This window comes from Dysidea avara, chromosome 6 (assembly GCF_963678975.1).
Source record: "Dysidea avara chromosome 6, odDysAvar1.4, whole genome shotgun sequence".
NCBI classification, from domain to species: Eukaryota; Metazoa; Porifera; class Demospongiae; order Dictyoceratida; family Dysideidae; genus Dysidea; species Dysidea avara.
In genome coordinates this window covers 15,795,678-15,859,056 of record NC_089277.1, presented here as the reverse complement: position 1 = coordinate 15,859,056, position 63,379 = coordinate 15,795,678, and the positions used below count along the sequence as shown (strand labels likewise).

Genomic DNA, 63,379 nt, shown 5'->3' with positions numbered 1-63,379 from the left:
ATCGTCAAATTTCATCTTTCAAATTGCATAAATTTCAGGCGATATTTCATCCTTCAGAAATAATTTCAGAGATGATCTACGAAATTTCAGGTCATTACCTACCCCTCGTTTTGACCGATTTTGGCTCATATTCATAAAAATGGGCAGGAACATCTACAATGTTGTCCAGTGCTTTTTTGGGTTATTGGGTGAGGTGCTCTACAAACTTGATAAATTTGCGTAAAAGGTGATTCGCTGTACTTCAATTTTCAGTAAAACGGTGTTTGACGGGTCTGCAATACAAAATCAACAAAAGCCGTTGGGTACAGTATGTTACCATTATGGACCTTATTCATTTAGAACAGTAAGCGCCCTCTGATGTCACGCGAAGCCATAAAGGGCTCCCTATTTGCCATGGTGATGGTCTTTCGGACGCCATTTTGAGTTCTAAAACTGGGCGAGTACAACGGTTGCTATCATGTTACCATAGTTATGGTACTGCAAATGGCGAATATTGGCGGACAGCTCCTTCGCAACGGGTTGTAAGCGCTATGAAATTAATTCAGTGAATAAGGTCTATAACTTGACACCAAAAGGTGCAGAAAACGAAAAAAAAGCCTGTGATAACGGGCACTCGAACCACAGACCTCCAGCCTGAAGTGCGGTGTTCCTAACCACTGTACCACCGGTGCCACGGCTAGCTGACAGCTCTTCTTATTATGCCATATTTAAATGTCAAAAATGTAAATCACTATAATATCTAACCCAGCTACTCTAACCCTAACCTAATGTTTTAAAGCGTTGTCCTAATCCTACTCGCACCTCTTCCTAATCCTAAGGGCGCTGTTCCTAATCCCAAGGGCGCTGTTCCTAATCCCAAGGGCGCTGTTCCTAGTCCTAAGGGTGCTGTTCCTAATCCTAAAGCAGGGGCAGGGCCGCCCACAGGGGGGGGGGCAACTGGGGCATTTTGCCCCGGGCCCCAGCCTGAAAGGGGCCCCAGGAGGCGCCATAAAGGGCCCCCTGAATACCTGTTTAAAAGATCGATATACTCTAATAGAGCAGTCAGATCTAAATACTCTAATAGAGCAGTCACAGTATTCTTCAGAGGAGCAGTGTAGCAAGTTTATAGATAAGGAGATATGGTTGGTGATGGGTAGTTATTGTCATTGCCAGCAGGTTGTGACCTTTTTTTTTTTTTTTTTTTGTCTTCACCTTACAACTTGGGTCAAGGGCCCCACTTTAACTCTTTGCCCTGGGCCCCTTAATTTCTCTGGGCGGCCCTGAGCAGGGGCGTAGCCAGGATTTTTTGAAGAGGGGTTCCAAGAGCAGTATAGAATTACCAGAAGAAGGGGTCTGGGGCGCAGCCCTCAGCCGCTGAGAAACTTTCAATATTGTACTGAATCAAAACTCAGCAAATTGCTATATTTTATGCAAAAAAGTACATTAATTATAATGCACATAAGTGCCTTTGGGATGAAGCTATAGTACTAGATAAAGCTACCTAGTGGAAACAGACAGCATAACACACACTGTGAAAAAGGTGGGATATAAGATGGTATTTCCAGCGGCTTATTGAATACAAATAAGCTTTAATATAAACCCTGTATTATACTCATGCTATACTTTAGTATAATGCATACTATACTATTACATATATGGTTTCAGTTTGTTTACCACATTACCTGAAATAGCTTATATCTAGTATAATGCCCACACTATACCATCACATATATGGTTTCAGTATGTTTAACACATTAACTAAAGCCTTACATGAGATTTTTAGTATAATACAGGTTATATCAAGCTTTTTTGTATTCAATAAACCACTGGAAATACCATCTTATATCCCTCTTTTTTCACAGTGACATAGAGTCACATATAGTAATCTGTAAGCCGGTGATAGTTATCTCACTGGTATAGGAACCATGAATCCACTGATACAAATAGAATGAATTACAATCAAAACATTATTTTAGTTACATGTTTATGACTCCCTGTATTCACAGGTTTTAGCCTTCTCACAAGTCCCTAGTGGGATAGCATTCACAGATTATAATCAACTACAAAATATGCATAGCATAGATTCATTTTGCATAACAAATTATTGGAGTTCTATATCTTTATACACTGTATAAGGTCATGCTCATGCAGTTTTGCATTTAATGTTAGAATGTCTGATAAACTTTACTGATTCCTTAACATATGGATATGGATATTCACATACATATTTTATTAGAGTATACGTGACTGCTCTATTAGAGTATATACCTGACTGCTCTATTAGAATATATCGATCTTTTGAAGAGGGCTTATGTAACTTGTTACCTCTGTAAATCCTTCCCTGAGAGATGAATGCAAGCTTTATCAAATGTTGTGCTCTGCCATACACTATATTACCCACTCATTTTATCCTGCCACACTAAATGGTATGTTCGGATCCTACATGCTGTAAACTCAGAAGTCTAAATTTTAGAGGGGGGGGGGGGGGGGTTCCTGAATCCCTCGGAAACCCCCTCCCTACGCCCCTGTAAAGGCGCTGTTCCTAATCCTAAAGGCGTTTTCTAACCCTAGGGGTGCTGTTACTAATCCTCGTACTAATCCTAGGAACGCAGTAAGAGCGAGAGTAAGAGCAAAATTACGCGAAATTACGATAAAAACCGAAATGGTAACATACTGTACGTAATAATGGCTAGTCAAAATCAACCCACCGAAACTCACGTAATGAAGTCCAAGGTTGGTTTACAAGCTCCCAGGCATCTTTTTGGACCTTCACGTGCCAACGCAAGATTTAGAAACTTGCAGCATCCATTTCCCTAAGAATACGCATCCGATTTCAATAGTAGCTATAATGGCCACCATGTAATGTACCATTCATGGAAACACTGAAGCGCTCTACACAACATCTGCTACCCTGTAACCCATTTTTATTAAAACCTGAAAAATCGCGGAAAATTAAAATGCACGCTACAGAAAAAGCAAGGGGAATCACCGTTGGCGTATTATATTACCAAGAGTTAATCTCTATATTTTTAACTCTTGATATTACCCTACGGTTTTGCTGTAGACTTGGGTAGGATTTATCACCCAGAGTTGGAGGAGAAACTATAGAGGTTGATTTTTTCATTGCCAATCCTAACAGTAATGATAGCTAATAAATATATTTTAAAAATACATTTGGTGACTGTTCTTTAGACTATTTGACTACTAGCTAACTGTATCTCGATCTTTTTCAGTTCAAGTGGGGTTGGAGGGAGAGAGGAACGTACTCCCCCCACCCCTCCTCCCTTGGATCCGCCACTGAGCCTCAGTAGCTACAAACCACTCGAGGAATTATTGGAATCCGTTTAAGCGAGTGGAATCATTATAGCTAATCACATGGAAACGCCGGAATCCTAGGAATATTTAATGAATCACAAAGAATCTTGGCGCTGTCAGACCTTCAGTGCTGGTCACGCTGTAAAGTGTTGACAATAAACAATAAGCAATTGGCGAGAATTAGAGGAATCAAGGTTACTGAGAATCGAGAATTCGCTTGCCGGCGTAGTGAACACAGAGTCAGACTGATCATAATCACGTTGACCAAAACTGACCACCTATGAATGGCTTCTGGTGATGATATTCAAGGTCTAGTCCTGAAAGGTGTTACTAAATTAGATGATCGCAAGGAACTGGGACGAGGGGCTTATGGGAGAGTTTACGCGGTCAAATATTGTGGAACGATATGTGCCGCTAAAGAGATACACTCCATTCTGGTAGAAGAGGTGGGAAACATGGAAATGAGACGGACAGTGGAATCGTTTATGAGGGAGTGTCGTCAATGCAGTACATTACGTCATCCAAACGTTATACAGTTCCTAGGTGTTTACTATCCCTCTGTGGGGGCGGGCAGTGTACAGGGAAGGATGCGGTTACCAGTAATGGTTATGGAGATGATGGTGGATAGTTTGACCTCACTGGTGGATAAACATGAGAAGATCCCTGTCCATATAAAATTTTCAATTGTCCATGACATCTCACTTGGCCTGTGTTACCTTCACAATCATGATCCTCCCATTGTCCATCGAGATCTCTCCCCCAATAATGTCTTATTGACAGCACATCATGTGGCAAAGATCAGTGATCTCGGAGTAGCCAAGGTGATAAAGGCTCACAGTAGAAAGACATGTACAATGACTAAAGCTCCAGGAACTATTGACTTTATGCCACCTGAATCACTAGATGAGACTCCTGTTTATGGAACTCCCATGGATGTCTTTTCTTTTGCTGGAATAGTCCTTCATACATTTACCCAACAGTGGCCTACCCCATCCAAGCAAACCCAGTTTGACCCTAAGACCAGAAGAAAGGTGGCTTTGTTAGAAGTTGAACGTCGTCAGCAGTACCTGGACAAAATGAGAGGAGAGGCTGAAGTATTGAGATCACTAGTGGAGGAGTGTCTGGATGATGATCCTGCTGTGAGGCCAACCATAACAACTGTCTGTGAGAGGATCCAAGTGAGCAAGGATGTTTACATTAAAGAGTCCCCACAAGATGTTATCACTCTACACCAACAAAACAAGCAGCTAAGAAGTGAAACTGATCAGATGCAGAAAGAAAATGACCAGTTGAAACAACAGCTGGTGAGTGTTATCAATTTTGTTATCATTACCACATATAGTGTTATCTATAGTCCTCCACAAGGAGTGTACCAACACAACAAGTAGCCAGTCAACTTAACAGAGTAACTTTAGGAGGACCAACAACAAAGACATCAAAATTGAAAATAGTAAGTCACTAATGTTAGTACATACTCTATGGGAAATGTCATGTGTGGAGGATAAAGTTTATACTCATGTTAACCCATAACCATTCAATACTACACTTAAACACTGTCATTAGTAAAGTGGGTCTAGCTTGCTTACTAACAACCATGCAGCATACAGGCTAATGTGTTGTAGAATGCAGCAAATTGTGGTTCTATTTTACAACTAGTATAAAAATTAAATGAAGTAGGGATCCAAGCAATAAGAAGTAGTGAAACAAGAGATGTATTACAGCATAACTTGGTGGGAAAACCCATGCATTGGCATGTTATAACAATCATTTTGTTCAATGCCAAAGTACCACTGAACTATACTGTAATACCATCATTCATCTCTTGTTTCACAACTTTTTATTGCTTGAATCCTACTTCATTTTTAAATTAAATAATTTTTAATATACTTGTTTGTTTGATTTTTGTTATAGCATACAGCTATACATGTGTGACTGTGACTGCTGTATTAGAGTATCTCGAGTCAGCCTTTCACATACCAGGGGGTGTCACTATTTCACATTTTCATTGTGCTAGCATTATAAATACAGCTAAATCAATAATTATAAGATGTGTCATGATAGATTGTTAAGAGATGTGGTCTCGGTGCTCGATCATTGTTAATCAACCGTGATTACATTAATAGGTGTGGCATTGAACCTATCATGAAGTTACAGGTATCTACCAAGTGTAAGCACTTAAATAAGTTTGCAGTATTTAAATATGCTGCTCAAGGAAAGTGTTGATAGGGAAATAGCACCTCGATATAGTTTCATTGCAACAACAAGAAGGCAACCAACCTGATTGAAGACAAAAGGAAAGACAAGGTGCAGAGGGCACACACTTTTTGAGACCCCAGAAGGTATATCCCACTAGTGACTTTGTTATTATGGTGTAAAATGGTGGCCGTGTGCTGCTTTGTTTGGCCTCCAGCCTTGCAACTGTGGGCAGGCAGGTAGGCAGGCAGGTAGATGAAAATTTGAGTTTCGGTGATTTTTTAAAATTCTATTTTCAGCCACCTGTAAATGTTTTCTTGTTTTTAATGCTGTATTTGATGTTAGATGGACTAATATTATTCCATAACCATACTGTTTGATAGTATTGTTCCATTAACTGCCTCACTGTATGAATGCTAAACTACATGTATATAGCTAAAATATTCTTATCTTCTCAGGAGGCACCTCCATTAATTCCAGCACTTAACAGTGGCAGGTACTGCATAAAATGGACACAGCTTGCCAGTCTTCCTGCTCCAATGTACGATGCACATGTCACGGTACAAGGCAAGAAGATCTATGTTGCTGGTGGGGATAGCCCAGTTGATGATGCTAAACATCAAATACATGTCTATAATCTTGACTTTGACTATTGGACTCAGTTACCTCCCTCTGGTCACTTGTATGGTATTCCTCACATCATTGGTAGAAAGTTGGCTATTATTGGTGGAGGTCTGTTTGCTACCAAGAGGGTAACTAATAAAGTTTCTACATTTGATGAAACTAGTCAAACTTGGATGTCTTACTATCCTGACCTTCTCTCAGTTAGGGACAGACCAGGGGTGGTTACTCACCTGGAGCATGTTATTGTTGCTGGGGGAGGAAAGTATGTTAACAAAACAGCAGTAGCACAAGATGATGTTGAAGTTCTCAACTGGATGGAAAATTCTCATTGGCAGAACGTGTCCATTAATCTTCCTGTGCCAATGTATTCCTGCACACCCATTATTACTAATGATCATTTATTCATAGTGGGTTACACTAATGCTAACATGAAACATGACAAAAGTGCTTACAAGATACCTGTTGTATATATATATCACAAGGTCAGGAAGCCCACCAAATGGGTTAAAATGACTGATGCCACTCATTGGAAAACAGCCCTTGTCCCCAGCTCATCCCCACCAGTGGTAGTTGGTGGATATGATCAAAGTGGTACAACAACATCAGATATTAAGATGTATGATGACTCTAACAAGTCATGGAAGAATATTGCATCATTGTCATCAGCTAGATCACTAGTAGCCTTGGCAGCAGTCAACAAAAATGCCATTATAGTAATTGGAGGAATTACTAAAGGAGGGAATGCAGCTAATGCTAAGTCATCTAGTCTTACTACAGTGGAACTGGGACAAGCTCAACTAATACACTAACTATATAGTTGTGTGACATTATACATACACCTTTAATCTATATATAAGCTGAAGCCATTCATCTGTCTCTGTCTACCTTCCTTTGACATCAGACAATTATCTCGCTAACCGCTGCATTTGTTGAAGCAGTTGCTGTGTCAAACAAAGTGCTCATCACCTAAGAATTACATCGTTTTAAATGAAGCTTCTAACTGCTGTCATTCGTCATTCACAGCATGATTACTGAAGGGTGTAGACAAAAATTTGTTTGATTTCTTTCTGTAAACCACATGCAAACTGCAAGTAAACACCTATTCCATTCAACTTAAGCTTGGCTTTATAGACAAGCAGATAAGTATAGAAGCAGTCTAAACCACAAGTGGTATTCGGTTCAACTGGTAAAGCATGGAGGTAGAAACTGTAAGGTTACCAGATCAAATCCATGCTTTTTTAGTTTAACCTTTTTGTTGCAGCTTTTTTTTTTGCTTTGACTACCTTAGCTTTTTTCTATTATGCATGCTATATTTTTTCTTACTACATGTGTAACTTTTTATGCCAAACCTTTAATCTCTCACTTCCTACCTATCTCTTTTAATATTGTTTGTTCCCTCTTAATTAAGTGCCTTTGTACTGGTAATCAGAACAGTAGCTTACTTTGCTAAGGAAAGTGGTGACAATAGATACATGTTATATGGTGGTAAAAGGTGTAGTACATTATACAGTGCTATATAGATAGCTTCAAGTTAAGCACACAAAAATAGTGTAAATATATATAGCTATAATGTGTGGCAGTAAATTAAAATTTTACAAACTCACATTTTTTTTTTGTTTCATGTTAAATGTCATGTAGAATCTGATAACATGTATATTGCCCACATGACAGGTACTAACACACCATGGTATCTGTGTGGTAGTAGTATGCATAATAGTATACGTAATCATCTTAGCTTAGCTATATGCACAGCTCTACTGTTTTGTATGTTTACATCATTTCAGTGCTCTTGCAAGAAGGCATAAGGCACCTCATTGACCTCATAGGTTCTTTAGTGACATCCATATGCATGCTACATAGCTAATTATAGTGAATGGTGCCAGTACTATAGTTTAATGCTTAGTTCTCATTACATTAATTTAGTTAATGTGGAGATGGTCCTGCACATGATAGGGGTTAGTGTGTAACAGGTAGGTAGCTGTGGTAAGTACAGATTCATGTCTTGTCAGTTAGTTATTAAAATGATGTTACAGTATAGCCTATATACACATCATTTGCACCTGTGTGGTAAACATATAGGTATACATTTGTCTTAGCTTAGCTTCTGCAGATCAGCTGGAGTTCCTGCATGCTTCACATCATTTCGCTTTTATAATTTAAAGGAAGGTATAAGGCTCATGTACTTTAAAAGTGATATCACTATGTAAGGCATAAATGGTGCTGATGTCTAATGCTAATTGGTTATCATTAATGTGTGGTCCCTGTACCGTGTATGTAGGGCAGGTACCATTGCTAGCTGTCTAATCTCTCACTTCCTGCCTGCTTTCACTATTGTCTGTTCCCTCTTAATCAATAGGTGCATGTTGTAGGGGGTAAAGGGTGTAGTAGTAGTAGTAGCACATTATACAGACTAACATTGCTTTACAGTACATTTGCGCCTGTATGAAGTTTAACTAGTTCTACAAGAAGTATGGATCAAGTCACCACTGGGTCTGGTCTACATACAGAGCTGGTTTTAATGTCAAGTTCTTACTCCCTGTATTAACAGGCTTTACCTTCTCACATGATACCTAGTGGGATAACACTTACAGGTTTATATACACAAATGACACTACCACACATTTATACTGATTAGGAAACAGGTTCTTGGAAAGCGTAGAAGTGAAACATTTGGTATTTCATCATCATTGAAGAACATGATACACTAAACATTGCTCAGTGATGTTGATGTAGCACATATCATTATAGTATGACTAGATATAGTCTAGTCACACCTCGTTGTTTTCACACCAATTGACCTTTAAGATAAAGCAAAGAAGTGTTAATTTATTATTGGATTGTTTGTAGCATTCAGTATCAGCATAATTTAACACATGTAAACATCCAAAAAGTGGTCATATGACCAAATATCTCATCATAACTACATTGGACAGCCTGTTTAAAAATCGTTGTATGTTATATAGGGTGATCTAAGACATTGTATTTCAAAACTTCTACATCTTGTAGTTAGGGACCCGCCGATTATGCTGGCATAATTATAAGCATAATAGGTGCCTGAAAGCATTGAGCATAATGCTAGCATAATAGGTAGAATATTTTGTAACAGTATGAATTCTTGCTTATAAAAATAGCTATCACAGAAAGATCGATATACTCTAATAGAACAGTCAGTAACTCTAATAGAATAATCACATAACTGACTGTTATATTAGAGTATATCGATCTTTTCTGTGATATGCATTTTGACCATGCAGTAGGTTTGTGCTTCAGCCACTTATTATTTATCCATAAACTGGAAATTATTAGCAGTGCATGGGAACTGAGGCGTAAATAATTGGGCATAATTTGAGCATAATAGGTAAGTTTTGAGCATAAATTTAAGCATAATAGGTAAATGTTTGAGCAGTGCAGCATAGCATAATAGGTAAAATTATGAGCATAATCGGCGGGTCCCTACTTGTAGTGCTATAGAACGTACGAGCACATCCAATATAGCTGTTAATCATATGGGATTGCTGTTCATGTGACCACTTTTTGGATATTTACACATGTTAAAACTATACACTGATATTGAAAGCAATAGGAAGAGTTATATTAAATTAGCACTTGTTTGTTTTATATTAATGGTCGGTCTGTGTGAAAATCACCAGAAACATTAAAAGAAGGCATCTTCCTATTCCATAGGATCAATGTAGCCATTTGGGATTTTTGGTCATTGACTACTTTTTGAGTATTTACAAGCATTAAGATTTCGCTTATATCAAATGCAACAAGCAATCCAATAATAAATTAGCACTTGTGTGCTTTATCTGAAATCCAGTCTGTGTGAGAAAAAAGCATCTTCCTATTGTGGATACATACCCTAATATGTACATAGTCCACCTTTATTGAGATCATTGTGTTGGCAAAATGCCCACACGCCTGCTTTTTGCGGGCACGGTCATATACAGCTGTAGTGTATAAAGTTTTGGAGTGGACAAAAATCAGTCAAAAAGTGTTCATTTAATGTACTAATTCACAAAACTTTTTGTTAGATTTACTAATGAAGCCACCACATATACTCCATTTGATTTAATTCCTCAACATTCAGTGGGTGTACTGAGTGAGGTTTCCAGGAAACCCCGTTGGATTTTACACACTATTTGAAACATTAAGAATTTGAAACTTCAGGTTTCCAGAATCTGAAATCTATTATGGAACAGGACACATTTTAAACTTTTGTCTTAGTTAAATAATAGTTTCTCACATGATAGCAAAACTTATAGTATTATTCAGAATTATGATTTTGGTAATAAGATCGAGATAATCTAATAAAGCAGTCAGGCAATATAAACTACTCTAATTATATATAACAGTCACTTAGCTGTAGTGGAAACCCTTTTCAAAATTCTTGCATCCCTGATCTTGTGTGCCAGAAACAGTGACCACTGCATATGGTGAATCACTACTCAAGATGATGTTTGTTGTATAAGAATCACAAGATTTATAGTGTTCAAACTATTATGTTTGATGAAAACCATTTAACTATATCTCTAGCTTTTTTGAAAGAATAATAAACAGTTCTAAAATAGAATTCTTATCCACAATACTATTGTAAGCTAAGATGTTCAGTGAAGAGTTTAGCTTATGCCTATACTTACAGAGTTATAAAACAGGAGCTACAGTATAAAATAAAAGAGCAGAAAGGAGCTCGAGAATTCCTGTCTCTTAGTGCTAGGCTAACTTCATGAAGCTGGAAAATGAGTAGAAGGCGCAACAGGAAAGAGCCAAGATACTATAGATCATCACTTTGTGAGTAGCACTTGCAACACAAAGAGGTAAGCCAGACACCACAGTGGAGAAGGCACCCATGCCCTTCTGAAGTAGAGAACACAAGGAGACTAATTATATATATTTGGTAGGCTGGTGGTTTCCATTTTGGTAGGCTGGTGGTCATGCACTTCTTTGTCATTGTATAACTAATCACACTTTATAATTATATATTGTATGTTACAGTGTATGACGACAATAGGATACAATCTTGCATGCTTATTGTGCTGGCAAGACTACTGTTATAACTCAGTTGTACTGCAGCTTTGCACGTTATACACATTGTCACATTATTAAAGACTGTGTGCAGTAGCACTTTTGGTTAGCACTAGTTGGCATACAAAGGAACATACACAGCTAAATAACGACTATATAATATCTATATGCATAAAGTATTAATTTCAGAATTATAATGTTGGTACAGTTGCACTTTTTTATTTGGGTGGAGGTAACAATTTCTTTCTCTGTAGAGGAGGTTCTACTAAATAATGCACCCGCTATAATGCCTGAAATCATGTCTTATTTGCCAGCATTTAATATGTTTGATTTTCTTGCCTATACATACCAAAAATTAATCTTGCATAATTGACTCAAGCCTACAATAAAATACCCTTCCTACAACTACATCAAAACAAGATTGTATATTAATCATGTAATAATTTATGTGCAATTGATATATATTATACATTCATCAATATTAATTTTTTTTGTGTGTGTCATGGGAATTTTATCACCAAAAACATTACCCATAATGCATATTACAGCCTATTAATATAGGATGCTGCAGCCAGTTATATGTTAATGGATACAGCAAATTACACAGGGGTTGCCATGGTTGCCATGAATATTTTTGAGTAAATGCACCGCTCTACAGTACAATAATTGTACCATGGATGTAGATTATTACATAGATTATAGATAGATTATTATTATTATACCAGAATAGCACAGTTGCATCATGGACGAAACAAATTCTCCCTGCATTATCTGTTTATAAAACAAATTTTGCATGATGTTTAGTGGCTATCTTCCCAAATCCAACAATAGGACCTTTTTAGGATCTAAGTATTTTCATACCCGGTTTTTCTTAACACTCTGATACAATTGCAAGAATGAGTGTAGGTAAATAGTTTAAATTCTTTGCTTTGAGAAAACTGAGCTATAAATAGTATTGCTTCTGGAAAAAGGCATGCATTAAGCATTATTGTTTCACATGATGCTATCTAAATTCACAATCAGCACACTGAGGCTTACGTGAATTCATAATATAACATGTTACATTGCCAACCAGAATTAATGCTTACCACGATTCCTTTTTTCCTTCAACTGTCACGTTATGGAACAGTCTGCCGGTGGAGGTTGTTACTTCTAGTAACTTAGAACATTTTAAAAAGAGTTGTAACAGTTATTTTTATAACTGACTATATTATTTTCTTATCAAAATATGTACATTTTTCCTCCTATAGAGGTTATACATTAATCAAATATAATATAATACAATATAATATAATAATTGCATGTGGTGAAGATGAGTACTAAAGCAAGTGGTATATGTATGGACTTTACATTCAGTGTGTATAAAACATTCATAAATGTGTGTATCACCTCTGTCTACAGCATGGAGCAGCAGATCTACAGTACATCAGTCATGCACATGCACATACAACTGGAAATGATTGATACAACATAATGTTGGCTAGTGTTACAGTTGTTATACAACTGGTATACATATTGTCACATACTTACACATACATTTATATATTAAAAAGCTATTTGCCTATAGGTTGCAAGTTCGTAGCTTTTTTTTGGTCTTCAACTTACAGCTATCACCAGGTTAGACTGCAGTTGCAATTCCAGAATGAAACCCTCTTTTAGAAAGCCTGGATCCGCCCCTGGGCAGGCATGCATGACCAGGATGCATATTTGTCATTAACTGTGTGTTCTGTCAGCATCTCTTTCACACTTTCAAATTTTTTCCACTTGCCTATATTAAGATTATGATATACTCTTGCCTATAGGTTATAGTGTTGTTTTAGTAATGCATTTGACTTTTACTTTTAGTTATAGCTGCAGATAGAAAAAAGTTTTAGTTAAAGTTTTAGTTTTAGTTACCATCATTAATTATAGTTTTAGTTTAAGATGTCAGATTTTTATAGTTTCAGTTAAAGTTTTAGTTTTAGTTACCATCTTCAATACATTTTAGTTATAGTTTTAGTTTTAGGTGCTATCTTCAATACATTTTAGTTGTACTTTTAAATCTTAGATTCAAGAGTTTTAGTTACAGTTATCCATACAGTACCATTTAAACAAATACCATAGTACTAAATATGATCATTTGGTCTTTCCTGGCCAAAAATATCACTGCTGCAAGTATATATACCCACATGGCTTTTGGATTTAGATGCAAATACGTAAGTCAGTTTAAATGTTGGTTGCAATGATGTATTTGAATGGAGTTTAAACAAGGTTAATGTTGGGAGGTATGCAATAATGTTACTTACTGACAGCTTGTAGTTGATGACCAAGTAGATGCAATAGGATAAATGGGTTCCACAATGCAAAGTAGGCAGGAAACAGTGAACGTTATAATCACGATAACTCTCAAAAGCATGCATCAGAAAAGAGCGCACAGATGGTCACATGGAAAGTTGGAAAACGTTTGTCCCTGCCCAAAGCCCACCCCTAGATCTAGGAGACTACATTCAAAATATGTGTATAATATTGTGAATATATAAGCAGTGCAAACAAACAAACAAACAAAAATCGTAAGCTAAATTAATAATTAATAAATAAATAAAAGATACACGTCAGGCTGGGGGAGGATATGCAGCCACATGAGAGTCTCATGGGGTAGACTTTTGCCCCATTCCATGAGTTGTCTTCAACTCAAAGGTTAGCTTGAGGTGTGATAGTGTATACGGTTTCATTAGGATTGGTAGGATGACATTTAAAATTCCTACATGTGGCGTAAAATATAGGAGAACCATGGAACCCTGCACAACGTACCAAAACAACCACCATCACTAGACAGTGGTGGACAAGTGCCACATGGCAAACAGTGTTTGTGTTATTGTATTGACTATTGAGTGATAAAAATTACACACCTACAAATTTAAAAGCATAATAAGTTAATTGTTTGTTGTGGCAAAACATATTTTAAAATACAAGATACGTACACAATGTGACAATTAAGGTGCCAAGATAGACATGGTAAGCACAAGATCAACAGAATGTACTAAAGTACCAAAATCAAAATGATCCACTGTAGCAAGCGCCAAAACAATAACTGTAGTAAATATGAAGACCGATTTAGCAGTCAGTGCATACCACCCTTCAATAACTTGATGCAACCCACCATGTTTGGTTTATGCAATGATGAATGCAGCTGCTTACCTACATGATTTTTTTTCAAAGAAAAAGTGTAATACAGTGCACATGGTTTCACTAATTTTACAAGAGCTCTTATAATTAAATTCTGTGATAGTTTAAGTTAGCTACGTCCTGCTTGACAACGTCGCAGGGTAACATTTTTAGCATTAAACCCTTGTGATGATTATTAAATATCTTTATAGCAAAGCACTTTTAGCTACTTTTATATACACTGGCAGATAGTAAGTGTATAGTGAATAATTAGCTATAATATGTGTTACTACAATATAGCAAGGTACTTTTAGTTTTAAAAAATAACAACTTTTATAATTGTAGGTAGTAAGTACTTAGTTTTAATTACATGTATACTTGGCAAGTACTTTTAGTTTTAGTTTCAGTTATTTGTAATCATTAAATGATATATTTAGTTTTAGTACAAGTTTCTGTGTAAAAATTGAGGCCCTTTTAGTTTTAGTTGTAGTCTTGACAAATAGAAACTTAAGTCTTAGTTTTAGTGTCAGATAACTAAAACTAAAAGCCCTAACTAAAACCACTTTTAGTTTTAGTTTTGGTTAACTAAAACAACACTACTATAGGCATTACAATAAAAATTACCATGGTTCTCAAAGTGTGTCTAAAACACTAAATTGGTTTTTAATGCATATTGTGTGTACATGCAAATAAATCCTCAGTAGAAACTGTCATATATCTTTAATAAAGTAGAAGTGGCATCGCCATGCAAGCATGCACTTGTATTACACATGCCTGAAAAGAGGTACAACATTTAATGCTTGGATCCCAATGTTTAGTAGCTATTTTGTAGGAATTTTAGTTAGTGTGCAATCTGAAATAGTCCTGCATGTAGGGCAGATACCATTTATAAACAAGGCAATTTCATTGTACATATAAAAGTCCTCCCTCTGAATACCTCTTCTTCTCATTTACCTGAGGGATTTATAATGTTAAATTGCTCCTGCATGGTACTGTATACCGGCATGCCGGTACTGCGTGCCTAGCTATTATATGTATTATAATTATCTGTTTAAGTCCTAATAAAGATAAAGCTAAGTACCCTTGCAAGAATTATAGCTGTCACCTTCCTTTGACCATAGCTACGATATTACCTGACCGACAAGTAGCTAAGATGTATAACATTCATCTGTTTAGTCCATTAAGGAGAATAACTCCCAAGTGAATTAGCTACCAAGTAGATGACTATGTGAAGAAATGCTCATAATTAAGTAGCAAAGGAAATCACAATTGGCCTGGGCTAAAGAGTGATATACCAATCTATATTCTTCATCAAAATGGCTATATAGGACCTTAGACTGGTCCTTACTGGATTGTCAACTAGATATATGTTTATACTACAAATACACTTATTTCTGGAACTACGTATCTTACCAATACCTCCAAATAATAAAAACTACTTTAAAATATAACTCTTGCTACACACTGCAATGAACAAATACAAAAGGCTACTGCATATAGCAACACTAGTATTCATAAAATGGAAGAGCTAGTTTTTCTTCTGTTGTCAAGCTACTTGGGAAGAGACAACTGGTCAAGTCTGTCAGGAATAGCCAGTGTGGTAGGTATGATCACATTACGACAAAGTTGTTTTAAGTTCTTAGGAGTTGCCCTTGCTACCAACACATCAAAACAAGTTGGCATGTCTCCACTAGGAATATCCCATGTAATATTTGCAATTGATATATCAGTATAAATTACCCCAACAACTGTTGTATTTTTCATTAGAGAATTTCCTTTTTCACCACCCAAAGCATCATTTGTTACTTTCCGGCCAATGCACGATGCTTGGTGAGGCCAGTTACAGTTAATTGGAACAGCAAGTGGTGGTGGGGGACTTGTTTTATCTTCATATAAAAAGGCACACCATTCCACAGTGTCGGGATCATCAACTACTAGCATACTACATTTATACTCAGTATGATTAGCATAGTGTGGCCATGTCATATACTGTACTTTCCCTGAGGAAGAAGTGACTGGTGTTATAATTGTTGTGTTTTCCCTCTTGTTGTCTCCTTTAACAACATACAATTTATCTCCATTGGTGGCAAGTGCAACGGGAAAAGCATTGGGTGGAAACTGTTCATTGGAAACATCCACCCACTTTACTGTTGGGAAGCAAAAAGTACTTAATTTGGGGACCTGATGAAAGCAGAGCACAGAAAACTTTGATGTATCAGCAATATCATTTCCACACATTGCATAGAAGTGGCACTCAATACTTGTAAAGTCAAACTTTGCATGACGGTCCATAGTGATCTTCCCAAATCCAATAAAAGAACCTAGGTAGGACTTAGACTTTTTCATGCCCAGTTTTTCTGGAGCCTCAGCTCGTCCATAAAACAAAGCACGAGAAGCTTCCCTATCAAAAATATAGGAGAAAGTCAATGTAGATTTAAAGCAGTCAACTGAAACATTTTCAAATGGTTCCCAGTAAAGAAGATCTGGGATCTTGCATGTTAAAACTTCATAATGTTTCTTTTCTGAAAAAAGTTTAATTTCTAAAGAACCAGAATATTGTGGCAGTGTGAAGCAAGAAACAGCACTGGCTTTCTTTGAACTGGTCACAAAAACCGGGATAAGTTTAGGTGGAAACTTGACATGTTTGTTTTCATTCACTACCAAAATCCGAGCAATGTAAATTTTCTCTCCTATAATAATAGGTACATATTATACCATATTATATTCAAATTACATGCAGTATATGGACACCTCCTACTGTACATCAACAGATTGTATACAAAAGGGGAGGGATAGTTTAAGGCACTATAGTCCCTTAAAAGTAGACATGGTGGAGGTGTGTGCACAGCATGCTAAGCATGATAAAGTCAGGGGGTCTGGAGGCATACTCATGTACACCCTCTTAAATAGTCTGAACCTACACAAACCCTTCCATCTATAAATACTACAAAGTACCTTATCACAACACTTGCCAGTTTTGTAGAACTGAAATAGACTTGCCTGGCCATGGGTTGTTTTGCGACCTTACAAGAATTAACTCTTACACATAGTAATATGCGTAATATGCATGGTGGCCATCATTTGGGAAGTATTTATAAGTACTAACTGTACAATAGTTAGCAAAGTGGTCTGGCAGCATGCCACTGCTGAAATTTGAACACTTTGAGATTCGATCTAAGGGAATTTTTGGTAGCACATGTGTACTCATCAGGAAGATACTGTAAAAGTACGTAGATGCATTGTAATGAAGACCATTGAAATAGATCCATGCACTTCATTATGTATAGTTCATATTTTCTGTAAACCAACTTGGATTTCTATAGCAGAACCAATATTCCACTGAATTTTCTATTAGATGAGTTAGGTGACTGCTCCATTAGAGTGTCTCAATCATGTGCACTCCCAAATCAGGTCCATTGTTGCCAAAACTTTGGCATATACAAAATCTTGTGACAATAGAAATAAACCTTTCGAAAATTGGTTCTAAGATTGGTTTGTATGTATTTGTATAGTGATGGCTATCAGTGATTATAAATCATTGCTATCTTTAGTACATTGAACAAGTAAAGTTTAAAAGTGAAGCGGACTTCAACCACTCTCTAGCCTGTATATGTTGCATGCATCATTCTTAAATTACAGATAGACCAACACTGGGAAAATGAATCATTTAGGTGCACCCACTACTTGTGCACAATGACAATTAGTCATGCACGACCATTTAGGAACATGCAGGCACTTGCATTTTCTGCTTGATAAATATATTATACAGAGAAAGAGGATATAGTACAAAGCATTATTGAGCTAATATTGTTCAGCTACAACAGAGAACCAATGCATCACAAACAAGCTGTGCAGTGTTGTGGCAACAAGTTCAAGTAACACAATACAAGTACACAGATTTTACTACTCCTGTAAGTGAGAATAATGACAGTGAGGAGGACGTCAGTTTGGTAGTACACTCACTGTTAATTTCAAACACTGGTGTGAATTCAAAAAACATCTGATAATGGGATCAGTTGACTAAGTACAACAGTATGAGAGGAGAAAGTGAAAGCATTAATTTTGTTACAAATCATGTTTCACACTAACTACACAGGATAAGCCAAGCTGTGATAAAGTTTACAGATTATCAATTTTACCCGTGAAGCATGCACACACTGGAGGGGTGAAATATGCAGAAGGCAGAATCCATACAAGGAGGAAACCACTAGTCTAAGGCACCTAAGAGAGATTAAGTGCCCGTATCCTAAAGTAAAGCAGCTAGGACAAATAACTCCGTATAAAAATCCACCCAATGACTCAATCTGCATGCCAGCCAGATACCAGCCAATGCCACCACACTCGGTAGGAGAACTGGAAATGTAAACAATTGTTACCATATAGTGGAAAATTTTTTTGCAAATTTGCAAGTAATGACAACTTCATAAAAATGTAATTATGAAATGCTTGAGGTTGTCTGTTAAAAAAATTAAAAATTAATTAATTAAAAAAAAAAAAAACCAGCTAGAGATCTGTGCCGTGTGCCATGCTCCATCATAGCTATCTCTAAATTTTCTTTTGTTTTTTTTCAGTGCATGATCTCTATTCTTGTATTAATTTTTTAAAACTGATTTTACACTAGATCACCACTTTGTGATTATCATGGAGTAGACCGGACACCGACAGTGGAGAAGGCACCTGTACCAAAGAACACAAGGAGACTAGCTAATTGTATTGTTTTGGTTGGCTGGTTTCCATAAACTGTAACACTTTAGAACTATCCCTGCCTGTTGGAACCAAATCTTTTTCTTATCACTGAAATGTAGAAAGTTCCTTAAGAAAAGGTTTATACATGTATAGCAAAGTATGCATGTAGCTATCATGAGTGGGAAGTAGACAACAGGGAATCTGTCATAGTTCAGTAAGTATAGTTCTAGTATAGATATAGTTGTGTAGCCATGTATTCCTTTGTCATTGTATAACTGGCACTCTTAATATGTTGTATGTATAACGGCAATAGTATAATCTTTATTGTGCTGGAAAGACTATTTTTAACACCATGTAACTCAGTTGTATTGCACAAAAGACTGTGTGCAGTAGCTAGCATTTTAAATTTTCATGAGAGTTGGCATGCAAAGGAAGCATGCAGCTAATTAGAAATAATATAATGTTGAACTTTGTTGGAGTCCACAAATACCACAAAATTTTGCTACTACAAAAAAAAATTAAGAAAACCCATTGACATGGAAATGTTATTTATACCCGATGGAAATTTTATTCATCTACTGTTGTCAACCTACACAATTCCTTCAAAGAATTAAGAAGAGACAACTGGTCAGAATAGCCAGTGCAGTAGATATGATTACATTAATATTACTAGTCTTAAGTTTTAACATGGCTGACAATCACATATTTGCACATTCTGTTTACACTAAATGGTATGTAATACTTCTCGAAAAAATAGGTAATGCATTTCCCTTAGATGTTAGTAAGATGAGTGGCTTAGGATTACTACACATTGCTCCTAGTACATCAGTACATGCATGGTAGAGAGAAGAGTTGTAACCTTCTACATCTATTATATAAATATGTATTTTGAATTTTCTGCAGTATTGGCCTTCTTTAATTTCCAATTTTGCCTCAAATTTAAAGTTAAAACAACTATACAAAGTGACTACTGTTACATAAATCACAGAGTTTCATTGGTACCCAACAACATCTACTTTTCAAATTTCAAACGCTGGTAACTTAACCTTGGAATCAAAACTTTAGCAATCATCACAACAGTTGTATTTTTTTATTTTACCTTTTGATAAAGATAGGTAATTTTGTTGCAACTTTTTTCATTGTATATGTCATAGAAGAGCTTGCAAAATAATACAAACTTTGACCTACTGTATTATACCTGAAATAATGTGGGCTTAGGTGGGCCTGTGGGTTTTGGTGCCCTACCAAAGTTATTTGTATGTGAGATTGAGATACTCTAATAGAGCAGTCAATCACTCTAATAAAGCAGTCATGCTATTCAGAGTAGTGTATACAGCAAACTATATATGTAGTTATAAATAATGATCTTTATGTACTTTATCAGTGATATAATATAGTTGGTGGAGGGCTGTCATTGTAAGCAGGCTGTTACCTTTTTTCTTGCATGCCCTACCAACTAGATACGCCACTGCTTATTATACTAGCATTATATGCTTGATACTTTTGTCTACCTATTATGCCAAATGTTATGCTGGCATAATAGACTCAAGCCATCTCCTTATGACAAATGCCCTTGCTTCAAGTATACATCAAAGTAAGATGTGTAATAATGGCCGTCCCATGTAATATGTGTAATTGATACATCAGTATATAAATTATTCTAGGCTTGTATTTTCATGGGAAATATTCCTATTTTAATTTTCAGAGATACTACCCAACCAATTGCAAGGCTGTGGCCAGTAACTGTTAATGGATAAAGCAAATGACAGAGGGGTTGTCCATATCTTTGAGCAAATGGATGCACCATTCGGATGCACCATTCCAATGCCAGGACCATCAACAGCAGCACACTACATTTGCATGCACTCAGTACAATTATCACAGTATGGCCAGTACATATTCTCCCTGATGAAAAAATGGCTGCCAAAAATCAATTTTTTACATGATGATTAATGGCTATCTTCCCAAATCCAACAGTACAATGTAACATTGTTAAAATAAAAGTGCTATGGTAACACCTAGAGGTGCTATTTTTTGACTAGAGTAGTTAAAATTTAGCACTATTATGTGCTACCATAACAAATCAGTGTATAGGGCCTCCTCGAGATCTAAACATTTTAATGTCTTGACACTCTGACAACTATGATCCATGAACAAAGTATAGCTAATATTATATAAGGTTCATTATCATCCAATGCAGAAGATCTTACAGAAAGTCCTTTATTGTCTGAGGATATAGCTATATATTCCCAGTGGTTTAGACCCTTGCAGTGTGAAGCAGCTAGATCAGTAGTACAGTAGCGGTCGTGCACATGATGCACATGTACATATAACTGGGAACTGATCGATACATCACAACTATACTATTTTACATTTGTTATACAACTGGACTTGAGTGGTATACAAATTTTACTTGTAGACGCATCAACACACAATGCATATTATACAAAAAGGTGAAAACCTGCTGTCTGCCTACGTAGGTTGCAGTGCAGGTTCATATCTCACTGCAGTATACGTAGTTTTCGTTTCTCAGATTCTAACATGGTATATGTTTTTTCATATAGACCTGGGACTCTGCAGAAAGTGTATGGTTGATAGGTATATAGGGCAGGCATGAACAGCTATATTTGTTTGTCTCCGTCAGTCCCACTACAGTAAGTACCTTCTCTTTTATAACTTGCCTATATACACATTATAAAATCAGTTAACATGCATGATTGTCAAAAAGTGTGCCACTCAAATACCTGATTTCTATGCAAATGCTAGTGCAAATTTTTAAATAATTATGCTATGTACAAATTCATTTCTTTTTGTTATCAGTAAGTTAAATGTCACATAGAAACTGACATACTGTGTATACCTGGCATGTGTGATCACCAGATATAGTTCGCACCTGTGTAGTAAACACTGGTATATGGGTATGTACAATTCCCTTAGCTCATGCACATCTGATATTTAACTAACCCTGCACACTGAAATCATTTCAGTCCTACATACATGGTCAGCATGGTAGTATAAGCCTAATATAGCCATCACCATGTATGTATGATACACATGCATGAAAAGAGCTAATGTTTAATGCTTGGATCCCAATTACATGTTTTGTAGTTAGTTAGTGTACAATCTGAGATAGCCCTATATGCACATATAAGGTACCGAGGCTAATTCATTTATGAACAATACTTTTAATAGTCTTTCCTGTATCGTGTGCATTCTTCTCATTTACTGGAGGGTGTTGCATATATAATTACTCCTGGCAATGATCACCAGCATTCCTATAGCTAATAGTATAGCTATTTGAAGTCCTAATAAAGCTAACCCTTGGGAGGATTATAGCTGTTACCATAGCTACAGTATTACCTGACTGGCAACTACAGTAGTTAAATGCACACAGCACTCAGTTCATTAAGGAAAACAGCTCTCCATGCACATGAACTAGCTGCCAAGCAGATGACTATATCTATTAAGTAGTGAAGGAAACAACCAATCCGTGTTATAGTTCTACGTATACATACATTAAAACTAGCTATAAGACCACAAACTGGATTGTCAACATTAGATATACATGATTGCATGCAGTCTCAAATTTAGTAATGAACTCAATGGTTATTAACTAAGAACACTATTTCTGAAACTACATATCTTTTTAACATACCACATATAATAAAAACTACTTCAAAATGTAACTCTTGTTCTACAATGAACAAATACATAAAACTACTGAATATAGACCAATCCTATAATTCATAAAATGGAAGAGTTATTCTTTCTTCTGTTGTCAACCTACAATATTCCTTCAAAAACTTGGGAATAGACAACTGGTCAAGTCTGTCAGGAATAGCCAGTGTGGTAGATATGATCACATTACGACAAAGTTGTTTTAAGCTCTTAGGAGTTACCCTTGCTACCAGCACATCAAAACAAGTTGGCATGTCTCCACTAGGAATATCCCATGTAATATTTGCAATTAATATATCAGTATATATTAGTCCAACAACTGTTGTATTTTTCATGAGAGAATTTCCTTTTTCACCACCCAAAGCATCATTTGTTACTTTCCGGCCAATGCACGATGCTTGGTGAGGCCAGTTACAGTTAATTGGAACAGCAAGTGGTGGTGGGGGACTTGTTTTATCTTCATATAAAAAGGCACACCATTCCACAGTGTCGGGATCATCAACTACTAGCATACTACATTTATACTCAGTACGATTAGCATAGTGTGGCCATGACATATACTGTACTTTCCCTGAGGAAGAAGTGACTGGTGTTATAATTGTTGTGTTTTCCCTCTTGTTGTCTCCTTTAACAACATACAATTTATCTCCATTGGTGGCAAGGGCAACGGGAAAAGCATTGGGTGGAAATTGTTCATTGGAAACATCCACCCACTTTACTGTCGGGCAGCAAAAACTGCTTAATTTTGGGACCTGATGAAAGCAGAACACCAAAAACTTTGAAGTTTCAACAATATCATTTCCACACATTGTGTAGAAGTGGTAGGGGCACTCTTCACTTGTAAAGTCAAACTTTGCATGACTGTCACTAGTGATCTTCCCAAATCCAATAACAGAACCTTGGTAGGACTTTGGCTTTTTGATGCCCAGCTTTTCTGGAGCCTCAGCTTGTCCATAAAACAAAGCACGAGAAGCTTCCCTATCACAAACATAGGAGAAAATCACTGTAGATCGAAAGCAGTCAACTGAAATATTTTCAAATGGCTCCCAGTAGAGAAGATCTGGGATCTTGCATGTTAAAACTTCATATTTCTTGTCTGAAGAAAGTTTTATTTCTAAAGGATTAGAAAATTGTGGCAGTGTGAAGCATGTAACAGCACTGGCTTTCTTTGAACTGGTCACAAAAGCTGGAATAAGTTTAGGTGGAAACTTGACATGTTTGTTTTCATTCACTACCAAAATCCGAGCAATGTAAATTTTCTCTCCTATAATAATGGGAACATATTATACCGTATCATATTCAAATTACATTGTTTGCATGCAGTATATTGACACTCCTATATACATCAATAAACTGCATACAAAAGGGAGGGCCACACTATAGCAGTAGACATGGTGGAGGTGTGTGCACAGCATGCTAAGCATGTTGAAGCTAGGAGGTCTGGATGTTCATGTGCACCCTCTTAAATTGTCTGAACCTACACAAACCCTTCCATCTACAAATACTACAAAGCTATACATGCCTTATCACAATACTTGCCAGTTTCGTAGAACTGAAATAGATATGCCTGGCCATGGGTTGTTTGGCAACCCAAACTCTTACCCATAGTTACTAATAATATATATGTGCGGTGGCTGTCATTTAGGAAGTATTAATAATTGCTAACTGTACAGTAGTTAGCAAAGTGGTCTGGTAGCATGCACATACCATTACTGAAATTTGAGCACTTTGAGACTGAATCTAAGAGCATTTTCAGTAGCACATGTGCACTTGAAATATTTCGTCATGACGATACTGTACAAGTACATATAGTGGAAGTTATCCGAACCCCTTGGGACCAAGGGGTTAGTCCATAAGTCTGAAAGTCTGTATGTCTGAAACTATATGCAATTAACCTTAAATTAGACTCTATTTAGACTGTTTTGGGTGGGTAATAAATCTCATATACTCCACCTTGTTTTCTAATATACTCCACGCCTTCAGGAACAATATAGCATATGCTCAAAATCTAGGTTTATCCAATCGCTACGCATTGTTCTCGTGCAATGATTTAACAAGCGCTATTATTTTGTCACATGAGGACGCATAGTTGCCATGGCGCTAGTGAAAACCAACCACTTTCGCCGAGCCTACAGCCATGGATAAGGTAAGTAATCTGAGTGTAATGTGAAATAGAGTCTAAAGCAGTTATACAGGCACAATGTGGAGTCTATGAAATTTATAAACCCTCAGGCCCTTAGTAGCGCCCTCGCTTTGCTCGTGCATTACAGCCCGGGGTTTATAAATTTCATAGACTCCACATTGTGCCCATATATCTATTATATAGCATAAATAACATTTTTAAAAATATCAGTACTATCAACTATCCTAATAGAACAGTTACTACTCTGATAGAGCAGTCATTTCTGTAGTTCAGTTGACCGAGGATCAGGATAAGTGGGGTACAGATAACTATGGTTCTACTGTAGACGCATCATAATGAAGACCATTGAAATAGACCCATGCACTTCATCATGCATAGTTCATTTTTTACTACAAAACCGACTTGGATTTCTATGGCAGAACCAACTTCATTTCCACTGAATGTTCTATTATAGGTGACTAATATCTTGATCATGTGCACTCCCAAATTATGTCAATTCAGGTCAATTGACAAAATCCTGTGACAATATAATTAAACCTTTGGAAAGGTGGTTCTAAAGTGGGTTTATATGTTTGCATTACTGATGGTTTGTAGTGATTATAAATCATTGCAATCCTGAATAAGAAAAGTATAAAAGTGCGGGAGCTTCAACCCTTCTCTAGATCCATCCCTGCACATGTTGCATGCATCATTCATAAATTACTAATAGAGCACTGGGATGGACCCAGGATGGACACTGAGATGAACACTGGGATGGACAGTGGAATGAACACTGGGATGGACACTGGGTTGGACACTGGGATGGACACTAGAATGAACACTAGGATGGACCTCATTTAGGTGCACCCACTACTGGTGCACAATGATACTAGTCGAGTACTACCATTTGGGAACATGCAGGCTGCACTTGTTCAATAAATATCATACAGAGAAAGAGGACATAGTACAAAGCATTATTGAGCTAACACTGTTCAGCTACAACAGAGAACCAATGCATCACAAACACGTTGTGCAGTGTTATGGCAACATGTTCAAGTAACACAATACATGTACACAGATTTTACTACTCCTGTAAGTGAGAATAATGACAGTGAGAAGGACATCAGTTTGATAGTACACTCACTGCTACTTTCGAATACAGGTGTAAATTCAAGAACATCTGGTAGCGGGCTTGACTAAGTACAACTGTATGAGTGAAAGCATTTGTTACAAATCATATTTTACACTCACTACACAGGACCATGAAGCATGCATGCGTATCCTAAAGTAAAGTAGCTAGGACAAATACCAATAGAAGAGCAAAAAAAATCAACCCAGTGACTCAATCCGCATGCCACCCAGATACCGGCCAAGCACCACACTCAGTAAAAGGCCTGGAAATGTAAACAACTGTTATTACCAGTTAAGCGCTAGAGGGTTATATAAGGCCATACCTATTTAAAATTGTTGCTCGGACCTGACCAACCTAATTTTGCACAGATTTTAATTCAGAAAACAAAGATCACATGACTTTAATTTGTAATTGGTGCAAAATGATTGAGATACTCTAATAGAACAGTCAGCGTGTAAAATCTCAATTATCTATATGGGTGTAGTTCCCTTAAAACCAGTGTACTTCTTGGCTAACATATATCTATATATTTCAGTGTAGTCCATGTCTCATTGGGCTACATGTAGCCCTTTACAATTGCTGGCTACGTAGCTTGTAACTAGAAAGTATTTTTAGACATGTCTGCAGACAGTGCAGTAGCTACATATATTTTATCTGACTTACATATATATTTTTGAAAGATAAACGTTTCTGAAATTAGCCAGCTGTTTTTTTCTTCTTTCTTTTAGCTTACCAAGCGACCCGTTTTGTTGTAAAATAATTAAATCCGAGCGACAACTATTCAAATGGATATGGCCTAATTCAGTGTATTCATTGAAGGCTGGCAGAGTTTGTACATGGTGTTCATCACTACTATACATGATAAACAGGAAATCACTTAGTATCAGTGAAACCTTGTAATGCAGAATTCCTGACAGCATTTTTGTCATAGCTTGACTTCAACGCAACATTCACACTAATCTGACACAGCTTTTAGCACACTATAGCATGTGTATGAATAGTACTAAACATCCCAGTTGTCATGTTCTATGTAGCCATCGCGAAATTATGCGCCTCGCGAAAATATGTAAAAAGGGTGTGACGGTTACTAACATTACTCCCCACCACCGTGCCTCAACATTTATACCTATAGATTCAGCAGATCTCATGTCCATATGCTGTATATAGATCTGAAAACTTTAATCACGTACCTTTCTCATTTAGTCCTGCACACACCGCGTCAGGTGGGACATACCCATTAGATGCTGACACCCAATCTAGGTATTCCATGATCACCGATTAATGCTCTGAAGGATAACGCCAAGACACGGGTAGACCCGAGGGTAGACCATAGGCCAGCACCCACACTCCTCGCCCACACTAAAATTATTAATTAATTTTAAAGGCGCTGCTTGGTCATATGTGAGCTGTTTGCACAACTAATGCAAGTGTGACAACATTAATGTCTGTTTCAGCTAGCTAGCTATCTCAGTGTTCTTAGCCATCAATTGGGATTGCATGTAACTAAGTGTAAGTCAAAAATCCTTAACCATAGGCATAGCCTAGGCTATATAGGCTATAGCCATCTGTTATTTCCTAGTGCATGAAATTCCTCACTGTTAGTGTCCATAGCTATACATAGGCCGCATGGCTGTTTCTTTAGGTACATATAGCTATAGCTAGCTATACTGACCTACTTACGTAGCATAGAACTAGCGAATGCCGGAATCGGTTGTTGTGTGTGTTACTCCACAACTGTATATAGCTACACTGTAAAAGAAATATGAATTTCATTCCAAATTGGGATGACTCCTGTGACAACTTGAGTATGAGGATCACACTCATGCTCAGTTATCACAAGAGCTACATGTCGAGTCATCCCTTTGATATGAAATTCATTTACAGTGAATTAAGAATAGGAATAGTTTGGTGGTGATTCATGAAACAAGGAAGCACTAATACACATTATAGTGTCTGTCATATATGCAAACTGCATACACTAACATGCATACAGTAATTATACATGCCACTGATGCCATGAATGAATGCGAATAAAGTTACATAGTACAAGTAGGGGAATCTGATTGTATAGCTATTATATTTGTGCATGTATGCATGCAGCACATACTGAGCAGCCATGCAGTCCTACTGGTGTGTGGCCAATCACTGTTGCAGTTATCAGTACCTGCAACTTCAATGGGCTCTATATCAGTAGTAGTGTTCCAATCATTGATTGTTCCTCATAATTGTCAGTTGCAGTGAGAAGTAGCTAATTTGGTCTGTATAGTCTAGCTAGTAGATTACTGATAGTTTCTCTGTCTGTGCACAATAGCAATCACTAGCTTAATTAGCTACATACTGCATACTGTGCTGCCGCATGCATCTACACATCTTTGTTGGTTAATTGCATGCCTCATAATTTTATATGGCTGGCTGCAGGGAATTGAATGTCATCAAATAGATAATATTATGCACTGTCTAAACTTTACGCTGCATGGCACCAATGGCGGATCCAGGATGGGGCATTTGGGCTCACCTTGTGGAGGGGCCAGCCATAACTATTTCTGATTAAAATACTAAACTTTATGCCAGGCCAAGATCAGTTTACAAAACTCATGAAAATATGCACATTTTTACTAGCATTTATTACAAATCCGCCTGAAACCAAAGTCAAACTAACTGTGAAATAGTCACCCAGCACCTTCTTGTGTACTGCATCATCCCAGCTGTGACATGAAGGGCAGTGTTATATCAGCAGTACAGCTAGCTGCTGCATGCATGCATTGAACCATATGCATTTCAACTATAGCTACATATATATGTATATATTAATGTACCACTCTGCGTGGGCAGTTCAAAGGCACCGCCAGTGCCATAATTTGTATATTGCACTGCTGCAGACCGCAGCGAGTGCATTATAACTTATAATGCACTGGTTGCGGTTTGTAGACCACAAGAGTGCATTATAAGGTATAATGCACCGACCGCAGTGCAATATACAGATATTGCACTGGCTGCGGTTTTGTGCAGCATAGCACAAGTGCCGGTGGTGAAGACCACTACGACACCTCACCTAATAGGTGGAAAGACACTTCACAGATCACTTGAATTCTTTTATAGCCCGACATGTAAAGGTCGATTGTGGGCCATAACGTCACCAATACGTATAATGTTTACAAGCAGCCAATGGCGATCGAAAAAGCCAACGCGGGTGGCCACAACTCTTGTCTACATATATATAAACGTACTTATACACCTTACTAGTCTGGTGCCATCTTATCCCAGATTAAACTGTAGTCCACCTCGACAATGACTCAATAAAACAAATATATTCTAAATAATACTAACCTTTAAGTTCGATTGTGGGAACCAGTTTTGTCATGCCACCAGATTCGAGTTTAGCCAGTGTGAATAGTAAGAATTAGACTAGTATCGTTTAGTAGTTAGGTTTTGTTTACTTAAACCGTCTATTTACTCGTCTCATCCCACAACTTCAAGACAAATCTTACTCAGAGAGGTTGACACAACTAGATTTGCCATCTTTTCATTATAGACGTTTGAGAGGTGATCTAATATTTCTTTTCAAAATTCTTAACAATTATTTCACCACCGATTTTACTGATATATATACGTACTCAAGATCTATTACCAGGGGGCATCAATTCAAATTGTTTAAGGAACGCTCAAGACTAGTATGTAGATCTAATTACTTTATCAATAGAATCACCAACAATTGGAATAGTTTGCCTAATTATGTTGTAAATAGTTCTTCGATTAACACTTTTAAATCATTATTAGATAGTCATTTAATTGATTCAAGATTTATTTTTGTATAAGTTATTTAATTGATTCAAGAGTTATTTTTGTATAATTACTGCATTGATCGGGTATGCAGGCTGTGCCTTTACCCGTATTTAATCATAATCATAATCATTTAGCTGCTTTTTTTCGCTCGAGAGAATCACTGGTGATTAGTCTGGTGCTTAGTCTATATGGCACACTGGCATGCTGAGCACTACATGATGAGAGTCGAACAGCCAATGCAGGTTAGTGATATAACCCATAGCGCACTAGCTTTCAATATCTCAGGTGGCTGCAGTACTGCAGGGGGGACGTCATCGCAACGTCTGGCTTGGTTACCCACAATCGATGTTAGAAACCTGGCCTTTATAAGTAGTACAGCTGTCTTGTGAGACTCTCCCCACCTATTAGGTGAGTGGTACATAACAGTTATACAACATGCACTCGTGCTCTGCCTGTATAAACGCACTTGCCTTCGGGCCTGACGGCCCTCAGGCTCGTGCGTTTATATCAGGCAGAGCACTCGTGGCCGTTGTATAACTATATATTAAACCCCAGTGCGTGGGAGTATCAAAGCGCCGCGCTGGGTTATAACTACCATACAGCTAGACAGAGCGGCGCTGCTACTGTACGATATATTAGTTATCACCCAGTGATAACTAACTTATCACCCTGTTGCGGAGCCATAGATAATATATACCTCCGGTGTCCGGAGGTATATATTATCTATGGTGGAGCTACTCAGTCTCTTTCGTGACATCATAATAAAGAGCCAAATAAGGAAATATTGATACAAAACACACCAATACAGCACTTAAAACTAGCTAAATCTTACAAGAAAACTGTTAATCCTTTACACAATAACACTACAAGTTACCAATACGATAGTTTAACAAATGTCAAGAATAGTCCGTGACGATTTTCGCTCCAGCAATCACTCCCAACGGTCACTATGGTGAAGAACTAACTTCCTCTAGCTTCATCGTTCTATCTCGGACTATGGTAGCCACTTGTTGGTCTTTATTTTTCTCTTGCACACCATGCGACACCACCATACCAACTTCTGGCGAAGGCGAATTGTACCTGGAACCGCTGCTTCATAACACCGCCCTTCGCTGTAGTTTGTAGGCAGTATGTAGAGCCATAGATAATAGGTAGAGCACAGTGACAGGAACTCAAACCGGAACTTAATTTACTATCCGTAAACTTCTGCGCACTCCCGCTCACTGGGATATAAAATAGTTATAACTATAACTTATACTTTTGATATATATATTAATACAACATCAATATCGTGTCCTGTACAAAAACTCCAATAGCAGCTTGTGGTATATTTTTGATATACTACAGCAAACTAGCCAATAGAATCAGTATATCACTTGTACATTTGATATACGCATCTGATTGGCTAAAAATTCTTGATAGTGTTTAGTTGTTTTACCAGTTAGGCATGTCCGACTTGACAACTACTGGTACCATAGTAACCAATACCTGTTACCTAGCAACAATACTGTTGCCTAGCAACCGTTGCTAGGTAACCACTACTGATTTTAGAAATGATTTTGACACCATAGCAACGGTTGCTAAGCAACTGCCAAAAGGCCTATAACTAGGTCAGCTTTAAATTTTGTTGCCTAGCAACAGTTGCTATGGATTGTTCGACCAATTTTCAAGTAGATTGTATTCTGCAAACACATGTGCATACTTCTTCAGCATGCTAATCACCAGGAATTACTTACCAGTACTAATAATGGTGTAAAACATTAGAAATTGCTGTTACTACTTCCAAGTGGGAGACGAGATGTTGTATTAACATATTATACTACAGATATCATGGTATTCAAAATATATACCAAAAGATATACATATTTAGGAAAGGACGCCATAGTGCGAGGCGAAAGCTTCGCCTCGCACTATAAAATCTTTTCTAAGTTTGTATATCTTTTGGTATATATTTCGAATACCATGATATCTGTAGTATAACATATACATATAGCTATATATATATACTTAATTACATCCATCCAATACAATAGTATTTAGTTTGATAAAAGCATTTTAGCTATAGCTATTACTGCGACAATTCAGTGGTGAACGGCATAGGCGGCGGAAAGGGGGGGGGGGGGCTAGGGGGCTAAAGCCCCCCCTAGGTCTGCTGAGGGGGGGCTTAGCCCCCCTCAGAATGATATCACACCGAAATTATCTTTCTTGGAGTGGGGCTGAAAACCGTGATAAAGATCGAGATACTCTAATAGAGCAGTCACTCTAATAAAGTAGTCAGTGTGTAGCGAGCTACGTAAGGATTTTTACGTAGTTTATCAGCTAGAAATGGTAGCTGGTGAGGTGGAAAGCTCTTGTGAGTTGGTTGTGACCTTTTTTTTTTTTTTTTTTTTTTTTTTTTGGTCTCACCTTACCAAACTATAGAAATAAGTCTGGGTCAGCTCAGCGGAGCCCCCCCTCATATCAACTACTTCCTCCGCCGCTGGTGAACGGAAAGATGAACCGGCAGTGCATGAGAATACAAAACCTATGCTAGTAACACTATACATACAGTTCTTTCGTGAAGTTTACAAATCTAGCAAATCTGGTGCCAAAATACATTATAACAAGTTCGTGAGGAGATAAGGGAAGCATTGCTACTACAAATGTGAGTATTTATTACACCTATTGTAACATACTCACTCTTGTGAGTTCTACAATTAGCCCCTATTAATTACCTATAATAAAAATTATTGCAATCATATCCGGATATGTAAGTATCCGGAGAATCAACGTAAACAAACGTGCGTTGAACCACGTAACAGCAAAGAATAGAGTCTATTAAAAAAGTTACTCTAGAAGCGAGTTATAATCCTATTCCTTGCGCCTCATCTTGTTATTTTTTAACGTGGGTGGGGTCGAGAAGATCACGAGACCATTATATATTTTTTTGTTTCCGTATTGTTTCGTGCTTTCTTGACGGTTTTCTTTCCTTCGAAAGATTCCCAGGTTAGCGCGGTATTCTAGATGTATGCCATGTCTTAATCGTGTTGTCATGTCTGGCTGCGTGTGTTACATGTTTGTAGTGTGTTTACGTCACGAATGTAAATAGGCGAAACAAATCGCCCGAAGCAAGTAGTACCAGTTTCTTGTTTCATCCATGCAGGAATGAGCACAGAACTTGACGATGATTCGTTGCAGGACTTAACATTTCTCGAGGAGAATCCCAACAAGAATGATGAAAGTCCTCGAGATAGTCCTAAGGACGAAAGAACTTTACGCGACAACGAAGAAAGTAGTGGAGCGAGTGATTATTCTGATGGAGTGGTGGGGTTTACTCCACCGAAGGACTTCCGTTTCGATAAGTTGTACAAAGCGAAGCATGACCGTAAGACGACCAAAAAATCCCCGCATGGAAGCCACAGCGCTTCAAAATTTGGAAAGAAAGAGTCTACAAGAGCTCCCCACAAATCCAAGTCTATGGTAGAGCTTTCAACATCCCCAGCCCTCGACATGTCACCTCAGAAACCTCCACGAAGACATTTTTCAATCCCTGCTGTTATAACACCACAGACATCTGTAGAATCCATTCCCACATCACAAGATAAAGATCGGTTAGCATTGTCTCCAGTTCACAGTAAGTGGGCTGATACTTCACAAGCAGAAACACGACTAAAAACTAGATCAGCATTACCCATTCTAAATTTTGATCTAATAGAGACACACCCATCATCAGGCATCCCCGCATCACAGGCATTTATCAATAGTGGAAGATATTTGAGAAGGCGTAGCTCCCTGGATGCCTCTGCTATTCCTGGTAGAACAGTGTCAAGCCCTTCAAGTTCATCATTACGTTTATATGAATCATGCAATGAGTATAAATCAAGTAGAAGAAACAAGTTACAAACTTTGCTGTCTGTAGACCAGGATGATCGTTTGGACTATGCTTTTCCAGACACTAAAAATAACTCTTTACGTCGACATCGTCATCCATCAATAGTGCCTGAATGCCCCAGGGAAAGAAACGAATTTTACAGCCAACTCCATATGACTGTGCTACACTTGGGAATAGCAGGTGCTACAGCTCATAAAAGAGCTGAGGAAGTCTCAGAAGCCAGCGTAACAAAAGAGACGATACACCAGAACATTGCTGTCCAGCTTAGAGCTTATTTACAGGGCAGATCAGTAAAAGATGTATCTGACGATCTTGCCTTAAGGAAACTTGATGTCTCGTCTGTCATAGATGACATTTTGTTTTTTGATTTGCCAAGTGATCCACCACTAAGAGATTTGTTTCGGCCATTTTCTGTCCGTGCAATGTATACTGAAATCAGTACAGACAGTGATGATGGCAAGCCTCTTGAGACCATCAATGAAGAAGAGACCGAATCTGTTCCCCAATCTTTTGACGATAATCTTGATGATGAAGAAAGTCGTTTCTCTGCTGACCAGTTCATGACATCTGCTCAAGCACGAGCTATGGAAAAAGTAAGAAAGGTTCTCAGTGCTTTAGATGAAGCTGAGGGATTATATCAAAGTTTTGCTGAATTGGGCGATGAACATCCAAAATATCGGTCACCAGAGTTTGTACGTCGGAGCGAAGCTCTACAATTGTGGCTCCGGGTAACAGAAACATTAGCAGCAAAGCTGTGCCAAATGTCTCAGCTATGTGGGAACCGTGTAGACTTAGAACCTGGAGAAGATGACATGTGCCTACAATCACTTAATTCAATAAATATTTCATGGAGTTTTGCTGAATCGGAACAAGCTAGAACTACTTGCTGTGAGAGAAAGTATCGCAAATTTGTTGATCAATATCTGAAGAAGTATGGTCTGTTGAAGACAATGAAGTTGATCAGAGTTTCGCTGGAAGGTGCGCTGCTTATGGGAAGGTATGCTAACCTCTGTAATATGCACTGTTGTTGTCATGCAATAGAATGTAAAGTAGGATTGGAACAAATGTACAAATACATCCTCCGAAGCTTCTTTTGGAAATGTTACCGAAGCTTCGAAGCGTTGTTACAAATGTCATGTCAACAATTAATGAGGACAATTGATGGTTATTAGGGTGTACACTATAGTACAAACTCCTACACCTCCAGTGTAACTACACCGGAAAATACATAAATGGCAACTTCCACAAGGAGTGACAATACTGGTTTAATTTGTTAGTGTCCATGATAATGAAGTTTTGGTGGGGTAAAGCAGCATCCAAACGTTATGAAACCAAACAAAGCTTTGAACTATTTGTCTCAACATCCTAATGTAAAGCTTTAGTGGTGTGTTTCAAACATGATATTTATGTTATTTGGTCTTACAGAATATAGATGTTAATGTAATACCTCCTGTATCCAGCTCTTGAATGTATACAGTACAAGAAAACTGAAAGAGTGTAGAAAGTGGCAAGGCAAAGAAAGACATTTGCACTTACGTATATGTACAACGTTATGTAATTCTTTGTGTGTTACTATTAATTGCTGCTACACATTCAGTTATTTCACTATCACAATATTGGATTTGATGCCTCAAATGCAGTATTGTGGTGGTGTATTATGTTTGTGTTAATACTTCAGTATGATCTAATAAAATGCGTATTAAGTGAAAACCTACAGAAATTTAGTCCTGATTTTATTAAATCTTTTCCACCATTTGAAGGATGTGAATAAAGAACCTTTAAATTGCACTGTAGTTGTGAACTAAACATTCTTGGTTCTAAGCATTAATCCATCAATGTGTAAATCTTGAACTTGGTCCTAATACGGGTGTGCTGTAATTGCTCCATTGTATTTCTGTAGGTATGCATTTACTGGAGAAAGACACCTCCAGCAATCATACAGATCATACTACCATCGAGGTTCATCAAATGAAGATGAGAGAGTCCCCTTGTTGAAAGACTCTTCCGTGAAGCCTCTGTTGAAACGGAGAAGCAGCTTGTTCCCTTTGGACAGTGGTGGATGGTTGAACGTGTTTGAACAAATGAATTTGCCATCATTTGATAGGCAATTTTTACAGCTGGCCCGTGTTCCTCTGGACGTAATGCATGTGTGCATTAGGAAAAATTTGGATTTGCGGCTTCAAGATAACTTGTCCATTCTCAGCTTGAAAGCAGTAAGTGTTTATAATTGTGTAATTGTATCTGTATATGAAAGGTCCGAAATCTTAGCTAATATCATGATCTGATTATAGTGACCATGTCAAGTAGGTCCCAAACATAGTTAAGGTGTACTCTATGACCTCATTAATAAGACCACCTCATTATAGTGACTATATTTTTTTATCCTGCCAGTAACTGTATTAATGAGAATAGTGCTTAGTTGTTGATTACAAGCAGTGGTCAATTGCTTTGAAATTTTCAATAGTATCGCAGTTAATGTTGCCTTTATCCCTGATTAGTGCTGTTACCCTTGTAATTGCTAATACCACTTTATTACGTACAACACATACACTATGCAGGTGATACATAGTCTTTTAAGTTACAGTAACTTTTGAATGTGGTAGTCTTTTTCTTGTGAAGTAATGACACCGTTACACTTGGGGTGTACTGATATACTGGTACATGTCGTGTGTCAGTTGGTCCCTATATAGTTACCAAAACTGATGCAATATACTGATATAAAACTGAATTGGTTGAGCTACATTTTACTCTGTGTCATACAGCAAACAAGGCTGAGGAAACAGTTTTCTACTTGAAACGAAGCGCTATGCTATGAGAAGCCCTAGAAATATGTGTGCAGCTAATGTTCATTGTTAGAATACTTACCAATCATACAGCAAACAGTCATAGTGGTGAACTATAAAAAGCAGCCATGGGATTAATGAACTAGAAACACAACTTGAAGCAACCAGCCATATTAACATAGCTTAGTAGGAGCATGCATTAAAATACTTGTTGGTGCCTTACTGACTGGGTTGTTAATTGAGCACCACAGGCAACAGAGATTGTTAGCACTTTGAACTACTTTCTTAAGTGTATCTTAACTAGATAGGGCATAAATAGCAAGATATTAAAATGTTCAAATTCCCTACTTAGATTCCTCCAAGCTAAATGGCTACACTTTATTATATTGGTATATCAGATCGGTATTTGGTATTTAGACTCGCTATGTCAAATTGCATCGGGTCGGTTTAAATTTCTCTATCAGTACACCTCTATACGTAAAATCACGCCACTTTGTATCAAGGTCACTTGTCTAAACTAAACAACTTGAGTATCCTATGGACAGCTTGAAAATCCTCAAATAATGTACAAAATGGCCTGCCTGATGTAGCCACCTGCTTGGTCAACTTGGAAGCTATCTGGAGGTAGTTTGTTTACTACTCCATCTGTCTCTAGTGTGGGAGTGATTTGTAGGTTTGCTCATGACCAAAAACACAAGTCCTAAGTGTACCTTACATAGCAAATGAGTCATACTATTAAATCTACTTGTGTAAAAGTTGCTTCATGGGTTAGTAGCCGAAATGTTTAATGGACTGTTAGTACTGTACGCAGGTATGTGTATTCATAGATGCTATATACCTCCATATGAAACCTGCCCATAGTGTATGTATTAATATGGCAACCTATTGGACCAGAAAATATGTACTGGGGTGGTCTAACTAATGAGGTCATGAGGTGTACACCTTAGCTATGTTTGGGATCATGGTCACTACAGTGAGGTACAGGTACTGTAGGTCATGAAAAGGTCAACTTGGTATGGTCATTGTGGTTGCTAAGTGAGTCAGGTATTACCTTTTCTACTGTCATATCTAGATGACCAGCCTTTTACATCTGTACATTTGTTTCACATAGCTTGTTAAAGATTGTCGGCAAATAATTGAAGAAGCAATTGAAGTGCGTAAAGCTTATCGTGACACTGCCATGTTGGTGACTGGGAGTGACCAGATGAAGCAAGAGCAGGTTACCGTGGAAATGGAGCAATTTGAAGATGACTTGCGAAGACTACTAGAGGTACATTTGGTCTGTTTAATAATGAACCTGTGTTCTTTAGGAATTGAGCAGTCAGAAAATCTGTTTATATTCTTGTCTATTACAACAGTTTTTTCCTTACCCAATGTTGTCATCATTGTCCACAATTTAGGAGTCACCTCTAAGTCGTAGTTAGTATTAATTGTACCACAAAGAGTAGAGTTGTCTTTGTAAACCTGTAACAACAAGACACTGTGCAACAGGATACTTTGACTGAATAAAATGTTACTTTGTAAACAGTGAATTTTAACAGTGTGATGGTAGTGGTAGAGTCAGTAATTTGTGCTGTACAATTGTAGTTATCACATCTACGACTATTAGTTTATTGGTATGGGGTTGCACATTACCATAAGAACTCTACTTTGTATCACAGAACATTGCAACAACATGGTCTGTCCTTTTATATACGAACACACCTTAGAAATAAGAAATCTCCATTGTTTAGAAGTTCTCTGTTACTGTACTCTTTATACATTGTATCTATACACTTTTAAAAGATATCATTCTATTGGTAAAACTGGAGTAAATTGTTTTTCTTTGTAGGATTATTTCAGCTACATTCAGCGGTGCAATCTGTTGGGTGAAGCTGGGAAGCAGAGCAATATCTTGCAACTTGAATGGGAGCGAGTCAAGAAACTTTGTGTCAAGGTGAAAGGTGGTGAAGCACAAGCTGGCAGAGTCTTTTGGTAAACTGATCCATTTATATACATGTAGTGGTACTGTGTGTTATTGTGTGTGTTGTATGTAGTGTTATGGTGGAAAATCAGGTACAGTCTGTGGGAGATTATTTTCATGAAAGAGTGGACACTTTGATTCATGAAATGCATTCCTGCAAGCTTGGAGAGCAGATGAAGTTAGTGTGTGTCTGTGTACTGTGTACTGTGTGTGGATGTGTCTGTGTGTACAGCCTCCTGTGAGGTATTAGACCTACCTACTCCCTCCCCACTACCAACCCAACTTTTAGCATGTGATTACAGGGCTAGCCTGACTGTATAAAAAAAAGCGTTTCTTTGCATGTCTTAATTGCTCTTGTGTGTGGTATGTGTATATGTATACATTTTCACATGGTTATTGTTATATCATTCTGTATGCTGTGTCACTTGCAGAGCATGCTTACAACGATCTTGTCGCAACTTCAAAGAACTGTTTGTAGACATGAGAGAAAGGATAGTAAAAACACTCGGCTTTGCAAAACTACTTAGAAAGGTACGTATTATAAATATGTAATAGGTGGTGATAAAACATTTATATAATGCAGTCGTAAAACTTTCAAACAGCTGGTGTGTATCCAGTAGGCTTCACAAACTTCAGTAGCTTGAAACATTGTGCAGAATATACCTCTAAGCTACGTACACCTGCATTAATGTTCTTTGGTGGTATATGTCATTAATATCTGTGTGTTCGTGTAGAACTTACAATATTTACATGTGCTCTTGTAGTCTCGTTACTTCGTTTGGTACCTGATGTTCGCACTCTTTTCTTATAGGATTTGGAGATAGCGGCTGATTTTGATGTTGACTACTATACTGAGATATTACACAATTTACTTGCTTCAGATCATGTCCAGGTATGTGCATCACATGTATCATTGTAGGACTCCCAGTCACTTGTCTCATTCTAATTAAGGTAGGCTCAAAGAAAGGCATCAAACCACACTAGAGCCGAAAAGATAAGTAGAACCCTTGGGTAAAACAGCTGGGTTTTACAACAATAAGCTGTACATATACCCATATGCATGGCTATACCAGCATGACAGGAGACGAATTGTTGCGTGACTGTGCACTGTGTTTGATGCATACAGTAGAGCCTCTGTTATGTGAAGGCCAGGGATCACCTCTGGGTCGGGTAATTATAATGCAGGTTAATGTAGGTACTATTAATATCAACTAAGGTTATAATAAGGTTATTGTGTAGGTGGGCGGGTGGTGAGCTGTATTTGGAGTAGGGCTAATTAAGTACAGGTTATTCGTGTATGCGTAGTATTTGTGGTGAATACGTTGCCTCTCTATGTTTCGTTGTTTGTACTCTTTGATCATGATGTCTACCGAGGTGAACCCAATTCCCTACCCGCCAACTGACGGACCCGGCACGAGTGGAATCTCTCAGAAGGTAGTAGACACCATGGTCCAGAAATCTCTCAAAACCCTTCGTTTCCAGCGACTGAAAACGCCCTCCTGCTATTTGTGGCTTTCCTGCACTCCAAGGCTCTGGCCCCAGGAACTATTAAGAGTTACTTAGCAACCGTTCAGCTTCATCAGATTGCTAGAGGCTTGCCAGACCCCAAGATAAGTGAAATGCCTCAGTTGGAGTATGTGATCAAAGGGATAAAGCAAGCCTTCCCAGCCAGCTCCAGATGCAGGCTGCCTATAACTCCAACCACCCTTATGTTAAACAGGTGTTGCAGAAATACAAAAATCAATATGAGCCTCCTTGCTCTGGTCTGTGGCTTGCCTGTGTTTCTTTGGCTTTCTTAGGTCAGGCGAAGTGGTGACACTTGAGTTTGATCAATCTTATCATTTGGCAGTCTCCGATGTTAAGGTGGATAGTCACCTTAATCCTACCCGTATGAAGGTTTGTATTAAGACAGACCCTTTTCGCCAGGACTTTTGGGGAGCAACTCAGAGGATGCTCTGCCCCGTGGAGACAGTCTTGGATTTCTTGGTGATGAGAGGCTACGACCCAGGCCCGCTATTCAAATTCCAGGACGAAAAATTTCTGACCAGGACTGTTTTCGTCGCAAAACTTCAAGTCGCTCTCTCGGCAGCTGGGTTATCCCGAGAAGAAGTATGCGGGCTACAGCTTTAGGATTGGGGTAGCCACCACAGCAGCTCAATGTGGGATGGAGGACTCCCTAATCAAAACTTTGGGCCGAAGGGAAAGCTTGGCCTACCTAAGCTACATCAGGACTCCTACAACCTTGCAGACAGTTTTCGGACGCCTGGTGTCAAAGATATACACCCCCCCCCCTGTAGCCCACGGGATTTGAACTATGGAACCCACCTAACTGACTAGTTGTAATATGTGTTTTATTATAGTGCTTACATCTCTCTGTTTATGTTTAGTTATTTGGTGATATACTAATACTTACCCTATCTGGGGAACTTGGCTTGGGGGAGGGTTGGCTCCCAATTCCTAAAAATTGGTATCCTACCCCTGGGTGTAGTGGAAGGACCCTTTCGCCTAGTCTCCCCCCCCCCCCCCCCCCCCCCAAACTCTCATTCCAGCAACCTTTGTCGAGAGGTAATGAAGATGGGGCTTGGGGGGGGGGGCTATTGTAAACTCCTGCAAAGGTGGAGCCCTCTCCGCATTGGTAGCACCCAGTCCAAACCCTCTAGACCTACGTCTAGGTAGTTTTGGAGGTAAGCCGCAACAAGGGTTCTGGTCAAATTGGGGGTTGGGCTTGTGGCAGGACTGGAGTGACCTGAAGCTAAGGGGCAAGTATGTGTTATTGTATGCAATTACTTACTTATTAACAGTCCTTAACTGTGAAATAGATCACAAACAGAGCATTTAATGTTTCAAAATGCTGAAGTGTCAAAAGCATTTGCTTTTCTTTCCTCTTCTATAGCACTCACACTGTACAACTAGTTACTGTGTAGCCCTACAATTGTTTATAAGTGTGTGTGTGTATACTTCTAGGTTGTGTTAACTCATGGGTGTGATGGTCGGCTGCTGTTTGTGCCAGAGTCAATTGCAGACAACATGGAGTAAGTGGGACCGTATAAATGGTGTCTATTTGTGGGACTAAACTAAAATATATTGAGGTGGTCTTGTTAATGAGGTCATGAAGTACACCTTAGCTATGCTTGGGACCTAGTTAACATGGTCACTATAATGAGGTGGTCTTATTAATTAGGTCATGAAGTACACCTTAGCTATGTTTGGGACGTACTCAACATGGTCACTATATTGAGGTGGTCTTATTAATGAGGGCATGAAGTACGCCTTAGCTATGTTTGGGACCTACTCAACATGGTCACTATATTGAGGTGGTCTTATTAATGAGGTCATGGAGTACACCTTAGCTATGTTTGGGACCTACTTGACATGGTCACTATAATGAGGTGGTCTTTCTTTCTCACATGTTACTAGATGCTACCACTCTATAGAGGCCTCTCTGTACTTACACCATGTATCTTGTTCTTTTTAGTGAGGTTGCTCAACTACTGAGTCTAAACTTTGGTCGTGATGATGTGACAGACACAACAGAGAGTGGAAGACATTACCTTGTGATATTGGAGAGTGAAGGAGTTGGGTTGTCCACTTCATCATGGCCTAGTGACAAGATTAAGATAGTTGATACCAGTGTAGAAATAGCCATAGCAGTTGCTGACCTTCAGGTATGTACTTACGTATGTGCTGATTCTATGAGGAGAAAAGTGTATGAAATAGTCTTCAGTGCAATAGTAAAGTCACCTGTCTCAACCACTACAACCATAGACCCATCATGATAACCCCCTAAATGTGTATAACCCCCTAAATGTGTACAAAATTGATCTTCCTATTGTACAAACAGAATACAACATTTGAAATTCATGACTTAATCCTTGGCTCCATAACAATAAATAAATTTACTAACTACAAACACATTGTCCTCATACAGTCAGATCTACACTAATCCAGTCACTTAAGTTGACCTCATTTTATAAGCTATGTAGTTGGTGGCAGTTTCTATCCCTTTAGCTCCACCTGTACATACGTACATAATAAATACACAAAAGTAAGGATGTACATACAAGGTGTACGTACGTATGTAAAAACTGGTGTCTTACTGTGTAGATCAGTGGTCTCAAACTGATAGTACAGAACTTCTCAGAGTTACAGAACAATTGTGACTCATTTGCAAAGGCGATGGGTAACTCAGTTTCCATCAGAAATCGGCAAACCTCCGGACACCATAGTGTGAACGAAAGCATTTCTGCGTTAACTGTGAGTCGTTATGTAAAATATGGTATTTGTGATGCATACTGGTGGCTGTATGTTTAGACCACTGGTAATGCTGAGTAGGTGGAGGGAAAGTTATGCATGCATGCTTGTAAATTTTCCGACCAAAGTACAGTTTCGGTATTATTTGTGCTAAGCTTTGTTCAAACTGAATGACCAATTGTCATATTCCAGACACTAGTTAAGGTCCCAAAATAGTTCTTGAGTACATGAATTGACCTGTGAGACTATTATAAACAGGACTTTTTAGTTGGTCCCAAGGTGTTATGTTTTATAATGCACATTTATATTTATCATAGGGGTCAGTGATTAGTTTGTCTCGAGATGTAATGCATTCTTGTGAAGAAGCTCAGGACCACTTGAGCCATGAGACTGAAGATGTGGATGACCAGAATGTTTATCGTGATACTGTGCACTCTTGTTATACTCTGGGATTTGAGGTAGAGTTTGTGTGTTGTACTTAGAAGCCAACTACGTACATATATATGTACCCATATCCATTCATTTACAGTGCACACGGGAGCTGATACGTTTAGTTGGACCAGAGTCAACTTACGCTGAAATAGGTGATGCTATGGTCCCATACGCAAAACGCTGGGCCAACTTTGTGCTGACGTCTTGTGAGAGGGGACGAGGGACACGTCCCCGTTGGGCTACTGCTGGACTGGACTTCTTGACAACGACTTGTCACCCCTTGATGTTGATGAAGTTGAGAGAAGAAGATTATGAGGTAAACAATGAAGTGTTGGGACTAAAAATGTCTTTCTGAAATTTATCTTATAACCATTACTGTTGCTTTTAACATCACTAGGAGTTAGCATCACTCGTGAAGAAATGTCTTAACCATGTCGTCGGAGACTCTTCCACTGCAAGGCAACAAGGTACTCATTTATACACTGTACTCCTTCAGTACAGTTGTAGTATGCTGATGTGTTTAGGGCTAGGGATAGTGTTAACATATAAGAATGTGTGTATTTCACTGTATTCTACTGTATTTCACTATATTTCAGTGTATTCTACTGTATTTCAGTGTATTCCACTGCATTTTAGGTTTATTAATGTTAGTATTTTTAAACTCCATTTCTTTGCAGTTTCTCGTAGTTCATCACGACGAGGCAGCTGCCAGTGGAGTCGTGGATATCGTAGACGATCCTCTCCAACCAACCTGCCAGTGTTCCATGAATTAACACAAGGGAAGGAGCCTTCTCCTCCACCCAGTCACTCCACTGACTCTAATAGTAGTGGAGTAGGTAATGATAGTCCTCCATTGTCTACAACAGTGAGCCTTAATCAACCTTTGTTCATTACTCCAACAAGTACGTAGCAGCTGAAATGCACAGTGTTAAGGCCAGCAGAATACAGTAGACCCCAATGTGTCTCAGGCAATGGTAAAAGTGTTCAGATAAGTGAATTGTTCAGATAACTGAAGCCCATACATTTATATACAGAGCTCTGTTGAAATACTCTAATAGAACATACACCTGTACTCAAAATACTCTAATAGAACAGTCATTATCAATTTTAGATAAAAAAGGATCAGATAATTGAGGGTCTACTGTAGTATGAACATTCAATGTATTCCTCTAAATTTCATTGTGTATTCTGCATTTTGGTTTGTTTCAGTGTATTCCTCTGTATTTCAATGTAGCAACACGATCTATTTCACACCAAGAAAGCAACCAGAGCTCCAGTTCAGATAGTAGTCTCCTGTACAGTCCATATGTACATGTGGCATCAGGTCCTTCAGACTTTGATGCCACTAACAGGTTCAACGAGATAAGGGACCAGCTGACTAAATTTGATAATGTAAGCTAATGGGGGATGAAATGTGTGTTCCTTTTTCATAGCAAGCATACAACCACACTGTTGCTCCACAGGGGTGTGCATAGCTGCCAAGTGCAGCTAGCCAGCTACTGTTTCATAGCATAACGTGACCACCACATATAGGGCTGAGTAATACAACTGTTGTAATCATGAGTGATAGTAACTTTTACAATTTATGTCATGATAACAATAGTATCACGATATTACTAGCATGCAGTTATCAAAGACACTTAACCTCGAATAATCCAATTACATCCCACTCTTCTTCCTCAAAGACACTTAACCTCGAATAATCCAATTACATCCCACTCTTCTTCCTTTAATAACCCACTCTTCTTCCTTTCTAACACTCCATTGGTAAAAAATTGTTTTTGTGTTATCACTGTGTTACAGTCGTTACTACAACTTCAACACTATCATGTTTGCTTCTGTTGTTGGCTAAGCACAGATCTACAATATTTGTTGTGATAGCACAGCTCTTTTATCACAATAATTGATTAATCACCACCGTTACTCAGCTCTAGAATAACAAATGTGTCATCACTCTGGGTGGGCATCACTTGTGAACAGCAGCATAGAATTATACACATGTTATTGTATCATCTACTTCAGCACGTTATTTTGCATCCGTTTCATTGACACCAAATCTTCTGCAAGTTGTTGTTAATTTGGTACTTACTCTATGCAAGTCCCTTTACACACAAGTGACCTTGAAGTAACTAGTGCAGCTACAGAACATATTCAAACTATATTGCTTGTTCAGTTGCTGTTATGTATTGTTGGTAATGGAAATTGACATTGAACCCTTTCCACAGACTCGAGATGAGCTGTTAAGAGGTAACCGAGTGATAGGACGTGTGATAGGGCAAAGCAATAACCAAGGTGTGTTAGTATGTTGTGTGTGCTAATTAACTAAACATTGTTTAATCAATACTTTAATACAAGATATGCTAACGAAACACTCTGATAGAACAGTCACCATTCTGTCGGTGAGTTAAAGATTCAGATCAGAAACCACACACGGTTGCTCTGTTTGACTCAAAGGCAGGGTCCTATCAAAATCTTTGGCTGGTCTATTAGAGTATTTTTAGTACTAAATTACAGTGTCTACATTTGCTTTCTCATATTTACATAAGAACATACTTTTCAAAACAACATCTTGAAACAGGCTGTAGGACCAGGTGTCCTACAGACCTTTAGCACTTGTGCTGTAAAGCCTTAATAAAATAAATATGTGTTAGGATATTGCTTAGTGATAACTTAGACATTACCTCTATTTATCTACATCAAGAATATGAAGCTCTCCTAGGGCAACTACCTCACCTGCCTGAATAGTGGCTATGGCATTGCTGTAAAGATCCCATTGTATGCTTTAACCTAGCTTGTACTGTACACTTCATGTTGGTTGTTATTGCAGGTTTCAGTCGGCTAATATCTGTGAGACAAGTGAACTTTAGATGGCAACGTGGAAAGAAAATAGGTAAGCAATGAGTAAACAAGTAAACAATAAACAATGTCATCCTGTATTTTTATAAACCATTCTACAAAACGGCCCACATGATTTCATATATGGTATGTGTACTACTGTTTAGGTTCTGGGAAGTTTGGCACTGTCTACTGTTGTATTAACATGGACACTTCAGAGCTACTAGCTGTTAAACAGGTATGTGTGTGCTGGTTGTATTACAGCAGGCAGTAAATTGGATAGTTACTCAGAGTACAGGGTAACATATTCTATGCAAGTACCCTCTACGTATAAGTTCGACTAAAGATCATAGAAATAAAAATAAATAAAAATTAGGTTGCCTACACCTTTGGATATATTAGTCATCTACACCAGTGGATATATTTAATTCCTACATACAAGGGACCGTAAGTTGCACACCTTTTGCATCACTACTCATAACGTCACTATGACTGGTGTCGTCATCCACACTTGGTACATGTGATTGGTGCCTTGAGGGCTATCCAGTGATACTACTGTCCGAGGGCATGGATAGCTGCTTCGCATCTTATAAAGCATTTTAAAACAAAAATTACCGAAAGTCACGCAGTGACACATTAACTTGTGCATTGAAAATATGGAGCGATTTTCAGTGCTTAGGAAGCTGGTCTTCAAGTAGTAGTGTTTACCAGTCAGTGCTTAGGAAGCTGGTCTTCAAGTAGTAGTGTTTACCAGTCAAATGCTCAACATGGCAGATGCTAATTATAATGATAATCTATAATTCCTAGTGTTGACAATGGCGCTTCCTTCATGACATAATAGGATATCTTAAGTTGCACAGTTTTCCTGAGTCCTACAATATACTTGACTGTGCCATTTTCACAAGATTGCATGTTTCGTGCCACGTACCATCCATCAAACATTGACAGAAGATAGTAAACAGTATCTTTGCATTTTGATGGACTACCACACCGTTTGATATTGTAGGAGACTGGTAAACAAAATACACTGCAGATGAAACATAGCTGAAACCGAAAAGCAATGGCAACTCCATCTTTCAGTAATTGATGGGCGGGTGATGCATTCAAACACAAGATTGGTTTTTATTGTATGTACTTTGCCATTCTTTTTTTTATGCAGCATGCGCAGGTCCTCCAGTCATATCTATAGGTGCTACAAGAAAGTAACAAACTAGTAAAAGGAAAATTAGGAATTTAAGTTTGAGAAGGGATCACAGCAATAAAACTGAAAGCACTTCAAGTCATAGCATAAGGGATCGTAAGTCGAACATCACCATACAGTAAGTCACACAGTTCCCACTTCTCTATGTAGGTAAGGATCCCCCCAAAAACACCGCCTTTAAAAATTATCCTAGAAACATCTTGCACGATGAAAATCACCTTTTATGGAATAGTCTTATACTGCATCAAAAACAAGAAAACACGGGTGGTTGATATCAAATTTTAGAAAAACCACCAAAACTCAGTTTTCGTCCACCTGCCTGCCTGCAAACTCAAGTTTTCGTCCACCTGCCTGCCTGCCTGCCTGCCTGCCTGCCTGCCTGCCTGCCTGCCTGCCTGCCTGCCTGCCTGCCTGCCTGCCTGCCTGCCTGCCTGCCTGCCTGCCTGCCTGCCTGCCTGCCTGCCTGCCTGCCTGCCTGCCTGCCTGCCTGACCACAGTCGTAAGGCTGGAGGCCAAACACAGCCGACCATTTTATGCCACAATAACTAGACAGATGCTAAAAGTATGAGCTTGAGTTGTGTAAAAAGTGATGCGGCATCAACTGTGTTTTCATGAATAGCATTTAATGTGTGTGTGTTTGTAGCTATACATACAGAAATGCTCAGGCTACTCTAGAGGTAGCTGGAGGAAGGTGAAAAAGTTGAAGTTGGGAGGCTCAGTGGCCTGCCAGTATATAGCTACATAACTGTGTGGAAGCATAGTCAGCTAGGACTTATCTCCCTGTCTTCTGCAGTTTCATTGGCCAACTGCATGCTCTTCTGCGAGTATGCATGGCGTCTATCAGGTGTCTACTTGCTTGTGCTTCATGTGGCATTTCTGCTGCCGTCCTTGGCCTGTCTCGTTCTCTCCCTGCCTTCTTCTAAGACGGTCTTCTTTGTCCATGTCTATGTAAGTAAGAAGTTGTAACCCACGTGACAAATTCTAAGCCAAGTGGCGTAAATACGGCCTTCTTCCTACAAAAAGTTTTCGTGAACGTGACGCACGTACCCAGGCACGTACCATTCACCCAGGCATTCACCAGCCAGTGTTCCCTCCTCACCCTGTCTCGTTTTCTCTCAGCCTTCTTCCAAGACGGTCTTCTTTGTCCATGTCAATGTATATAAGAATAAGTTGTGAGACAAGTGACAAGCGACTAAGCCATGTGGGGCTTTTCTGTGTTCGTTACGTAAACTCTCGGGAATGGTCAGACATACGGTCGTACGTACAGTTGAGCACTACCAGTGTGGGGCTGTCCATGTTCGTTACGTAAACTCTCGTGAATGGTCAGGCGTACGGGTCGGATGTACGAGTGACCACTGCCATTTGTGGGGCTCGCTCAGGCTCACCCCAACGAACTCACCAGTGGGATGTGCCTTTTGGGATTCCAATGAGTCTGCACCTCGTCTTTCGTTTTATCTTCAATCAGGCTAGTCTTCTTCCTTCTCCATGCAATGAAACCATATTGAGTCATTAATTTTTTTCCTATCAACACTTTCCTTGAACAGCATATTTAGACACCACAAACTTATTGGAAGCACTTATGCTATGTACTTTAGATATCTGTAACTTCACGATAGGTTCATACCTATTATCTCGATCTTGGTTGATTAATAACGATCGAGCAACAAGAGCATACCTCTTAGCAATTTATCACAATACCCATTATTATTGGCCTAGCTGTACTCATAATGCTAGCACAATAAAATAGACACACACCCTAGTTAGGTGAAAGGCTACTCGAGATACTCTAATACAGCAGTCACCCTAATAGAACAGTCACACATGTATAGCTGTATACTATTACAAAAACCAAACAAAGTAGTATATTAAAAATTATTTAAAGTAGAGATCCAAGCAGTAAAAAGTAGTGAAACAAGAGATGAATGATAGTATTACAACATAGCTTGGTGGGAATATCCCTACTTTGGCATTGAACAAACGATTGTTATAACATGCCAATATAGGGATTTTCCCACCGAGCTATGCTATAATACCATCATTCATCTCTTGCTTCGCTACTTTTTGATCCCTACTTTATTTTAAAACTAATTTTTAATATACTAGTGATATTAGCAGAAGTGTCACATACATGTGTTGTGGTTTATTTGGTATTAGAAGTTCTAATTCATTAATTATATCACATCACTTAGATTCCATTTCAAGAGAGCAACCACAGTGACATAGAGAGGATATATGATGAAGTGAGATATGTACAAGACATCAATCATCCTAACATTGTCAAGGTGTACGGGATGGAGAGACATCATGTAAGTGTTGATGATATTACTGGGAAGAAACACTTGGCAAGTCTGAGCTTGCCACGTGTTTCTTGTGAATGTGTGATTGACAGAGGAAATCTGTGTAGCTATACCGAAATCATTGCACTACAATTCCATGTCATTCACCTGTTCTCTTTCTGCTCATAACGTTTGCTGCTGTGTCATCTGTTTCTCTATAATTGTGTGCAAGGCACAGTAGTGGGTGGTTGGTGAGTAGTTAGCTGTAGCATATTTCTGTACATAAATGTACAAGTTTCAGTTATCTGAGCAATTCACTTAACTGAACACTTTGGGTACTATCCAGAGGTGGCTATTATGCAAACTGCAGCTATTAAACACAATATTTTATAGGCCTCAATTAATAAAAAAATAATTGTTTTCCAACATTATCTTGTATAAGTTTCACAACACTGTGTATATTCCATATTTTATACTGCTACTTATGATTAGGACGAGCTGTTTTTATTTATGGAGTATTGTGGAGAGGGCACTATTTGGGATGTTGCCAAACAGGGATTAACAAATGACATGATCAGAAAGTACACATACGAAATAACTGTGGGAATGGATGAACTCCATCGTCGACACATAGTACACAGAGATATTAAAGGCAGGTTACAGTGAATTGATTGTGTGTGTCTTTAGCGTGTGGAATGATTACACCTTAAAAGTGTTGTCCTCTTTGAGAGGTGTTTATGAGGTTAGCTATTGTGTTGGAACTAACCTTTTCTCCATATTTCAAAATGCAAGCTAGGGGTTGTATTAAGCGTATATATCCACACAAAAACAGCCAAGCTGTGAAAAAATGGTGCAACGCGTTTATAAGCTTGGGTGAAAAAAGTTGTGAAATCAAAAGTGGCGGCCAAGAAATTGCTGCAATGATGTTAACAAAAATAAACCCCGTCCCAAAAACACCATATAGCTGTATTTATAGCTGTAAAATAAGTGTGCATCCAAGTGAAGCAGAGTTAACTGCAACAAAAAGTAGTGGTATACCAGAGTGCAGCCATGTGTGAGGTATGCAAGTTGTAAATATTAATGAGAACTAAGTGATGCTACTAGTTTTTAAGTGTGTGATCATCTTCAAAAATGCCACTCAAATTTGTTTCCCAATAAAGCAAAGTCTATATATTAGGAAAGGCAGCCAAACTCAAACTATTTATTGCTATCAGAGAATCTATACACTTTGCTTTATTGAGAATCAAATTTGAATGGCATTTATGAATATGTTCACAGGCTTAAAACTAGCAGCATCACTTAGTTCTCATTAATACTTTAACAATTGTACTATCTGATTAATATTTACAACTTGCATACCTCACACATGGCTGCAGTGGTATATCACAACTTTTTGTCCATGCCCATGTTACAACTATTATATGTAACACTTTCACACCTCAGATCAAAGGAGCCACCTGGGCCGAGCTGCATACAAAATGTAGGGCTGCACCGATTCTAGTATTGGTATCGGTATCGGGCCGATGCTACTGTTTTCATGAAGTATCGGAATCGGCCATTATATTGTTGCAGATATACCGATTCTTATCACGTGCACGAAGAATAAAATAACGTTTGTTTGTACTTGCTTATTTTAATAGCACAGTGGATGCCTAAAAGCATGAAGTATAACACTAATAGCTAACTACCAGCCAAATTACTAATCTATGCTGAAACCTACGTGTGAAAACGCTTTACTGAAAAGATCGATATACTCTAATAGAACAGTAAATAACTCTAATAGAGCAATCAAGTAGAAGTAACTGTTTCGGTATTAGAATAGGCACCATTATGGAAGAATACTGGAATATCCACTGGTTTGCATTTCAGTGACTTCCTTCTTTGTGAATCTTGATTGGCTACTTCATCATAAACATGAACCATACTGAAAATGTGTACAAGAATACTATGAAATGCACTATATAATAAATGTGTGCACTATGAAGTAGCTACTTTAAGGTACTTGGTATCGGTACTTGTACTTGCAGATACTTCCCAGCTGAGTACTTAGTATTTGAAGTATCGGTAAAAAGTGGAATCGGTGCAGCCCTAACGAAATGTAGACCGGGCTACAACTGAGCAGTGGTTATATAGACGTTGAGGCCGAAATTGATTGCAGGGATTGATTAATACTCACGTGATTAGGATGCATGACTTGGATTTTGCCATGAAAACCACTCAGACGGAGAGCGTTTTGTTATCCTCGTCATCCTACAAGTTGAAAAATGTTGGGCTAAGGTGAGAACTAGCGCTATAGCTTATTCACCGATCGTTTCCACACGTTTTTGAATACAGACATGCCCCCATCACGAAGCTACCACTCTGCACAGAGTAACCATTCTACAAGCAAGCTTATACCTATCTAGGCCTTTAGTGAGCTCCATACTTTTTCCATAAACGATTTAATAGCACTGACTAAAATATTAAACTCGCATAACCGAAATTTTCCGTGATATCTCTAGGATATGTCCATTAATCATAGCCGGACGTAACCAGAACGTACTAGCTGCTGACCCATAATCGAAATTTTAGGTATACATATATAATACATCCAGTGGCTGCACTTGTATTGGCTTGGGTGATTGATCGCCCTGTACAGGCTATCAGCCTGATAAGTGTTACATATTAGCTGTAACATGGGGCATTCAGGCTTTGCCTGATATGTATGCCCTCAGGCAGTCAGGCATACATATCAGGCAAAGCCCTCATGCCCGTGTTACAACTATTACATATATAATATTTTGATATTCCCTGTACCCATAGGAGCCAATATATTTATTACTACTGATGGATCAATAAAGATTGGAGACTTCGGACTGTGTGTACAGATGAAGAACACGAAGACCAAACCAGAGGAGATCAAAGGAACTGCTGGAACAGCTGGTAATGTTATACACCCTGTGATTGTTAGCTTATGTGAAATCTCTTCTGTTTGTTTGTTTTGTTTTTTTAAACAATGAAACCTGCTTACATTTTTCATTGTCCTTTAAACTGTTCTTTTATAGCAAACTTGTTTATGTACTGTATTGTTTATAGCATACATGGCACCTGAAGTGATTCATGGTGGAGTAGGACGTACCATTGGGCGATCAGCTGACATTTGGAGTCTTGGCTGTGTAATAGTGGAAATGGTAACTGGAAAGGTAAGTTGATAGTTTGAATAGAGTGAAAAATGAAAACTCTTTGTTAGTACACATTTTAAAACGAGTTGTAATATAGATTTATTTTTACATGAGTCCCTTTAAATTACTGATCTACACTTTGCTAACATTTGTAATTATGTGAAGCTGTTCAATTATATGGTTGTTATATTAAATTGACTGCTGTATTAGAGTATCTTGATCTTGCTGCTGATATCCAGCAAGTCACTGGTGGAGGTATCCTACATGTTAGATCATTCGAAGACATGCTCTGTTTTCTGCAGGAAAACTGATCATTACAAGTGCGGCTACATTATATCTACTCCCTCTCTTACTGTAGCGTAAGAGTTTCAAATATATTTGTGGCTTCTCTATGCAGTATGTGCTTGAAAATATAGGATGTAGATGATGATGAGTGAAATTGGAGATGAAAGATAAAGGCATGGCACAGAGAGAGGATTATTATCAGAGCCCCAAGAGGCACATGCCACATGCAAATCACATGTTATGAGGTTGTATGGCCTCTAGCCTTTGGTCAGGCAGGCAGACCAAAAATCAGGATTCAGCTGGTTCTTCAGTGAGGGCTTTATTACTGATGCCAGATTTGATGTTAGATACACTTGGACTCAAATCATACAAAACATTTCTGTGCCATCATTTTCTCTTGTAGGATCCCTACTATACGGTAGTATTGTACTGTATGTTACATACTACACTATACTATACTTGTGATGATTTACTGTCACTTCATTTCAGATTCCTTATTGTGACTTGGACAATGATTGGGCAATAATGTATGCAGTTGGCTCGGGAGAACCTCCAGCTATACCTCAAGACCAACTGGATGAGCTTAAAGAAGGAAAAGATTTTCTCTCAAAATGTTTTAAATTTAAACCTGAAGATCGCTGGAGTACTTCACAATTGTTAGAGCATTCATTTTTAAAAGTTGATTTTACTGTAAGTTTGCACTGTATTTTTAATGTAAAAGTATCCACAGTTGTTAGTTGCTTGTGCCACTAGTGTAGTGAAGTTGGTTTAATATTTAATATTAGTAGTGTTAACCATTTTATGTACAATGGACACTCGTAAGAGAATTTATCCTCATAAATTTTTTGAAGCTGAACCATCCTTCATACCTTGAGTTCCATATAGACTTGACCAGTGAAGCTTAGGAGTCACCCTCTTAGTAGTCTTGTTACTGTATATAGCATGTTTTTGGTTGCTAGTATATCCCCGTATCATCAACACTTTCACTATCCTTGCAGCTAATGGTGCTTGCAGAAATACTATAAATCTATATATATATATATATATATATATATAAAGCTGAAAAGCCGTCTGTCTGTCTACATTCCATTTGAGTTTATGCATTCTTCTTGCCAGTTGCTGCACGTATTGAAGCAGTTTTGGCACCAAACAAGGTGCTCATCATCTAGGAATAAGCTAGCATTTGAATGAAGTTTCATCGTTCATCGTTTACAACACATTTAGTGCAAGAGTGTTGACATCAACTTATAATGCTTTTGTATATAAACTAGCTATTAAAAATATTTAAAATTTTAAAAGAAAGTAGGAATTGAAATAATACACATGCTACACAAAGTAAGGAAACAAGCTCAAAAATGTTACAGCTGAAATGAGAAAAACTTTGATGATATAGTCCTTTGTCAATATGACTAAAAGCGGCAAAACATGTTCAACTTCAAAACGATTCATGCCCTTTGAAGTACGAATTTGAGGCCCGGCTTACTTCTCGATAACAATGATTAGGCAGCTCTGCTTCGAGTTACAAAGTCGCCTTGTGCTAGTAACTGTACACCCAGAAAAAAAGCAACTTTTCTCTACAAACGTTTATAAGAGACCAGCAATAAAAGTAAGGAAACAAGATTGGATGACTACTTGCTAAAATGAGACACACTTTGTTTCAGTATTATATATCCTACTAGTTGTAACTATACGACAATAAATTCCTGCACATAGGGCAATGAAATCCAGCACATACAGTGGGGCAGGATTAATTAACTGTTGCGGTACTGCAGGAGTGTAGGTGTGTTTAGAGTGAATTACACTACTTCAAGTTGGATGTGCTTGCATTGGATATCATAATTGTTATGCTGCATGTGTCCATATAGCCAGCATGACAAACATTGCTTCAAGTTTGATCCAGTTTAGTTCTTTAGTCCACTGAGCAGTAAGTTACATGTATAACTATACTGAAATATAGTGTAGTCAGGGCAATAAAGTCCTGCACGTTGGGCAGTTACCAGTGCTAGTACTCTAATAAAGCAGTCACAATGAATTGGTAACTGATTGCATTATTAGAATTATCGACTATTCTATTAGAGTATACCAATATTTCCCATCTTTCTCAAGGATTGCGTTTTCACAGAGAAACTTTCACCATAGAGGAACGACTTTGTCTGTTATTACTACAGACTAGAATCGCTTGTGCACCATAACGCACATATTTGTCTGAGTTTTGCAATGAAGAGATACTGTTGCTATGAGACAGTAACATTAGCAATGAGTATGTCACTTGTGCCATACATTGCTGTCCCAAAACTAACATATTATCAGGTAAGGGTATCAAACAGCTGCTGCCACAGCTACAGTACAATGCAAACATGACTGCTGTATGTGTGTGTGTGTGTGTGTGTGTGTGTGTGTGTGTGTGTGTGTGTGTGTGTGTGTGTGTGTGTGTGTGTGTGTGTGTGTGTGTGTGTGTGTGTATGTTCCAGTAGTTATATAGAAGTCTTTTAATAAGTGTTTCTCATTTTGTGTCTTACTGTAGGTTTGATACAATGATATTTTCATTTTCCTGTTTGCGACTTATTTATTTCATCCTCGTAGTTTACAATGATGTTTTAGTCAATTTTGTATTTTATTTTTATAATAATGCTATCAAGTTGCAGTACACAAATTGTAAATCGTTTATAATAATAATTGTAATCAGTTTTAATGGAATGTCGTCTAAACTTTAGTCGGTGTTGTGTGCTATGTGTTTTCTGTGTAAAATGATATCAATTGTTTAAATTAAACTTTAAGCATGATTCTTTTCTATATACATCTCTCACACTAGCATACAAGAGCCAAAACAATTTCAAAATGAATGTTGTGATATTGTGATTTACTGTACTTGCAGGATGTATGACATTAACTTTAAAAGTGTGTACCATCCATCATACAAAGGTTTGTAGGACACGAAGGCCACATAAACTTAATTCTGTCCATCAATTCTGAAAATAGCACTGAGGTAGGCAGATTTAAATTTTGTTATTTTTATACTAACTGCAAATTGAATGCAACGTTTTTAGTTTATTCTAGCTCCTTACTAACTTTTAATGGTTGCGTTAAACCACGTACAAAGAATTATTCAAGCGGCTAGGAACTAGCTAGCTTATATGTTGTCTGTAATGAATTATTACAACAGGTACCAATCAATAGTTATGGCAATCCTCTGAACTATATACCAAAGTGTCCATATAGCTCTTTATATATAGAAAAACTACATATTAAATCTTTACTGGAATGTCTGGAAAAGTTGCATACTTTTAGAAAAACAAGAGTTCATATTATGGTAAAATGAGAGGAGAGTATCCTATAGTATACAACCTGTACAAAGGTGTAACAAGTTATGATACAATACTTATAGTCAATTTCAATTACCCTTGTCTGTTATCGCTTCTGCTCCGCTGAAGACACTGCCAACACTTCTTAACACTTTAATTGTGTTGACTTGATGTCCTAAGTTTTACTGGGATACTTCATGCTACTGATTTCTACAGGCTATACTGAAGTAGGATACTCTCCTCTCTTTTATAGAGAATTTGTAATAGCTCTGGACCAGTTAGCTAAACTTAGCTTCAATCATAGCATTATGTAACTAATGTCCCTGTAGTTATGGTAACAGTATACAGGTGGTGCTAACACACTAGTGAACTAGCTAGAGTATGCCTCACTAGACCACAGCAACATAACTACTGGTCACTGGGTATTAAAAGGTGGTCAGTGAACGTCATATTGATACACATTTGTTAGAACTGGAAGAGTTGGATGTGACGTGCACGTGTTTACATATAATAGTTACATCATCAGCTGTTAATTTCAAAAAAATGTTTGTTATTCTTCAATTAGTGCATTTCATAACTAACCTTTTATATTGCACATACTAAAGTGCCTTATTGTTTTTGTTTCAATGCATGTGGACATTTGTCACAATAATCATGTGTATGTGTGTGTGTGTGGTTGTATTGAATTTGACATTGACATTCTATTATAGGGATGTATAAGGGGAGCTCCTTGGGGTTTCACTGTTTCTGGAAACTCCTAACTCTTCAGGAAACTTTTAGACTTGTACTAGTAACACTATCAATATTTGGCAGCACAAAACACAGAAGAAGACAAGACTGGTGCAGTTTAGCTTAAAAGAAATTTCTGTGGTTATATACTTTGTTTCCTAAGAAGTGGATAAAGGGAGAACAAGGGTAACTATACTCTAATAAAGCAGTCAAAACTGCTCCAATATGATAGAACTAAAAGTATTATATAAAATTTTGCAGAACCCTTTACTAGGCCTTGATATTAGTTTACCATTAGAAAACTTGGATATGAATGTGGATCTAAATCTGTACCACCATGTAACACATTTTGTATGCATTTTATAATCACCTGTAGACTGTAACTAACATTGAGACTTTAAATCTAATTTATGTATGTAATTGAATGGGTGTACAGGCTTCTAAGCCTCGACCCAAATCACATTATAATCATAATCATAAATGACCAAGAATTTACTGAAAACACTAACACAGCATGGAGTAGTATAATAAATCTATTTTAACTCTGTCATGCAGCATCAAGAGTCTAAAAGTACTATATAATATACCTTTGAAAAACCCTGGATACACCCATACACACCAGGGTAATGCATAGAAACATCGAGTAGAACCACATCTCTACATAGGAGAAGCTGTGAGATTGTGTTTTAACTTTTTGATTAGTTTTAAAGCTAAAGTGCAGGTGTTAAGTATATCCAATGTGTGCATCTAATGTGCAATATGTGGTGTACAGGGAGGGGTTTCCAAGAGTTTCATGAAACCCCTTTTGAACTTTAGATTTCCAGCATTAAGATACAGATACTCTAATAGAGCAGTCACATGCGCTCTAATAGAGCATTACACTGCTTGAAGGTTCTTAGTTTACTAATTTGTTAAGCTGCTTTACTGTAGTTGTACCCAGTTATACTGATAGTAAAATGTCAGTAACTTTAAGTATATGGAACATAATTGTTTTACTAAGTTTTAAACTCTCAGTAAAACATCAGTGAACTGAAAAACTACTAAAATAACAAACAATTAACTGTTCCATATACTGGGGATATATACCAGTCTAGTAAACTAAGAAATTCCAAGCAGTGTTAATGTCAAATATTCATGTATTATTTTACTAATGTGAGAAGGAACTTCATTATTATTGGAATATGTATAATAAGGACTGTAGCTACTGGTGTTTAATTGAGAAACAAAAATTCTAGCTGCATCCTCAATTGACTATAAAGAAAATCTGATTGTTTATGTCCACAAAAAATTATTCCATTTTTGTCGGTGGATTAATATGCTGTATATATGAACCTACTGGCTTTGTAGTTGTGTAATTAATTTTTATTATAATTATCACTTGTACAATTATTGATCAATCTATTTTAATATGTGACCGAATTTGACAAAACACGCACATCCACTTTTATGACTTTGAAGCACCATAAGTCAATGTAGGGGTATGCTATCAGTTTGAAATTTTTGACCTGCTGTTACAATGCTATGGAGGTAGGTTTATGCAAAAATTTTAGGCCAATAGCTTATTTAGTAGTCATGCAGGTTACAGTTGGTTGAAGACATAAAATTGCATGGACATGTGTAGAAGCCTAGCTTGATTCGTCAAATTTGGTCACATAATATCATGAGTTTTTGAACCATTTGCCCCCAGACCCCTTGCTGTTGGATACCCCCCTTGGCTATACCCCAGCAACCAAAAATATTGTGCACTTTATTCTATTTTTCATAAAGCCAAGAAAACTTTCCATATGTACTTCTTGTGACATAAATATAGTTCCACCACAGATTGATCTATTTTATTAAGATTTTCAGCACAAGTGCTGAAGGTCTGTAGGACTCCTGGTCCTCCAGCCTGTTACAGAAATATGTTTGAAAAGGTATTTGTCCTATGGTGACCTTTAATTTATGGTCATTTTTTGTACAGAAATTGATCATTTTTCTGCCTTTAACTCTACCAAAATACAGGGCTGCTGCATACAACAGATACCACTTATTAAAATTTCATTGCTACACTCCATTGATTCCAAGAATTTGTGACGATTAGCTGAATGCAAAGCTCAAGTAATAATATAAGTGTGCAGATAAGGTAAACAACTATTATTTTTGTAACAGTCTTGTTGCTATGTTTTAATACTCTAATAGAACACACACAAGGTTATACCCAAACCTTGAATCAGAACTTATATTAATGGGTGTGGCTAATATTATTGTATCAATCATTAACCAGTTTCATTATCTGTTCAGTCAGCTCACTGTTAATTTTCCTTGCTAACATAGTTTTGAAATATAATTATACCTTTTCAAAAATGTCCTCATCTACGTACGGTGCAAAATGGTTCATCTTCTATGCAGCCTGGATGACTGGACCCAGTGGATCTGTATACATAGGATATTTAAAAACATAATTCTGCCAGTAATCTAACATTATATATAACATGTTCAAGCTAAGTGGCTTGGGAAGAATACTTTCTTATAGGTCTTAAAGATGGAATTTCACTACAAATTAATCAACTATATTTTATAAACTGATATAGATTCGTTGTATTAAAATACTACCTCAAATCTTGTAGTTAGTGAACTTTTTGAAGCACTAGATACTTCTAATCGCACCAATTAAGCTATAATCATGGTGCATTCAAGACACTCAACTTTTCAGTGAATGTTCTATTAGAGTATCTGACTTTCAGGCATGCACACACACGCACGCACGCACGCACGCACACACACACACACACACACACACACACACACACACGCACGCACACACACACAGAGTAAGCATTCAGGTCAGTTATACGTATCACAAAGGCAGGTATCAAATGCAGCACTGGCTTCATGTATATTACCAGTATGAATTGTAAGCCCATTCAGGCAAATATGTAGTCAAATTGGTTATAAATGCTTATGTACATCAAACTTTTATCACTTATGGGCAAAGCATGCATGCAATGTAAAAAAAATTTTTTTTACAGTGTGTACTAACTCCAATGTCATTGCAGATCCATTGTATGGATTACTTTATGGGTTCTTATAATATGTCTTCAAAAGGCAAAATCATATTCAAAAATACCAATTTTTTTTTCTTTTGAAAACTGTAGAAACAGCATCTCTAGAGTACACACCAAAGATTGGTCAAACCTCTAAAATTAATACATCATAATTTTTACATTAATGTGCAAATATAATTATGTCGATGTATGCATTAGTAGGGATCAGTGTCCTCCAATCATCATTTAAATAACCAGATTAGTTGAGAATTTAATTAGACTCTAACAGATTGGATATGTTATAACACTAACTACTACAGAAAACACTGTAATAACATTAAGTGATAGTTACTAATGCGATAAAACTTTACTGAACAAAAACAGCAAGGTAAATCTAGCATATTCTAATTAGTGCTGTATGCAAAACATACAAAGATACATGTAGTGTCCAGTGACAGATACTATAGTCACTGTATTAGTTCAGCTTGTCCCAGTTCTACTGTAGTAAGAGTAGTAAGACTAGGTGATCTAGCATTATCCCCTCCTTTAGTAGTATATCCTCCAATGACTATAATGGCATTGTTGTTAACTGCTGCTATGGCCACTGCACATCTAACTGATGATAATGATGAAATGTTCTTCCATGATTTGCTAGAGTCATTGTACATCTTAATATCTGATGTTGGTGCACTACTTTGATTACCACCAACTACCACTGGTGGGGATGAGCTGGGGACTAGGGCTGTATTGTAGCAAGCGGCATTAGTCATTGTAATCCATTTGGTGGGTGTGTCACTGGTTTGTTGTTGGTTACCTGATCTTGTAATATCATCAACAGGTATCTTGTAGGTATTATTATTCACTATGAGTAAATGATCATCAGAAATAATAGGTGTGAAGGAAGCCATCGACACAGGAAGATTAATGGACACTTCCTGCCAATGAGAATTCTCCATCCAGTTGAGGACTTTAATATCATCTTGTAGTACTAGTGTGTTGTTAACATACTTTCCTCCCCCAGCAACAATAACATGCTCCAGGTGAGTAACCACCCCTGGTCTGTACCTAACTGAGAGAAGGTCAGGATAATGAGATGTCCAAGTTTGTCTAGTTTCATCAAATGTAGAAACTTTATTAGTCATCATCTTAGTAGCAGACAGTAATCCACCAATTATAGCTAACTTTCCACCAATGATGTGAGGAACACCTACATAGTGACCTGAGGGAGGTAACTGATCCCAATGGTCAGTGTTGACGTCATAGACATATACTTGATGTTTAGCAACTTGATGTTTAGCATGATCAACTGGACTAAACCCAATAAACCCACCAGCAACATAGACCTTCTTGTCTTGTACTGTGGCACATGCATTATACATTGGAGCAGGAAGATTGGCCAGTTGAGTCCATTTTATGTGGTACCTGCCACTGGTAAGTGCTGGCATTAATGGAGGTGCCTCCTGAGTGAAAAATTAACAATGAAGTGAGCACAAATAGATACAACATGCATAATAATTGTGGTCTTGTCCACAGTTACTATAACATGTAAAGGAGGAAACTAGCATCCACGGGAATTAGAAACAGAACGTTGATGTTCTAAGAAGATAAGTAGTGAATATTTACATTTCTTGGAATGAGTGGAAGCCTATTATGCCTCTGATCTGTGCTCTGATCACTTACTATTTTTAACTTAGAAGTCTTTGGTCCTTCTATTGGTTGGGTGGTTGTATTGGTGTGCTTCTTGTAGGGGCTGAGGTGACAATACTATAAATATATGGTATGATGCTAACGCATTACACTTACCATTTAACATTTGTTTCAAAGGGTCAACCTCAGGTTTCAATTGGTTAATCTGTAAACTAGTCTGGTTTTTCTGCTGCTCACTTTCTGTCTTTCTTTGGTCAATTCCACTTTCCAGCTTCTCCACTTGATGGTATAGAGTGATAACATCTTGTGGGAACTCCTTGCACACTTTATCATTATTGTTGCCTTGAGTTGTGTTTGTTTTCAACTTTTTCCTCATCTGGCCACTGCCATCACGGGATATTATTTCATCTCCTCTATTATCCTGTTTGCGCTTTTCAACCATCTTCCTTATCACATCATGATTGTGGCCATTGTGTTCCTTCATTGTACAGTAAAGACACACTAGTTGATCACATGTCTCACAATAGTGTTTCAGCTCATAATCATGTTCCCCACACAATGGATACTTGGATTGGATGGGACCATCTTCCTTTGGTGTCAGTCCAGTTAAGAGTACCATACGATGACTCTGAAGCTTCTTGCTGTGCTGATGATGATCAATGCAAGGTTGACACAAAAGTGTTGTACAGTCCAAACAGAATTTCTCTGCCAGTTCACCCCTAGAACATTCACTGCAAGATTCTGTCTTCTCACTCATCTTCCACAGCTTCAGGCCTTCAGCCACTTTGACTAGTTAACAAATGAAGGACTGGCTATACTATCCAGTCCTTTTATAGCTTTACAATGCTGACTACGCAACAGCTCAGCACAAACCAGGTATTTCAAGCCCAGCTAGTTGTATGCTCCAGTATGCTCAGTACATTGAAATCATAAACACATTCATCTTCCACACTTCAAACAACACATGCACAAACAGCTACCTGTTGTGTTAGTTATTGGATAGAAACATGTAGTCAGGTCAAATAAAAGTCAACACCATTGCTTATATAAGATGGTCACTCACCCATTATTTGCACCTTGCACTCACCTCAGCTACACCTCATGTTTGGGAAAGTGTCCTACTAGTAGTGGACGTCGTAGTGGACTGGTGTAACAGCTCACCAACATAATGACATCACAGTTTTGCATCAGAAGATGGAGGTTGGAAACCAGCAAAACATTGTATTTAACACAGTAGCTCCTTGGAACATTGGAAATTTGAAATTTCAATGGTCCAACTTAGTAACACCTGAGTCAAGTATGCTCATAAATTTGTCCACTTTCAGGAATTTTCCAAAATCTTTACCAAATATGCTCTTCAGTGTTCCCATGGTGCTTGCATTATGCTCCTAGGTTAACAACATTTCTTACAATAATAATCATTAGAACATTTTAATCAGTGAATTCTCTATTAGAGTATTTCACTACAAAGTGACTGTTCTATTAGAGAGTATCAATCTAAGGAGCTTTGTGCACTGCATTTGAGTGCTTCTATTGCAGTTTCCACTAACTACTCTATTAGGGAGTAGGAGCATCAATCTATAACATGGAATTAAGTTCCATAGTGTGACATATCCCACATAATATTCTAGCATAATGTTGGCATAACATTCCAGCCTATTGTTTTAATTATGCCATGCAGGCCTAAAGCAACCCACTGTTGAACAGAACATATCTTTATCAAGCAGTCATTTCTTATGGTCCAGCCATTATTGATCAAGACATATAGCTCTACCGTAATACATTTACTATGCAGTCTAATAAAATAGTCATCCAGTCAACCAGATGACTAATGGATCATCCTATATAGCAGACCTGCATGAGTGTTTGTGTATGGGTAGCTATAGTAACACAACAGTAGTATTGACTGAGATGACTTGTACAATCACGTTTTTTTGGT

At 37.8% G+C, this 63,379-nt stretch overlaps 4 protein-coding genes across 4 annotated transcripts; 2 read left to right on the top strand and 2 right to left on the bottom strand.

The window, feature by feature from the left end:
* Positions 1-3,417: 3,417 nt before the first annotated feature.
* LOC136257783 (uncharacterized) lies at positions 3,418-6,985 on the top strand. Its single transcript, XM_066051096.1, has 3 exons — positions 3,418-4,598; positions 4,649-4,744; positions 5,946-6,985. Exons 1-3 carry the CDS (start codon positions 3,579-3,581, stop codon positions 6,918-6,920), a joined length of 2,091 nt encoding a protein of 696 aa, XP_065907168.1. The 5' UTR covers positions 3,418-3,578; the 3' UTR covers positions 6,921-6,985.
* Positions 6,986-22,566: 15,581 nt separating this feature from the next.
* On the bottom strand, positions 22,567-27,263 carry LOC136257620 (uncharacterized). The gene is made up of 2 exons (XM_066050870.1): positions 27,089-27,263; positions 22,567-23,908 (listed from the first exon to the last, which is right to left on the bottom strand). The coding sequence occupies exons 1-2, from the start codon at positions 27,165-27,167 to the stop codon at positions 22,704-22,706; spliced, it is 1,284 nt and encodes a 427-aa protein (XP_065906942.1). The 5' UTR covers positions 27,168-27,263; the 3' UTR covers positions 22,567-22,703.
* A 5,289-nt stretch (positions 27,264-32,552) lies between these two features.
* LOC136257697 (mitogen-activated protein kinase kinase kinase 4-like) lies at positions 32,553-55,510 on the top strand. Its single transcript, XM_066050988.1, has 25 exons — positions 32,553-32,666; positions 32,824-34,549; positions 35,453-35,765; positions 37,447-37,605; positions 38,167-38,309; positions 38,372-38,476; positions 38,730-38,829; positions 39,110-39,190; positions 41,263-41,330; positions 41,774-41,963; positions 42,403-42,552; positions 42,867-43,007; positions 43,079-43,297; positions 43,379-43,448; positions 43,659-43,883; positions 44,216-44,373; positions 45,207-45,273; positions 45,809-45,871; positions 45,984-46,054; positions 49,207-49,323; positions 49,786-49,945; positions 52,096-52,215; positions 52,369-52,475; positions 53,229-53,429; positions 55,264-55,510. Exons 2-25 carry the CDS (start codon positions 32,826-32,828, stop codon positions 55,267-55,269), a joined length of 4,758 nt encoding a protein of 1,585 aa, XP_065907060.1. The 5' UTR covers positions 32,553-32,666; positions 32,824-32,825; the 3' UTR covers positions 55,270-55,510.
* Positions 55,511-60,097: 4,587 nt separating this feature from the next.
* On the bottom strand, positions 60,098-62,197 carry LOC136259289 (E3 ubiquitin-protein ligase TRIM71-like). Its single transcript, XM_066052779.1, has 3 exons — positions 61,625-62,197; positions 61,474-61,557; positions 60,098-61,253 (listed from the first exon to the last, which is right to left on the bottom strand). Exons 1-3 carry the CDS (start codon positions 62,195-62,197, stop codon positions 60,261-60,263), a joined length of 1,650 nt encoding a protein of 549 aa, XP_065908851.1. The 3' UTR covers positions 60,098-60,260.
* Between the last annotated feature and the right edge of the window lie 1,182 nt (positions 62,198-63,379).

Excerpts from the sequence above, each read along its gene's own strand:
- LOC136257697 (XM_066050988.1), top strand. The coding sequence starts at position 32,826 with ATGAGCACAGAACTTGACGATGATTCGTTGCAGGACTTAACATTTCTC. Across the intron at positions 43,298-43,378 it reads TGAGAGAAGAAGATTATGAG|GAGTTAGCATCACTCGTGAA; the intron begins GTAAACAATGAA and ends TAACATCACTAG. Across the intron at positions 46,055-49,206 it reads AGCTACTAGCTGTTAAACAG|ATTCCATTTCAAGAGAGCAA; the intron begins GTATGTGTGTGC and ends CACATCACTTAG.
- LOC136257783 (XM_066051096.1), top strand. The coding sequence starts at position 3,579 with ATGGCTTCTGGTGATGATATTCAAGGTCTAGTCCTGAAAGGTGTTACT. Across the intron at positions 4,599-4,648 it reads ACCAGTTGAAACAACAGCTG|TCCTCCACAAGGAGTGTACC; the intron begins GTGAGTGTTATC and ends TGTTATCTATAG. Across the intron at positions 4,745-5,945 it reads AGACATCAAAATTGAAAATA|GAGGCACCTCCATTAATTCC; the intron begins GTAAGTCACTAA and ends TTATCTTCTCAG.
- LOC136259289 (XM_066052779.1), bottom strand. The coding sequence starts at position 62,197 with ATGAGTGAGAAGACAGAATCTTGCAGTGAATGTTCTAGGGGTGAACTG. Across the intron at positions 61,558-61,624 it reads TTAACCAATTGAAACCTGAG|TATTGTCACCTCAGCCCCTA; the intron begins GTTGACCCTTTG and ends ATATATTTATAG. Across the intron at positions 61,254-61,473 it reads AGACTTCTAAGTTAAAAATA|GAGGCACCTCCATTAATGCC; the intron begins GTAAGTGATCAG and ends TTTTTCACTCAG.
- LOC136257620 (XM_066050870.1), bottom strand. The coding sequence starts at position 27,167 with ATGGAATACCTAGATTGGGTGTCAGCATCTAATGGGTATGTCCCACCT. Across the intron at positions 23,909-27,088 it reads TGCAGGACTAAATGAGAAAG|GAGAGAAAATTTACATTGCT; the intron begins GTACGTGATTAA and ends CCATTATTATAG.